General features: G+C 40.3%; 1 protein-coding gene across 1 annotated transcript; it reads left to right on the top strand.

The window, feature by feature from the left end:
• The first annotated feature begins 35,041 nt into the window (after positions 1-35,041).
• Positions 35,042-51,134, top strand: CHRNA6 (cholinergic receptor nicotinic alpha 6 subunit). Its single transcript, XM_004441213.3, has 6 exons — positions 35,042-35,349; positions 37,403-37,542; positions 46,675-46,719; positions 47,500-47,609; positions 47,711-48,689; positions 50,091-51,134. Exons 1-6 carry the CDS (start codon positions 35,271-35,273, stop codon positions 50,220-50,222), a joined length of 1,485 nt encoding a protein of 494 aa, XP_004441270.1. The 5' UTR covers positions 35,042-35,270; the 3' UTR covers positions 50,223-51,134.
• Positions 51,135-72,089: the final 20,955 nt, after the last annotated feature.

Genomic DNA, 72,089 nt, shown 5'->3' with positions numbered 1-72,089 from the left:
AGACCCTTTGAAGTTGCATGCTAGCCTGTAGACTTTCTCCCAGTAGGCAGACATGAGATTTCCGTCTGGTACAAGAGATAACTCCACAGTTTTATTGCCCCATGTAAACATTAACCTGTTTTGTATCTAATCTAGCCATTGTAATCCAGCAACTAACTTCAGTTCCTATACATATTCAGTCTTTCAAATATAGCTTTATTGTCCTGCTGGTTCCCTCATGAAGGAGTTAAATAAATCTTTGACAGATGCTCACTATATATCTGTGTGACAAGTCATGCTTTTAATTAAAAAAAATAATACTTTGACAGTTTGGGAGGCACCACCAGGATGTCCCTGTGGACTCACCTGTCATAGCCAATTAAACTGTGTTGCCCAAGAAGTGCACCTCATGGGCTGTTTAACCCCAGGCACATCTTTTCTTGGCTCCCAGAATGAATCCCAAGTAGAATTCAGTGGAATTCCAAGTGGAAACAGAACTTTACTCTCATGACTCTCTGATTCTTTCTCTTTTTTCTTCTGATTCTGTGTTTTTTATTTGTTTCTGGTTCTTGGGCATCTGTTAGTCCTTTCACGGTCCCTTTCAGTAACTGGGTCCAGGGCCTAGTGTGTAATGGACCACTAAGTCAGCCTCTATGAGTGGCAAGAGAACATCCTGTGCATATGTGACTATGGTTTGTACACGGCCAACAAATTACTCCCCATTGGTGGCAGCAATATTTGGGAATCCGATTTTATGGTCTATCTGTTTGGTGATCTCTGTTGAAATGATGGGGATATTGTCTGTTGGGTAAGAGATAACAGAGAATCTGTTTTTGTCTATTTGTTTGTCTATTTGTGGGGCCAAATTGATTAGGAGGATATCTTGTCACTTGGACTGGTGAGTTTTTGTTTTCTTTGTTTACTTCTGACCAATGACTGATGCTGTAAAACTGAAGTTGTAAGCTCTCTGGGTGTTTGTGTGGCTGTGATTGAGACAAGCCTTTACTTTTTTTTACATGTATGAAATATTGTCTTACTCCTGGAAGGTTATTCACAAATTATATGACAGTCTCTTAAAATAGAGGCTCTGTTCTGATTGGTTTGTAGAGACTAATTAAGCACTTTCATAAATCTAGTGCTCCCAGGATTCCCAGAAAATGAAGAAACAGAACTTCTAATGTATTAAATGTAAGAAAATTTTAAGAAAAATCCTTCTCACAGAAACTGCTAGCTCAGAAGCAATTTTCTATAAGAAACCAAGTTCATGTAATCAATGTGAATCCTTGGACAAATCAGGCTGGTTCAACAATGTCCTATCGTCTCATGGGCATACAAGGAAGCCTTTTCTCTTTCTTCTTTATATAGATTCCTCTAACATATAATTTAGTAGGCTATACATTTGTAAAGTGAAATGAAATATTCCTTAAATGTTCTCACTGACCCCTCAGAATTCAGGAACAGATATTTCTACGGAGTCTTTTAGTTTTCATGGCAGAGAACAGATCATGAGAAAATATGCCCCAATTCATTTTATGTGACCAATACACCATATATACCAGACAAAACATACCAGACAAAAGAGCATAAGAAAAGAAAATTATAGGCTGAGCTCACTTACTCTGAAATAAACTCATTAAGTTTATGCCCAAAATGCAAGGATGATTTAAGTCTGGAAAAATCTATTAAGGTAATTCACTAGATTAATAGAATAAAGGAGACAAACCAAATAGAATTATCAATATATGCAAAGCCAAAAAGATAAATTTTAGCAAACATTCATGATTTAAAAAAAAAGCAAACTCTCAGAAAACTAGGAATAAAGAGTACTTCCCAATAAGATCAAGGGCTGTACAAAGGTGCTGGTTTTCACTATTTCTATTCAACGCTGTGCTACATCCTAAGACAGTGTGATAAGATCAGAAAAATAGATAAGAGGAATGAGGATTTGAAAGGAAAAACTGATCATCAAAATTCATAGAAAATATGATTGCCTTCATATAAAATCCAAAAGAATCTACAAATAAAGTCTTAGGGGTTAATAAAAGAATTTAACAATGTTACTGGACATAAAATCAAAATAAAGATCAGTTGCATTCATATACTCTAGTACCAAAAAATCAGTTAGGAAATCTCATTTTAAAACTATACATTTACAATAGTCTAAAAATATGAAATACCTAAGAATGAATCTAATAAAAGAAATTCAAGATTTATGAAGAAGATTATAAACCTCTATTGAAAATGACCTAAATAAAACATATTCGTGAATAGAAAAACTCAATAACAAAGGTTCCCCTGAGTTGATTCATAGACCCAGTGCAAAAGTCCATCAAGGACATGAACCTAAAACCAGAAAGAGATATCATTGCACGCCTGCCAGAACTGCAGCAATTCAGAAATCTGACACCAGCAAATGGGCATGAGGATGCAGAGCAATGGGAACCCTTATACATTGCGGGCCAGAGCATAAATCGATACAACCATTTTGAGGAACAATTTGGCAGTGACAAGAAAGACAAGATGTGTAAACATTATGACAGAACAATTACATTATTGCTATCTAAGAAACTCAGCGTTTACACATGCGGACCTATTCTAGAATGTTGAGAGAAGCAATGTTTGTATTAGTAAAAATTTGGAATTATCTAAATGCCCATCAAAGGGAGTGTGGGCAAATAGATGATGACATATCCATTAAATAGAATTCTATACAGCAGTGAGAATGACTGCCCTGGTCAACATGGATGAATCGCATAAACATAATGTGGGTTTAAAAGTAACCTGCAGATTTCATACAGAAGAGTCCATGCAGGATGATATCATTTACACAAACTTTAAAAACATGCAAAACAATACCAGCATTGCTTAGAGATACATACATAGGTAGAAAAATTATAAAGAAATGTGTTGGGATAGTATACATACAATTGAAGATAACGAAGATAATGGATTCTTCTGAAGAGGAGGGAGAGGCAGTCAGGGAGGAGTAGACAGGAGATTTCAATCTTTATTGATAACATTTTGTTTTTAAGGCTGGCACGTTAATGTTTGTGGTGTTCTTTATACTTTGTATGTTTATTCAGAAGATATTTTTAAAAAACTGCATCCAACTGCCAGTAGGTGGCAGGGAAAGCTTGGTATTTGCAGTATCTGAAAGATGAAAACAGGTTCCCACCCCCCCCCACCCCCCCATCATAGGAAAAGAACACCTCCTGTAGAGTGCTTGTGACCACATGTCAATCTGCAAGTGCAAACGAGTTAACTGAAACCATTATTTTCCTTTTTCATACACATTTGCATTCTAGGATTCATCATTCCTAATAATAACACTGTGATCTTTCTTTCAAAACGTATTTGACTTTCCAGAGGGGCAACTCTGGCTTGTGATCTCCTACTGTCACTAGGGCGATGCTTTTGTGAAGCAGGCTTGCACTAAAGGTTCTTGGTAACAGGGTTATTGCAGCGTGCTCCACACGTGTGCATGCACACACACATGCACACACACAATCAAGCTTCAGCCATCTCATCACTGTGATTTTCTCACCATCTTCCTCTCCTTAGGTGCAGACCGCCGCCCGTATTGCTGAAATCTCCTTTCATTCTCACTCCCAAGAACTTTCTTTGTCTTTCTTTTGCCCCCAAATTCTACAGAAATTAAACATTTATCTTACTTTATTATGTAGAGCAACTAAGCAATGTAGACTAGCTCAGCAAAAAGATCCATCAGCATGTTCTCCTAGGTAACACAGCAGTCATCCACCTAACAGATACTCTGTTTTTCCCCTGGAGCAGTTAGAAAATTGAGGGTCATCCTCTGAATCTGGCCAGCAGATACATTTTGTGGGGCCACAAGCTATTTAAAATGTTTTTTAATTTGTCGAAATTAAAAATCAAGAGAGATCACATCAAATTGAAATTTTACATTTCTTTCAAAAAATCAGAAATTCTGGCCACACCATTCCACGTGGCCCAGTGGGCAGGAGCGGAGGGGGCAGCTGAGTCTCTGGAAGGGGCATATGCAGGTCATCTCGCCCTGCCCTTTCACTCTTGGCTGTTATTTGATTGGCTCTAAAGGTATTTGGGTCGAGGTGTTGAGTTGCTGGGAGCAACAGGCTTAAACTGCACTTGTTTTTCAAAACAGTAAATACTCCCCCCCCATTACCTTACATTTCCCTCACGAACCTCGTGGGATAGAGGCAGGCAGCCGAGGAGCTGGGTCTTATATATACTGTCATCTTTCTCCCCATCTCTCTACTATCAACGATAAGAGCAGCTTAGGAATATCAGATCAGTATTTTCAACTGTCTGCAGTTTTGTTGCCCTAAAAAAAAAAGAATCTCATTTATCATACTGTTTTTTTAAAATACCAGAGAGGAGTGTAATTTAGTTTTCTTTTTTTCTCAGATATACCTTAACCCGAACCCAAACCCGAACCCTAACCCTAATCCTAACCCGAACCATCCATTAGCTTCAAAAGCTTAGAAGATTTCCCATTTTCTTTTCTTCTTTAAGTCCGCCATGGGGATGTCAAAAACTTATGAGTTTGCTGGAAAGGGATATTCAGGAATTTATTATTTTTATTATTATTTTTTCACATATGCAGAGCACATAAAAACTGTGATGGAAGGAAGAAATTTTTATCATCAGTGTAAAGGACATTTGTGGAAAAAAATGCTAAAGTATTTGCACTACTTATTTGTGTGTAATTTTAATGTAACCCATTGTGCACTTTTCTTTAAAAGCAGCCTATAGTTTTATGTATCTTTATTTTTCAAAAATTTATGGTTTAGCAGCTTTGGAGTTGGAAGCAGCCGGTGCCTTTTTGGATTTCTGCATTAGCAACAAGCTCAACTAACCCCAGAGTCTTTTTCAGTTATACATCCAAATTTATACCAAAACATGCATTTAAAAACACCCTTAGGCCCGGCCGGTGGCTTAGCGGTTAGGTGCGCGCGCTCCGCTACCAGCGGCCCGGGTTCGGATCCCGGGCGCACACCAACGCACTGCTTCTCCGGCTGTGCTGGGGCGGAGTCCCACATACAGCAACTAGAAGGATGTGCAACTACGACATACAGCTATCTACCGGGGCTTTGGGGGGAAAAAAGGAGGAGGATTGGCAACAGATGTTAGCTCAGAGCCGGTCTTCCTCAGCAAAAAGAGGAGGATTAGCACGGATGTTAGCTCAGGACTGATCTTCCTCGCAAAAAAAAAAAAATATTTATAGTAAAAAACACCCTTAAACAGCTCTTAACGAGGCATTTAGAAGGAAAGAAAAAATGGAACCTCTTTAATCTCATATATTCTTTTTTAATCTGCAAGGTTTTTGTAGCAGAGAATTCAGAACTTTGAGAAACATGTCCTTCCAAGTTTTTTGCTTGTTTATTTTTTTAGGCAACCAATACTACCATGCCTTTTATTTCCTATTTAGCAAATTGACTTTCTTTTTAAATTTTATATTAAGCCCAAACCTAATTTTAATTTCAGACCAAAACTTCGCTTGATTAACTTTGTTAGAAGCTTTCTTTATATATATACATATATATATGTAATGCCACGGTAAACAAAGTAGCCCAAACTATTCAGTCCAGTCCAATTTGGCCATTATTATATAAATGTGACCTTAAGACTGGAATCCTTGAAGTAATATGATTTAGTGTTTAGATTGGGAGCTATCATAATCCTATCTTATAGCTCCTTGACATTTAAAATGCCTCTTTACACAGAAAGAAAGGGTCACTGTTACTGGTTAGCAAGCAGGATTCAGGCCAGTGTAACCACAGGCTCTAAGGCTTTCCTCCCTGTGATTCCAGGTCTCATCTGAGTCGGAGAACTCTCATTATCATCGTGCCTTTACCGTCTCACTGTTTTATGCATAAATATAATCTCCATACATGGTATTTATGTAGTAGATCAAATAAACCCCCATGTTCACTGCAGTATAAAGAGTTATCAAACTTGACCACTGCTTTTTAAGAGGGTATCTTCTGGTTTGGGTAAGTGGTTAGGAGTTTGCATCTCTGTGCCCTAATGAAGGTTCTTGAGGGTGAATGCTGTGGTTGATCTCAAACATCCATTCCACCCTGGATGATTAGGCTCTACATCAGCAGGGCCTATGATTGGCCTATGATTCTCCTTGCCTGTGATTGGCTTCAGACTGGGTATGTCTTAGTTCTGACAGTTGACATGAAGGAGGATGTCTGCTGGGGGTCTCTGAGAAAGTTCTCTCTCCTGACAGAGTCGCAGGAGACAGACTTCTAGTTAAATATGGTGGATTGGACAAATGCCTCCCATCCACCAGAAACTTCATTAAAATGCTAGAAAAGGGATTAGAAACAGTATAAGTTCATAAGAGCAAAGATAATGAAAGGAAAGGACAAAATTTTGGAAGCTAGAACAGAGACAGATGAGTGATAACTGACTTAATGAACCCAAGAAAGCTGAAACCTAAGCCAGCCCTGGAGAAAGCCCTAAGTCAATCGGCACTGCAGAACCCCAGGAAGACCAGCAATTGGAGGCACTGGACACTTATGAAATGAGGGGCGCTCGTGAGGGTGAAAACAGGAGGGTTTTGGAATATCTATATAACAAGCACTAGACTCCAGGTCTCCTTGCCTCCACCAAGCAAAAGACTAGAGGTTCATTCTCTTGAGATATTGAACCAGAGGGACTCTGGCCCAGCTAAGGATGGAGATAGGAGGAGGGCACCATGCTGAAAATAGGGAGGTAAAGGGAAACATTTCACTTTGAGTGATGAGAACTTCCCCAGGGCTTGGTAAAGCAAATGAAGCACTTGCCTTGGGCATGAAATTTAAGGAAGCACCAAAAAACTCAGTAATCAAGATAAAAACTTTTGTTTACATCAATCCACATGTTTATAATTTTCTTTGCTCACTATTTTTTGTTTCATTTCATTTTTTTTTTTTTAAAGATTTTATTTATTTATTTATTTTTCCCCCCAAAGCCCCAGTAGATAGTTGTATGTCATAGCTGCACATCCTTCTAGTTGCTGTATGTGGGACATGGCCTCAGCATGGCCAGAGAAGCAGTGCGTCGGTGAGTGCCCCGGATCCGAACCCGGGCCGCCAGCATTGGAGCACGCGCACTTAATCGCTAAGCCACAGGGCCGGCCCTTCATTTCTGGTCTTAATGTGATCACTTTCCTTCTTTCTTAGCTACATCCTTTAGAGTTACTATAGTGAGGGTCTCTTGGTTAACTCAGGTTTTGTGATCCCTTTGTTGAAAATGTCTTTTTTCATCCTTTTGAAAGATAGTGTTACAGGGTTTACAATTCTAGGTTGACTATAGTTTTCTCTAAGCACTTTGAAGATACTATTCCACCGCCCTCTGACTTCCATTGTTACGTAAATTTACATTCTGTCTAAATGCCATTTCTTTGTGCATGATCTGTCTTTTCTACCTGCTTGCTTTTGAGATTTTTTTCTTTGGTGTTTTGCACTTTCATTGTGGTGTGGATTTCTTTTTAATTATCCTAATTGGTATTTATAACAATTTCTGAATCTAATGTCTCTCATAAATTCTAGAAAATTCTCAGTCATTATCACTTTATCTGTCACATCAAGTCTCTTCTTTTTATCCTCTCCTTCTGGAATATCAGTTAGATGTATTTTAGACCTTCTCTCTCTATCCTCTGCGTCTCTTAATCTCTCTCATATTTTCTATCTCTTTGTCTCTCTGTGCTGCATTCTAAATAACTTTTCAAATCATTATTTCTTTATGTCTAATTCCAGGCTAAACTATCCATTTAGTTTCTAATTTCAGTTGTTATATTTTTATTTTCTAGAAGTTCTATTTGATTTTTTTGCATATGTGTTAGGTCATTTTGAGAGTCTCTTTTTCCTTCATCATATTTAGGATAACCTCTATTGTTTCTCTTTAAAACATGTGAAATATCTTTCAGAATTTGTATTTGATAAGTAATCTAATAACTAAAACTTTGCAAGTTTTATTCTGTAGTTTATTGTTTCTTTGGACCCTTGCTCATGGTGGCTTATTTCCTTATGTGTCTGTGATTTTTAAAAACTGTTGTTCATGTTACTTAGAATCCTATCTGTGGGAATTTTTTGAGGACTGGGCTTCAAAAGGGTACATCCAAAAAAGTATGCTTTGCTTCTTTCAGGTATCTGCCAACCTGCGCACTCTGTGCCTTGTAAATTGAATTTTCCCCTTGGGGTTGCCTGTGTCACTGAGGCAGGGTGAATTCCAGGCCCAAACTCAAGTTCTGCCTTTACATGTGTGCCAGGGGGTGGGGGTCCTGCCGGGTTTGTTTCCGCCCACTTTAGGACCAGGGATCAACAGATGCTACTTCAGGGCAAATGCTAGCTGCATTGCTCGCTCACCTATCTGATTTGGTTTGCTTACTTATGTGGATTTGGGGCCTCTATTTTTTATGGGTTTTTTTGCTTTTGAGGATTTTCCTTTCTTTCCTGCCAGCTCAGCCATGCATTAAGAAGATTTTTTGTATTTTTAATCCCATTTTTAAAAATTGAGGTAACGTTGGTTTATAACATTACATGTTTCAAGTGTACAACATTATAATTTGACCTCTGTATATACCACAAGGTGCTCACCACCAAAAGTCTGGTTTCCATCCATCACCATACGATTGACCCCCTTTACCCATTTTGCCCTCCCCCACCCCTTTCCCTTCTGGCAACCACCAATCTGTTGTCTGTATCTATGAGTTTGTTTTTGCTTTTTGTTTGTTCATTTTCTTTTTTTATTTCACGTATGAGTGAAATCACACAGTCTTTGTCTTTGTCTGACTTATTTCACTTAGCATAATACTCTCAAGTTTCATCAACGTTGTTGCAAATGGCAAGATTTTATCTTTTTTTATGGCTGAGTAGTATTATATTGTATATACAGTTATGCTCTGCATAACAACATTTTGGTCAACCATGGACCGCATATATGACAGTGGTCCCATAAAGTTAGTACCATATAGCCTAGATGTGTAGTAGGCTACACCATCTAGGGTTGTGTAAGTATACTCTATGATGGTCACACAATGACAAAATAACCTAACAATGCGTTTCTCAGAACTATCCCTGTTAAGCAACATATGACTGTATATACTACATCTTTTTTATCCATTCATCCATTGATAGACATTTAGGTTTTTTCATATCTTGGTTATTGTAAATAATGCTGCAATGAACATAGAAGCGCATATATCTTTTTGAATTACTATTTTCATATTCTTGAGATAAATAGCCAGAAGTGGAATAGCTGGATCATAAGGTAGTTCTATTCTTAATTTTTGAGGAAACTCCATACTGTTTTCCACAGAGGCTGCACCAATTTACATTCCCACCAGCAGTGTAAGAGACTTTCCTTTTTTCCACATCCTCTCTAATACTTGTTATTTCTCATCTTTTTGATAATAGCCATTCTAACAGATGTGAGATGATGTTTCATTTGATTTGCATTTCCCTAATAGTTAATGATGTTGAACATGATTTCATGTGCCTGTTGGCCATCAGTATGTCTTCTTTGGAAATATCTATTCATATCCTCTGCCATTTTTTAATCAGGTTGTTTGGTCTTTTGTTGTTGAGTTGTATGAGTTCTTTACATATTTTGGATATTAACCCCTTATCAGATATATGATTTGCAAATACCTTCTCCCATTCTATAGGATGCTTTTTTGTTTTGATGATGGTTTCCTTTGCTGTGCAGAAGCTTTTTAGTTTGATGTAGTCCCACTTGTTTATTTTTGCTTTTGTTTCCCTTGCTGTTGGAGTCAAATCCACAAATACATCGCTAAGACCAATGTCAAGGAGCTTGTTGCTTATGTTTTCTTCTATGTATTTTATGGTTTCAGGTCTTAGGTTCAAGTCTTTAATCCATTTTGAGTTAATTTTTGTGTATGGTGTAAGATAGTGGTCTAGCTTCATTCTTTTGCATATGGCTGTCCAGTTTTCCCAACACTATTTATTAAAGAGACATTCCTTTCTCCATCATGTGTTCTTAGCTCCTTTGTCATAAATTAGCTGTCCATAGATGTGCGGGTTTATTTCTGGGCTCTCAATTCTGTTCCACTGTTCTGTGTGTCTGTTTTTCTGCCAATGACATGCTGTTTTGATTACTATAGCTTTGTAGTACAGTTTGAAATCAGGGAGTATGTTACCTTTGGCTTTTTTCTTTTTTCTCAGGATTGCTTTGGCTATTCAGGGTTCTTCGTGGTTCCATACAAATTTTAGGATTTTTTGTTTTATTTTTGTGACAAATGCCCTTGTGATTTTGATAGAGATTGCATTGAATCTGTAGATTGCTTTAGGTAATATGGACATTTTAACTATGTTAATTTTTTTTTTTTTTTTTAATTTTTTGTTTATTGCAGTAACATTGGTTTATAACATTGTAAAAATTTCAGGTGTACATCATTGTACTTCTATTTCTGCATAGATTACATCATGTTCACCACCAAAATACTAATTACAACCCATCACCACACACATGTACCCAATTATCCCTTTCACCCTCCTCCCTCCCCCCTTCCCCTCTGGTAACCACCAATCCAATCTCTGTCCCTATGTGTTTGTTTATTGTTGTTATTATCTACTACTTAATGAAGGAAATCATACGGTATTTGACCTTCTCCCTCTGACTTATTTCACTTTGCATCATGCCCTCAATGTCCATCCATGTTGTCACAAATGGCTGGATTTCATCGTTTCTTATGGCTGAGTAGTATTCCATTGTGTATATATACCACAGCTTTTTTATCCATTTGTCCCTTGATGGGCACTTAGGTTGCTTCCAAGTCTTGGCTATCGTGAATAAGGCTGCAATGAACACAGGGGTGCATGTACCTTTGCAAATTGGTGTTTTCAAGTTCTTTGGATAAATACCCAACAGTGGAATAGCTGGATCATATGGTAGTTCTATCGTTGATTTTTGAGGAATCTCCATACTGTTTTCCATAGTGGCTGCACCAGTTTGCACTCCCACCAGCAGTGTATGAGAGTTCCCTTCTCTCCACAACCTCTCCAACACATGTTGTTTCCTGTCTTGTTAATTATAGCCATTCTGACGGGCGTGAGGTGATATCTCATTGTAGTTTTGATTTGCATTTCCCTGATAGTTAGTGATTTTGAACATCTTTTCATGTGTCTGTTGGCCATCTGTATATCTTCTTTGGAGAAATGTCTGTTCAGGTTTTTTGCCCATTTTTTAATTGGGTTGGTAGTTTTTTTGTTGTTGAGATGCATGAGTTCTTTATATATTTTGGAGATTAAGCCCTTATCAGATGTATGGTTTGCAAATATCTTCTCCCAATTGTTAGGTTGTCTTTTCGCTTTCTTGATGGTTTCCTTTGCTGTGCAGAAGCTTTTTAGTTTGATGTAGTCCCATTTGTTTATTTTTTCTATTGTTTCTCTTGCCCGGTCAGATGTGGTGTTTGAAAAGATGTTGCTAAGACTGATGTCGAAGAGCGTACTGCCTATGTTTTCTTCTAGAACTTTCACAGTTTCAGGTCTTACATTCAAGTCTTTAATCCATTTCGAGTTAATTTTTGTGTATGGTGTAAGGTAAGAGTCTACTTTCATTTTTTTGCATATGGCTATCCAGTTTTCCCAACACCATTTGTTGAAGAGACTTTCTTTTCCCCATTGTATGTTCTTGGCTCCTTTGTCAAAGATTAGCTGTCCATAGATGTGTGGGTTTATTTCTGGGCTTTCGATTCTATTCCATTGATCTGTGTGTCTGTTTTTGTGCCAGTACCATGCTGTTTTGGTTACTATAGCTTTGTAGTATATTTTGTATGTTAATTCTTACAATCATAGATTGGAATATCTTTCCATTTCTTTATGTCTTCTTCAATTTCTTTGAGCAATGTTTTATAGTTTTCAGTGTATAGGCTTTCACTTCCTTGGTTAAATTTATTTCTAGGTATTTTATTCTTTTTGGTGCAATTGTAAACGGAATTGTTTTCTTAATTTCTATTTATTTATTTATTTATTTTTGTGAGGAAGGTCAGCCCTGAGCTAACATCCATGCTAATCCTCCTCTTTTTGCTGAGGAAGACCAGCTCTGAGCTAACATCTATTGCCAATCCTCCTCCTTTTTTTCCCCAAAGCCCCACTAGATAGTTGTATGTCATAGTTGCACATCCTTCTAGTTGCTGTATGTGGGACGTGGCCTCAGCATGACCAGAGAAGCGGTGCGTCGGTGTGTACCCGGATCTGAACCCAGGCCGCCAGCATCGGAGTGCGTGCACTTAAACACTAAGCCACGGGGCCGGCCCGTGTTTTCTTAATTTCTGTTTCTACTAGTTTGTTGTTATTTTACAGATACGCAACAGATTTTTGTACATTAATTTGGATCCTGCAACTTTGCTGTATTTGTTTATTATTTCTAGTAGTTTTTTGGTGGAGTCTTTAGAATTTTCTATATATAAAATCATGTCAGCTGCAAATAGTGACAGTTTTACTTCTTCTTTTTCAATTTGGATGCTTTTTATTTCTTTTTGTTACCTAATTTTTCTGGTTAGGACTTCCAATACTATGTTGAATAAGAATGGTGAGAGTGGACATCCTTGTCTTTTTCCTGATCTTAGAGGAAATGCTTTCAGTTTTTCATCATTTAGTCTGATGTTAGCTGTGGGTTTGCCATATATGGCCCTTATTATGATGAGGTACTTTCCTTCTATACCCATTTTATTGAGAGTTCTTATCATAAATAGCTGTTGAATCTTGTTAAATGCTTTCTCTGCCTCTATTGAGATGATCATATGGTTTTTGTCTTGCATTTTGTTAATGTGGTGTATCACGTTGATTAATTTGCAGATGTTGAACCATCCCTGCGTCCCTAGAATAAGTCCCACGTGATCATGGTATATAATCCTTTTAATGTATTGTTGTATTTGGTTTGCTAATATTTTGTTAAAGATTTTTGCTTCTGTGTTTATTAGTGATATTGGCCTGTAATTTTCTCTTTTTGTGTGTTGTTCTTGTCTGATTTTGGTATCAGGGTAATGTTGACCTCATAAAATGAGTTAGGAAGCATTCCCTCCTCTTCAATTTTTTGGAAGAGTTTGAGAACAGCAAGTGTTAAATCTTCTTTGAATGTTTGGTAGAATTCAGTAGTGAAGCCATCTGGTCCTGGACTTCTGTTTTTTGAGAGGTTTTTGATTACTGCTTCAATCTCCTTATTAGTGATTGGTCTATGCAGATTTTCTACTTCTTCATGATTCAGTTTTAGAAAGTTGTATGATTCTAAGAATTTATCCATTTCTTTTAGGTTGTGCAATTTGTTATCGTATACCTGTTCCTAGTATTCTCTTATAATCTTTTTATTTCTGTAGTATCCTCAGTAACTTCTCTTTTGTTTCTAATTTTATTTGAGCCTTCTTTCTTTTTTCTTAGTGAGTCTAGCTAAGTTTTGTCAATTTTGTTTCTCTTTTCAAAGAACCAACTCTTAGTTTCATTGATCTTTTCTATTGTCCTTTTAGTCTCTATTTCGCTTATTTCCACTCAGATTTTTATTATTTCCTTCCTTCTACTGACTTTGGGCTTCATTTGTTCTTTTCTAGCTCCTTAAGGTCTAAGGTTAGATTGTTTGTTTGAGCTTTTTCTTGCTTCTTGAGGTAGGCCTGTATTGCTATAAAATTCTCTCTTAGTACCACTTTTGCTGCATCCCATAGATTTTGGCATGTTGTATTTTCATTTTAATTTATCTTTAGGTAGTTTTTCATTTCTTCACTGAACGATAGTTGTTTAGTAGCATGTTGTTTAATCTCCACACATTTGAGATTTTTCCAGCTTTTTTCTTGTAGTTGATTTCTAGTTTCATACCATTGTGGTTGGAAAAGATGCTTCATATGCTTTCATTCTTAAATTTATTGAGACTTGTTTTGTGTTCCAACGTATGGTCTATTTTTGAGAATGTTCCACAGGCACTAGAGAAAGAATGTGTATTCTGCTGCTTTTGGATGGAATGGTCTATATATCTATTAATCCATCTGGTCTAATGCGTCATTTAAGGCCAATGTTTCTTTATTGACTTTCGGTCTGGATGATTTATCCGTTGATGTAAGTGGGTATCAAAGTCCCCTACTATTATTGTATTGCTATCAATTTCTACCTTTAGGTCTGTTAATAATTGCTTCATGTATTTTGGTGCTCCTATGTTGGGTGCATATATATTAATAACTGTTGTGTCTTTTTGATGAATTGCCCCCATTATCATTATATAATGTCCATCTTTGTCTCTTGTTACCTTTTTTGGCTTGAAGCCTATTTTGTCTAAATATGATTATACCCACGTTTTTTTGGCTACCATTTGCTTGGAGTATCATCTTCCATTCCTTCACTTTGAGCCTATGCTTGTCTTTAGAGCTGAGATGAGTCTCCTGGAGGCAACATATAGCTGAGTCTTGTTTTTTAATCCATCCGGCCACTCTGTGTCTTTTCACTGATGAGTTCAATCCATTTATATTTGGGGTGATTATTGATATATGAGGGCTTAATACTGCCATTTTATCTTTTGTTTTCTCATTGCTCTGTATCTCTATTGTTTCTTTTCTCTTGAGTTTCTGTCTGCCATTTTAGTTTGGTGGTTTTTTAATGACGTTTTTCTCAGTTTCCTCTTTTATGTTTCATGTCTGTGTTCTGAATTTTTGTTTTGTGGTTATCATGAGGTTTGTATAAAATATATCATAGACAAAATAGTCCTTTTTCTGCTGATAGCATCTTATCTTCATTTGCCAATATAGGTTCTGTCCTTTTCCTCCTCACCTTTTATGTTTTTGTTGTCACAAATTATCCCTTTTTCTGTTGTGAGTTTGTTACCAAATTGAAGCAGCTATAGTTATTTTTAATGTTTTTTTTCCTTTAACCTTTATGCTATAATTAAGTGTTTAACACATTCTGAAATAGACTTGTAATTTTCTGATTCTATTTATCATCTTACTACTATCACAAACTACTCAAAGTTTTGTATACCTTTGCCTTTTCATTTCAGGTAGAAGAGCTCCTTTCAACATTTCTTGCAAGGCAGACCTAGCTTTTGTTTGAGAAAGTATTTATTTCTCCTTCATATCTGAAGGATGACTTCACTGGATAGGGTGTTCTTGGCTGTCAGCTTTTATCTTTCAATATTTTAAATATGTCATCCCACTCTCTCCTGGCCTGTAGGGTTTTTGCTGAGAAATCTCCTGATAGCCTAATGGGGGTACTTTTGTAGGTTACCTCCTTTTGTCCCCTGGTTGCCTTTAAAATTCTTTCTTTATCATTGACTTTTGACAGTTTTAATATAATGTGTCTTGGAGAAGGTCTTTTTGCATTGAGACAATTAAGTGTTCTATTATCTTCATTGACTTACATATCTAGTTCCTTCCCCAGGTTTGGAAAGTTCTCAGCTATTGTTTCTTTAAATAAGCTCCCTGCTTCATTCTCTTTCTCTTCTCCTTCTGGGATACCCACTATCCTTATGTTACCTTTTCTAGTGGAGTCAGATTACTAATGGAGTTTCTTTATTTTTAAAAAATCTAAGTTCTCTCTCCTCTTCTACCTGAATCATTTCTAGATTTCTATCCTTGATCTCACTAATTCTCTCTTCCATATGGTCTGCTCTATTTCCAGTGCTTTCTAATGCATTCTTCACCTCTTATATTAGGTTTTTCAGCTCCAAAATTTTTGTTTGGTTCTTTTTTAGAGTTTCACTGTCTTTGGTTCATTAATTTTATTTCTAAGTTTATTGAACTGCCTGTCTGAGTTTTTTGTAGCTCTTTGAGTTTCTTCATGACAGCTATTTTGAATTCTCTGTCAATTAGATCTCAATCTTCCATGACTTTAAGTTTGGTTTCTGGAGAGTTGTCATTTTCTTTTTGTGATACGATGTTACCATGATTTTTCATGGTGCTTGATGAGTTGTTCCTCTGCCAGTGCATTGGAAGTAGTGAAAATCTTTCTTACTTAGGTATAGCTTTGTTTTCTTTGATTCTAAGAGTTCAACAGATTGGTAATTAGGGGTCTTTCTTTTGTGTTCCAGTAGGTGGTGCTCTAACACAAGTTTTTGGTTTCTCTTACCTGAGCTGCCTCTGGCTATGTTTGAGAGCTGGCACTTTCCACCGGCACCACCTCTGTCAAAGGTGTCGATGGCGTGCTCCTTGTAGCTGCTTTTGCCTCTGAGCTCACTGTTGCCTTGCTGCTGCCCGTGTTGCTGTGGTTGCAGGTGTTATCACCAGGGTCACTAGGGTAGTGGAAGCCTCTGCTACATCCAGGATTGCCTGAGTTGCAGGCACCACTGCCATGGCAGGGGGAGGGGGATCGTGGAGAAGGGCACCCAGGGTCCTGGGTGCCTCTACTGCATCTGAGGTTGTTGGGTTTGCAGGTGGCCACTGCAGCTGGGGAGACCAAGATTGTGGACCCTGTCACTGCTGCTGCCTGGTTCCCTGTGGCCATGGGCACTGCAGCAGCAGGGTGGGGTGTGTGGGGAGTCACATAGGCCACCTCTGCTAGGGTCACAGGGCCCACCTCCGCTGCTGCTACTGGATTCACTTGGTCTGTAGTCTCAGCCACTATGGCTGGGGCGTGGGGTGGGGTCCCAGGCACCACCTCTGCTGTTACCTCAGTTCCATGTCCTCTATGCATTCCAATCCACCCAGATGTACAGATGTGTGAATCCCTCCGGCGTCCTGGTGTGCTGAACAGAGGACCCTTTGTTGAGTTATGAATGTCCTACTAGTTATAGATTGAAGGGGAGAAACAAAGGGAGCATCTCGTGCCACCATGATGCTGATGTCACTCTTTTTAATCCCATTTTTAAGTGTCTGTACTCAAAAGCTTTCTAGTACTTCTAGTGTGTCTTATTGCTAGAAATAAAAGTTCTGTAATTCTCTTTTTATAAATTTTGTAGCCTATGGTCATACTTTGAAAAACAGCAGCGTTAGCCCCCTGATTAACAAGTATTGAGAATAATAATTTGTCTAATTTCTCAGATCCAAGTCCTCTACTAAGTCAATTATCTAAAGCGCATCTGACTTCACTGAAAGCATGCCTTAGGTCTTGCTAGCACAGTGGTATAGACAGGATTATCATCAACTTCTAAACTGACCTACTAGAAAGGAAATTGTTCTTGAGACAGGAGTACCAGTTTTGAGGATGTGGTAGATTGCTTTTGTTATGCTCAGATAATGGCTGTGCTGGTAATGGTTGTTATGGAGTGAGGGTGAACAACACCAAGAAGATGAAGGACACTAGAAAAAAGGCAATTTATTAAGTTGTGAAAAACCCAGACCTGACCTCAGATCAAGTAGGTGCTTTGTACTCTAATGAGGTAGAAGTTATAATCTGAACTTTCTATTTAGAAAGAAGAAGTTTGGCTGTCTAGACACGTTTACCAAGTGATGATAAATTTCGAGAGCACCTTTGAAAAAAAGCCTGTGACTGAAGTTGGAGACTGATGGGCCAAGGGAAGTCTTGTTAACAGTCCAGAGTTGATTCTTCTTTCTACCTAATCCTTTTCTCCAAAGATCATCTCTGATTGTTTCTGTGAGGAACTTGAGTAGATAATAGTAAATGTTCTGTGAATTCCTCAGAGCTTCGGGGAGAAACTACTCCTCCTTTGACCTTTACCTGTCTTACCTCCCTCACACATTAGTCATTAAAATGTTTCTCTCTGGAGATCAGTGTTTGAGAAGGGATAGTCTGAGAACTTCTGCTTTACATGTTTGGTGAAAATTACAGTCGCTGGGGGCTGACATCCAGGCATTCACATTAATAAAAAAAATCTCCAGATGAATCTTATATTCCTGCAAGTTTGAAAACCTTCTAGATTTTAATGTATATTGGGATAAGATCACAATTATTCATCTCAGTAACTTCTCCCTCTACCTTAATACCTTACATGTAATATATACTCAGTGAACACTTTTAAATGAAAATAGAACATTAAATGTACAGTAACAAAACATATAACAATGCATTCAGCTGAACCATACAAAATTGTCATTTTTGTATGTCAAAACAATCAAATAGCAGCAATTCCTTTGGTTCAACTTAATATTTGTTTTGGAAAGTGAAAAACAATCTTGCCAGCTGTCTCAATTCAACTATAAAATGTCAAGTAAATTAGTCTTAGTTTTGAACTCTCTGGAGAGCATACGGAAACTAATTAAATGTATAATTCAAATTTTAAGTTATAAATTCCCTAAGTTTAAACTAAAATGTAAGAATTATTTGTAGCATACTATGAGTTTGCTGTAGGTTCTAAAATTTATATTATAAGTCATGAGACCATTGGACTCAAAAGATCACTGGGTTTTAAAATCTTTGGATGTCTTAAGTGAATTAATTTAATGCATTTCGATCCTTTTCAATTCCTTGAAATAGTCTAGAGAAACTACTTATAAATTATTAAAAACAAAAAGTCTGATGCATCAAAACAAACACAGCCTAAAGTTAACGTTTTTAAATATGGTTTCCATCACATTAATCCCTTATTCAAGATTTTCAGTGGTTTCTATTATCTAAAGATCAAATTTATTAGCTTACCATTCAAGTTTCTCCAAAATCTAGCTCTAGGCTCTCCATCCAATGACGTCTTCACTCCTTAATCAAGTAGTTAAATTGGTCTACTTACTATCTCCAGGTAACTCTACTTTTTCACTTCTTTGTTTTTTTCTTCTGCCTGGAATGCTGTCCTTCATCTCTCTTAAGTGAAACTCTTGCTTTATTTCAAGTCCTGTCTGCATCCTTCTCCTCCCAGTGAAACAACTATTTAACTGGTGAAAATTATTTTTTAAAAAACAAAACATTTATTTATAGCCTCCAGAAATTTTCCTAAGGTCACATAGCAAATGGAGAAATGCTTATTTAAGAAAATCTACTAAATCTTGGTAAAAATAGTGAATTTGTGGCATTTGAGCCGTGACCTGCCCCCATCCTCCTCACCCAACTCAGTGTAACAGAAGATCTACTTCAGAAGGCTAGGGCCAAGAAGACAGAGCCTACATAGGAGTAAAGCTTCTGTATCACCACTGGAATTAAGTTAGTAAAAATCTGAAGTAGATCATGATAAAATGTATATTATAAGCCCTAGATCAACCATTAAGAAAATAAATTAAATATGTAGCTTAAAAATCACTAAAGGAAATAAAGTGTTATACTAGAAAAATTCTCTTAATACAAAATAAGACACTAAAGAAGAAACAGAAAAGCAAAGAGGACACGAGACAGATAACAAAAAGCAAAATGGCAGAGGTAATAGCAATAATAACATTAGATCTAAATTGATTAAATAATCCAATTAAAAGGCAGATATTGTCAGATGATAAAAAAAGCATGATTCAACTATATGCTGTCTATAGGAGACACGCTTTAGATTCATATATACAAATAGCTTGAAAGTAAAAGGATGCACAAGATATACTATGCAAGCAACAACCAAAACACAGCTGGAGTGGCTATATTAAATCAGACAAAATAGATTTTAAAACAAAATATTACTAGCAATAAAGAGGGATGTTTTACAAAGATAAACTTGTCAGTTCATCAGGAAGATATAAGTTATAAACATATATGCACCTAATAAGAGAGCACCAAAATATACAAAGCAAAAACTGACAGAAATGAAGAGAGAAAGACATAATTCAACACAAATTGGACTCCAATATCCTACTTTTAATAATGGCTACAACAATAAGGCAGAAGAACAACAAAGAAATAAAAGAATTGAACAACACTATAAACCAACTAGATTTAACTGACATCTATAGAACTTTCTACCCAAAAGCAGTAGAATAGATATTTTTCTCAAGTGCACACGGAACATTCTCCAAGATAGACCATATACTAGGCTATAAAATAAGTCTTAATAAATTTAAAGGATTAAAGTCATAAAATGTATATACTCTGATTACATGGAATTAAATTAGAAATGAATAACAGAAGGTAATCTGGGAAATTCAACAAATATGTGGAAATTAAACAACATATTCTTAACCAATGGGTCAAAGAAGAAATCACAACGGAAATTAGAAATTATTTTAAGATAAAAGAAAACAATAACACAGTTTATGGTATGCAGCTAAAACAGTGCATAGAGGGAAATTTATATTAATAAACACCTATACTAAAAAAAGAAGAAAGATCTCAAACCAATAAGCTAATCTTCCACTTCAGAAACTGGAAAAATAAGAACAAACTAAACCCATAGCAAGCAGAGGGAAGGAAATAGTAATTGGAAATTAAAGTGGAAATAAATGAAGTAGAGAATAGAAAAACAATAGGGAAAATCAATGAAACCAAAAGTTGGCTCTTTGGAAAAATCAACAAAATTGGAAAACTTTGAACTAGACTTACCAAGGACAAAAGAAAGAGTAATGAAATTACTAAAATACAGAATGAAAGAGAGGAATGACTGCTATCAATTTTACAGAAATAAAACAGATTATAAGGGAATATTTGAACGCCTGTATGCTCCAAAAATTAGGTATGTTAGAGGAAATGACAATTTCCCAGAAAGACACAAACAGACCAATAAGAACTAAAGAGGTTGAGTTAGGAATCAAAAAATCAGAAAACTTCCAACAAAGAAGAGACCATGATTAATGGTGAATTCTACTAAACATTTAAAGAAAAATTAATATCAATCCTTCATAAATTCTTCCAAAAAATAAAAGAGGAGGGAACCCTTCTCCATCATTTTCTGAGATCACTATTACTCTAATATCAACACCTGAAAAAAAATTACAAGAAAACTAAAGACCAATATCTCCTACAATTATAGATGTAAAAATTCTTAACAAAATACTAGCAAACAGAATTCAGAAACATTTTTAAAAAAGGACTATGCACTATCATCAAGTGGGACTTATCCTAGAAATGCCAGATTAGTTTAACATCTGAAAATCTATTAAAATGGACTTTTTGTAGGCACATAAATTTATCTTGCTTTTTTTTTATTGATGTCTTAGTAATTTATAACATTGTGAAATTTTGGTTGTACATTTTTGTTTGTCAATCACCATATACATGTCTCCCTTCACCCATCGTGCCCACTCCCCCAACCCCTTTGCTCCTGGTAACCACAATACAGTTCTTTCTGTTTTTGTTTTTTTTTTTGTCTTGCTTTTTTTAAAAAAAAATCTAATCTGCCAATCTCTGCCTTTTAATTTTATGTTTTGACCATTTACATTTAATGTGTTTATTAATATGGCTGAGTTTAAATCTACCATCCTACTGTTTGTTTTCTATTTGTCCTATCTTCTATTTGTTTACTTTCTCCTCTTTTACTACTTTCTTTTGTATCACTGAATATGTTTTATTATTCCATTTTATCTCTTTTCTTGGCTTATTTATATCTTTTTTTGTTGTACTATTCTAGTAGTTACTTTAGGGTTTATAGTATATATCTTTAACTTATGGCAGTCTGTCTTCAAGTAATATTATATGTTTCACATATAGTATAAGAACATTACAACAGTATATTTCCATTTTTCCTTTCCTGACTTTTGTGCTATTGTTGTCATACATTTTACTTTCACATATGTTATAACTCCCACAATACGTTATTTATTTTTGCTTTAAAAAGATGATTATTGGGCTGGCCCCGTGGCTTAGTGGTTAAGTGCGTGCACTCCGCTGCTGGTGGCCCGGGTTCAGATCCCGGGCGTGCACCGAGGCACCGCTTCTCCGGCCATGCTGAGGCCGAGTCCCACATACAGCAACTAGAAGGATGTGCAGCTATGACATACAACTATCTACTGGGGCTTTGGGGGGAAAATAATAAAATAAATAAAATCTTTAAAAAGATGATTATTGGGCTAGCCCCATGGCTTAGCGGCTAAGTGCGCGTGCTCCGCTACTGGTGGCCCGGGTTCGGATCCCGGGTGCGCACTGACGCACCGCTTCTCCAGCCATGCTGAGGCTGCGTCCCACATACAGCAACTAGAAGGATGTGCAACTATGACATACAACTATCTACTGGGGCTTTGGGGGAAAAAAAGGAGGAGGATTGGCAATAGATGTTAGCTCAGAGCTGGTCTTCCTCAGCGAAAAGAGGAGGATTAGCATGGATGTTAGCTCAGGGCTGATCTTCCTCACACACACACACACACACACAAAAGATGATTATCTTTTAAAGAGATTTTTAAAATAAGAAAAAATATCTTTTATATTTACCCACATATTTACCATTTTCCCATCTCCATTTTTTTATCTAGATCCAGATTTCTATCTGGTATTATTTCCCTTCTGCTTGAGTAGCTTTCTTTAACATTTTGTAGCATAGGTTTGCTAGTGATGAGAGTTTTCCTGCTTTTATGTGTCTGCAAAAATATTTATTCCACCTTTGCTTGTGAAACATATTTTTCCTGGAAATGGAATTCTATGTTGATGGGTTTTTTTTCCCCAGTACTTTAAAGATACTGCTCCATTGTCTTCTGGCTTGCATTATTTCTGAAAAGAATTCTGACAATTATCTTACTTTGTTGCCTTGCATATAATGTGCCTTTTTTCTCTGTATACTTTAAAGACTTTTTTAAATCACTGGTTTTAAGCAATATTACTTTTTTGTACTTTATTCTGCTTGGCATTCATTATATCTCTTGGATTTCTGTATTTATAGTTTTCATCAAATTTGGAAAAACTTTAGCAGTTATTTCTTCAAATATTTTTTCTGTCTCCCCCCTCTGCCTCCCCGAGCATGAGGACTCTAATTACACATATATTAGGCATCTGAGATTCAGGGTGGGCCCTAAATCCAATTACTGGTGTTTTTATGAGAGAAGAGAAAGGGAGATTCAGGCACACAGAGACAGAGGGAAGAAGACAGAGGCAGGGATTGGAGTTGTGCTGCCACAAGCCAAAGAACACCAAAGATTGCTGACAGCCATCAGAAGCTCGAAGAGAGGCCTGGCACAGATTCCCCTGCAGGGCCCCCACAAGAAACCAACTCTGCTGACACCTTGATTGCAGACTTCTTGCCTCTAGAACTGTGAGAGAATAAATTTCTACTGTTTTAATCCACTCAGTTTATGGTAATTTGTTACATCAGCCCTAGAAATGAGTACAATGCCACAATTCTCTCTTAGCCGTCTGGGCTGGAAGTGGAAGTGCCTAAGAGCGTTGTGAAGAGAGCAACAGAATTTTGGATTGAGAAATCTCTTTACCTTCTAACTAAGCCTGCTAGATAATTTATTTGATGGTATTATGGTTTCCTTTCATTGCAAAACTGTGCATTATACAAAATTAAAGTATTTTTAAAAACTATTATACAAACACAAATTTCAAATTTTCTCTTGTATGGAGTGAGAACTGAGCAGAGAATTCATATATGACTTCACCAAAAATATTTCTCACTTGATAAAAATTTTGGAACCCAAAAAAATTTACACACTATCGCTTTATTGTCAGCTTATGTTGCATATTTAATTTTACGGTAGATACGCAGTGTTTATCAAGTTTATTTTTTAAAAACTCTTCCTTTGAATCTGTCAAATCAAAATACCACCAGAGACGAAGAAAAACAAAGCTAAGCTTATTGTTTCCCAGGCAAGAGAGAACTACATCACTCAAGCAAAGCAAAACAAAACTAAAAGCAAACGAGGTCAGTGAGCCTCCCTGAGCAGAAACTGAAATGTCTAAACATGGGACATAGAGGAGGATGTACACCAAATGAGGCAAAGTTCTGAGTTCAGGCCTCTGGTGGACTCACCACGCAGAGGGCAAACCCTTCTATTCTACTGGTCGTCTAAGGGTGAGCAGTTCTCAAGGAACTCTGGAATGGGTAATTTAAGGCTCTGGTAGCCTCTGTGTCACACACCAGGCCGATTAATACGTGTGTGCTTAGAGGCTTGGTGAAATTTTTATTTAGCAAGTTCAAATAGGTGAAGATACATTTAAAAAAATACAAAGTTCACATTATAGGTCCAAACATCTTGTGGGAGATCAAAATTGACCACCCTGAAATATATCTCTTTACCTTGATTATTTTCTCTGACGGACATTTGACCTCCCCCACTAACTGCCTAAAGGAATTTGACTCTGGGTGTAGACAATCTGGCAGGGTCCCCGCTAAGCCCATTCTTAACAAAGTTCTGTTTACCAAATATTTACATTTGTAAAGGTATCTCCCTCTCCGGGGCGAAGGGAGGATGGCCTCTCTAGAAACTTATCGGGCCTTAAATCTACATATCCTTGATTACTGTGATTTCTGTCTCTCTCCCCACCCTCAACATCCTCCTTTGTCTTTAGCTGAAGATAGTATTTAAGACGAGAATCTCTGCTATTGTGTTGAGAAACTCAGTTTCCCTGGTTTCTCCCATGTACACATGTTATTAAACTTGGTATTATTTTCTCCTGCTAACCTGTCTTTTTAATTATTTGGCTAGCCATAAGAACCTTGAGGGAAAGGGCGGAGGGGGATTCTCCCTCTTCCCTGACAATTTGTTGCCTCCATCAGCCCATAAATGAATACATTACAATCATTTTTGTATTAGTACTCAACATAGGCATTCAAACAGCCTACTAAACCTGTCCGGGAAGAGGAAGAATCCCCCTCCGCCCTTTCCCTCAAGGTTCTTATGGCTGGCCAAATAATTAAAAAGACAGGTTAGCAGGAGAAAATAATACCAAGTTTAATAACATGTGTACATGGGAGAAACCAGGGAAACTGAGTTTCTCAACACAATAGCAGAGATTCTCGTCTTAAATACTATCTTCAGCTAAAGACAAAGGAGGATGTTGGGGGTGAGTGGTGTTTTGGGATTTCAGAGGGGAAGAAGACAATTTACATGAAGAGGGAAATATAAATGTCAGACAATGCTTTGCAGGGCCACCTATAGAGAATGTGGCAGGAGAGACAGGAGTTATAGTAATCAAGAGTATGTAGATTTAAGTCTTCTTCTTCCGTCCTGATAAGAGTTTTCACAGATAAGGCCATACCCCCCTCTTCCCACTACACAGAGGGAGATACCTTTACAAATGTAAATATCTGGTAAACAGAACTTTGTTAAGAATGGGCTTAGCAAAGATCCTGCCAGTCTGTCTACACCCAGAGTTAAATTCCTTTAGGCAGTTTGGGGGAGGTCAAATGTCTGTCAGAGAAAATAATCAAGGTAAAGAGATATATTTCAGGGTGGCCAATTTTGATCTCCCACAAACCCATGTTAGCAAGTTTGGAATTGAAATCCTTTGATGAAAAAACAGTTCTCCTTCACGAGAGGTATTGATCCTTCAAATATCAGCACTCACTTCTTCCTTATGAGAATTTGGAGGGAGCTCACTTTTCCATGTTGAAAATATCCACATATGAATTATTTAATCAAGTGAGACTTCTCAAAATTAGCCATATTCAAAACACTCAGAAAGCTATTTGGTTAATTTTCTAGAGAAAAACCACCTCTGGATGTTTTCAAAGCTTTGAAACTAGAATTTTAAAGTACACAAAGTGATAAGTAGTCCTACAATCTGAATGGAACTTTTATATATCCCCAAAAGACTTATTTTAAATATTTTCTAAAGAATTATTGTAACTTTTATACAATTTGATAAAAGTCTGAAGAAAGTGTTTGAATTAAATGATAAAATTCAGGGTTTAAGCTGGCTGCTCTAAGACAAAAAAGGTGGAAATCAGATCAAGGATACACTGTAGCGTTCACTTAATTTCACTCTGTGTGTGTCTGCGTGTGTGTGTCTGCGTGTGTGTGTCTGCGTGTGTGTGCGCACGTGTTTAGCTTTTCTGGGTAGCTGGGTATTACCTGGTTGATAGAAAATGTGCTCCTGTGATTTCTGGAACATTCTTGGCGGGCTTCCTCTGTTGGATCACCCTGATAGGCCAGGGGTGCCCTGAGAATACTTAAGCACAGTTATAATACACTGTTAATATAACTCAATTTGTTTAAATATTGGATGATCTAATTCCAAATGTGACTCTTGGCAGCCCTGTTGCATGACTAACTCACGTAACTAATTATTAGCACATCTCCTCCAGTATCAGTCTCTCTCCAGGTAAAGTTTAGAGATAAGGAGTGGAGTTTATGATAATAATTCTCTGATACCTTCAAATGTTAGGCTAATTTTTAAATTAAAACACTAGCCATATGAGGCTACCACCACATATTTGCTCATGTCACTATATTTTAATTGAGTACAACTAAGAGCTGGACAGGGCCTCACGTTCATCTGGTCCCGTCACCTCATTTTAAGGACGAAATGGCCGCCTGGAGAGGTCAATGTCTTGGGCAGGGTCGCCCAGTGGAGGGGCCGGTGGTGCGGAACTAGGTCTCACGACCCCGCCCTCGGTGCGTCCAGCACACTGCTTTGACTTCTCGTTTTAGGCAACAGTACATTTCCTTTTCCACGAGTTAGATGTCCTTTCTCTTCCCCGTCTGGCTTTATTTACGGGTAACACTGAGTGGCTGCCCCGGGCAGCAGCCAGCGCTCTGCTCTGCGAGGATTGCAGTGTCCGCTGTGGGGGCCCCACTCCTCCCGCTTCATTCCCTCGGGTCCCTTCCGTCTTCCTGCTTCTGGAGCTGCCGGGCGCCGACCCTCCCCCGGCAATTCGCATCCACAGATAGGCATTTGGGCCTCTGCCTTTTTGGTTGGAGGAAGAGGGAGGTGTTCTGGTGTGGGGGCTCCAGAGAAGGGGGTGCCGAAGTTAGCAAACGGAGCTGCCGGCACGTTTGTGCGACTCTGGATAAGGCTTCGGCACACGCAGCCCTCCTTCAGCACATTGCAGATGTGGGGGCTGGGGGTGGGAGTGGGGAGGGGTTCTCTCTGGCACCCCCTGCCCAGATCCCCCCTCCCTGCCCTATTCCTCATTCCTCTCCTCGGCTCTGGCGTTTAGGAAGACAGCCAGGCTCAGCCAAGCAGCTGGAAAGCCTGGGGCTGTCCAGCGGCCACAGGGGCATCGTGGCAGCCTGCACCACAGGGCAGCTTCGGGAGGGGGCTGCATTCCGCACGACTCAGGGGGTTACAACTGGTACTCAGGACCTTATGATTAATGTGATCTCAGTTATATTCAAACTGGTGAAACCTGGGCCATATGGGTTCTATCCATTACTAGCTTTATCTCCCCACCCCTTAAAAAATAGAAAGCTGTATAAAAAAAGACGAAATTTTGTAGTGTGCAACAACAAGGATGGACCTTGAGGGTATTGTGCTAAGCGCAATAAGTCAAATGAAGAATGACAGACACCATATGACTTCACTCATATGTGGAAGATAAACAAACACATAGATATGGACAACATATTGGTGGTTACCCAAAGGGGAGGGGGATGGGAGTGGGCAAAAGGGGTCAAGGGGCACATATGTGTGATGACGGAAGGCAACTAGACCTTTAGTGGTGAACACGATGTAATCTGTACAGAAGTTGAGATATAATGATGCACACCTGAAATTTATGTAGTATTATAAACCAATGTGACCCCAATAAAAAAAAATAGGCTGAGATATTTTAAGATCTACAAGAAAGGGAAGTTTGGGGCATTATCTTGGAATTGATTTTTATTTGCTTTTTTGCAGACAGAGAACGTTCTGTATGGTATAGATGCTTTGTTACTTGTTGAGACTTCTCTGGGTCCTAACAAGAGGTCAAGTTTTGTAAATGTTCCATGGGTACTTGAAAAACGAATATGTATTTTCTATGACTGTATTTCAGTATCTGTTATTGTGCCCAGAACATAGTAGGACTTAGTAAATACTGATGTTGAATTAGCTTTTCTTACAAGCAACACAGTGCCTATATACCAACTTCAGAATATCTCTAGCATCTTTATTTTGTGACATAGAAATTTGTGGGGACACGTGTGCCCCAGAAATGTCCAGCTCTGTAGTGTCACAGAAGCACGCTGTAGGTGTGCCGTGCGGAAATCTCTCTGGAGGAGCTCAGACATGCAGTGCTGACCACCTGCATCAGGAGCAACTTGGGAGCTTTTTAAAAATGCACTTGCTGGGTCCCCCCCAGGCCTACTGAATCAGAATTTCTGAGGATGGGGCCTGGAAGCCAATCATTTAAGACTGCCTCCTACCCTTGATTTAAAAAAAAAAATTTTTTTTTTATTGCGGTAACATTGGTTTATAACATTATATGAATTTCAGATGTGCATCATTATATTTTGATTTCTGTGTAGATTGCATCATGTTCACCACCCAAAGACTAATTACAATCCATTACCATACACTTCTGCCTAATCACCCCTTTTGCTCTCCTCCCTCCCCCCTTCCCCTCTGGTAATGACCAATCCAATCTCTGTCTCTATGTGATTGTTTATTGTTGTTTTTATCTTCTATTTATGAGTGAGATCATACGGTGTTTGACTTTCTCCATTTCATTCATTTCACTTAGCATAATACCCTCAAGGTCTATCCATGTTGTCAAAAATGGCCAGATTTCATAGTTTTTTATGGCTGAGTAGTATACCATTGTGTATATATACCACATCTTCTTTATCCATTCGTCTCTTGATGGGCACTTAGGTTGCTTCCAAGTCTTGGCTATTGTGAATAACGCTGCAGTGAACATAGCTGTGCATGTATCTTTATGCATTCGTGTTTTCATGTTCTTTGGATAAATACCCAGTAGTGGAATAGCTGGACAGCATGATAGTTTTATTCTTAATTTTTAAAGGAATCTCCATACTGTTTTCCATAGTGGCTGCACCAGTTTGCACTTGCACCAGCAGTGTATGAGAGTTCCCTTCTCTCCACATCCTCTCCAAGACTTGTTGTTTACTGTGTTGTTAATTATAGCCATTCTGATGAGAGTGAGGTGATATCTCATTGTAGTTTTGATTTGCATTTCCCTGGTAGTTAGTGATGTTGAACATCTTTTCATGTGTCTGTTGGCCATCTGTGTACCTTCTTTGGAGAAATATCTGTTCAGGTCTTTTGCCCATTTTTTAATTGGGTTGTTAGTTTTTTTGTTGTTGAGATGCATGAGTTCTTTATATATTTTGGCTATTAACCCCTTATCAGATATATGGTTTGCAAATGTCTTCTCCCAGTTGTTAGGTTGTCTTTTCATTTTGTTGATGGTTTCCTTTGCTGTGCAGAATCCACCCTTGATTCCGATGCACACTAAAATTTAAGAACTACTAATCAAGAACCATCACATAAGTGACTTGTCAGATTTTCTTCTTTGAAAGGACAAGAAATCTGTATCACTTTATGTAAAAGCTGTCACACTTTCTGGGCCTCCGCACTAGTCCCCGAAGTCTGTGGTATGCATGGAAGCGCAAGTCTGGAAGAAGAAAATCAGTTGCCCCTGTGGTACTTAAGTAGCTGCTGTTATATACTTTTTCTGATTAAATCTTCACCACAGTCCTGTGAGGCGCTGCAGTGGGCTGAGCTGTGGCTCCCAAAAAGATATGTCCACACCCTAACTCCTGGTACCTGTGAACGTGACCTTCTTTGAAAACTGTTCTTTGCAGGTATAGTTCAGTTAACTGTCTTGAGATGAGCTCACCCTGAATTACCTAGTAGGACCTAAATTGAATGACCAGGTCCATTATAAGAGACAAAAGAGGCGAAGGCACAGGCAGAGAGGAGGCCGTGCAGTGACAGAGGCGGAGGTCGGAGAGACGCTGCCATAGGCCTGGAGCCCCCAGGAGCTGGAAGAGGCAAGGGAAGAGCCTCTCGAGGAGCTTTCAAAGGGAGTGTGGTCCGGCTGACTCATTGATTTTGGACTTCTGGCCTCCAGAACTGTGAAAGAAGAACTTTCTGTTGTATTAAGCCACCAAGTTTGTGGTAATTTGTTATAGCAGCCCTAGGAAACTCATGCTGATTGGTACTGTTATTCCCATTTACAATAGTAGAGCTGGGTCTACTGTGGGGGAATAAATTTTATTACAGTAATGGCTATGTTCTTGAGTATAATAACCTTGAATTGATTTTTCATTTTAGGGGATTTATGATTTAAGCACATTTCCTTCTACCTTGATGGGCCCGGAGATAATTGCTGTCCATTTAGTGAAGTGAAAGGCTGGAGGGAAGTTACAGAATTCCCAAAGGTCTGTTAGGAATCATTCTGGCTGGAAGAGCATGGCCCACCATGCCCTCACTGGTGCTTAGCCTAGTGATGTTCGTGGCAGAGCCAGCAACAGCACCCAGAGGTGTGGATGTGGCTGTCATCCCACTCTCCCAGAGCTGGGGCTTGCCTGATGTCAGCCTGTGCCGTAAGCGGGGCAATCTCCCGGGCTTTCACTTCTGTCTGGCGTTATATCCACCCTTTTAGCTCCCTTTACACACTAGCCTTGGCCTCCTCGACTCACACGGGGGATCCATGGTGAATGATAACGAAGTAATGCTAACCATGGCCCATTTCAATAGCAACTCTCTAAAAATATATTGAACTTATAAAGTGTTCGTGGATCTAAAAGCACTCAAGTATAGCTTTAAGGTTAAAGCATTCACTTTAGATCCAGCTGTGATGGAATTTTGTCAGCTGTGATGGGCCTTCAGGTGAGTTACTGAAACTGCCTGAGTGTCAGTGTCCTCACTGACAAAACTGAGTCTCTCTTTGTAGGGTGGCTGTGAGGATTAAAAGAGACTGTAAAGGGCTTAGCATGGTGATTGGCACCTAGGAAGTGCTGAGAGAGAGCCATCATTATTATTCCATGTCTGAACACTGCAACACAGTTTTCACTTTCTTTTACTACTTTACCCCACCCCAGCTTCTAAGTCTTTCCCTTTTTCTTAAAATTTAGGTGGACAAAAGGTGGGTGTTGTAGGGTTAATTTGAGCCTGTCTTACGAGCTATTTATTAAATGTTTCTTTGTGATCTAAAATTATCATTTAATTTGAATGCTTACCATACTGCTCTTTTGTTTTTTCTGTGTGGGAAATGTCAAGTGGGGTGGATGTGAAGGACCACCGACTAGGGATGTTGAACATGTGAGAGTTAACGACCATGGCTTTTTAAAAAAACAAAACCAAGCGTATGGGATCATTAAATTATTGACGATGTTTTTGCTGCAGTGGATTTATAAATAATGCATGTTTAAAGGGTTATTTCCTTTACATTTCTTTAGGGACAACTAAAGAGTCTTCTCATTTTGAGTTTAAAGAGAACTGACAGTTGGAGAAAGGTCAGCAAATGTTCATTCGTGCAGTTTCTATGTCAAAAACCCCTCAAACTTCAAATAAGAAAATAACCAATTTTATATGACCATATCAAATAAGTATCCCCTATTTTTGGAGTAGAATGAGGCAATGGCTTTAATTTAGCAACTAAAGGGGGAAAAGCTTGAAATAATAATAAATGTTTTATATTAAACAGTATCACTTTTTTTTTCTCAGAAAACCCCAATTGAAGTTAGCTTCTATGGACAAAACAAAAAAGGAACCAAACAATTAGTCTCTGAAGCCCATCAGTTTCCTGACACATTAGCTCTTTAGAATATGTTGTTTTAAAAAGGGATGATGTGGAGTAACTGAGGACAGATACTGGGAAAAACTATGAAACCAGCTACAGTTACTCTCCATGGTCTGAGACACCCAAGAATTGTATGTCAGATTTCATTTGCTATACATACAGGTGTGGGGGAGAGGCCCAGGATCCATAGTTTTCATCACATTTATGGCCTTGAAGAAAGCTCAGATCCACTGCTTCTTCCTTTTCCTTTTGGAACTGGCTAAGAGGCTTGAGGGGGTGAAGGAGGGGAGGGAGAGACCAGAGCTCTTCCGATGTTAATTAACCTCACACTCCCTTCTGCCTCTCCATCTCAATACACCGCTAGCAGCACTCTGAACTTTCATCTGGTTCAACAATGTGGCTAAACAAAAACTAATTACTACACGAAACAGTATCCAACAACGTCAGGAAAAGATATAATGTTTTTACTTCTTTTATTTTTTTATTAAATTTTTTTTGAAAGTGAGCTTATTTTTTTCTGTGTATTTGGTTTTAACATCTATCTCTGTAACTTTCAAAAAGGGTTTGAAGGAGAATGTAAACTCATAATTCAATTACAAAACTCAAGCATTTTTCTGATGATGAAGGGATAGTTAAAATGTTTACTTTGAATGGGAGAACATTTTTTTGTTTGTTTGTTTGTTTGTGAGGAGGACTAGCCCTGAGCTAACATCCAATGCCAATCCTCCACTTTTTTTTGCTGAGGAAGACTGCCCCTGGGCTAACATCTGTGCCCATCTTCCTGTACTTTATATGGGATGCCGCCACAGCATGGCTTGACAAGTGGTGCGTCTGTGCGGGCCTGGGATCTGAACCTGCAAAACCCCGGCTGCCACAGCAGAGTGTGCACACTTAACAGCTGCGCCACCGGGCTGGCCCCCATATTTTCTTTACAAGCATTTAAAATATATCCTTTCTACCACTTAAGACCCAAGAGTTACTTAATTGTGTTACCTATTTGTAGTGGTAAGGGAGAGAGGAAAAATTACATGAAAAATTGGGTAGGGAGAGATTAAATGATTTATGTTCCTGAATTTAACCACATTTTCCTCATGAGGATGGGGCTGAGGGAGCTTAAGTAACTTGCCCAATGTCCCCCAAGTGAGTATCAGGGCCAGAATCCAAATCCAGGTCTGTCTGACTGCAAAGTCCATATTCTTTCCTCTGCAATCTTGGTCTCTGGCGACGCGCCTCTGTGACCTCCACTAACGATGTCTCCCCATCCTCCCACTCTGCACCGTGGCACCCGGGGACGGAGTTAGCGTGGAAGAAAGCAGGCTGACTCTGGGTGTGCTCCAGAGGATCTGTCCCCTAGAGTAGTTCTTTAAACTGACCGATGGAGGCTATAGAGAAGGACTGTTGGATACGGGATAAAACAAAGACAGGAAACAACAGTTTTCCTGAAAGACTGCAGTGTGCAACTATTAGAAAGTGTGAAGAACAAATCAATTAAAGCCCGAGCACTGGAAATGGTTGAGGGTGTTGGTGGTTTGGACAACAGCCAACTTGATTTGGGTTTTACTCTAAAAGCTAGTGATACATTGCCCCATTTTAGGTGTGAGGTGGCATTTTATCCATCATGCTAAAGTGTTGTCCAGACCTTTTCTCTTTATCACCTGAGGTTCTCTCCAAACTCCACAGGACACTTCAGCAAAGGACAAAGCCCACCTGCTAAGGGGAGAACATGAGTAACATCTTAAGATGACGTATCTGAAGCACCCAGCCTAGTGCCTGATCTAAGTGTGGTGCTAAATAAATGTTAGTTCCTCTTGTTCCCTCAACAGATGTGAGGCTAACAGACTTTTGAGGGAAGTTGCTAGTCTGAACTCTGTACATTTGCAAAGTGGACTATATTTGTGATGATGTCATAGAATGTTTGGATGGAAAGGCCCTGAGGGGTCATCCTTGGGTCTAACTCCTCTTTTTGTTTTCTTCTTCCAGCTTTATTGAGGTATAATTGACAAAAAAGTGTATATATTTAAGGTGTACAATGTGATGATGTGATATATGTATACATTGTGAAATGATTACCACAATCAAGCTAATTAATACATCCATCACCTCACTTAGTCACCATCTGTGTGTGTGTGTGTGGTGACAATACTTATGTTAGTATTCTAAGATCTATTCTCTTAGCAAATTTCAAGTATAAAATAACTATAGTCACCACGCTGTAAATTAGATCACCAGAACTTATTCATCTTATAACTGAAAGTTTGTACCCTTTGAACAACATCTTCCCACTTCTCCCATCCCTTAAGCCCTGGCAACCACCATTCTACTCCCTCCTTTCTATGAGTTCAGCTTTTTTAGATACCACACATAAGTGAGATCATACAGTATTTGTCTTTCTGTGTCTGGCTTATTTCACTTAGCATAATATTCTCCAGGTTCATCCATGTTGTCGAAAATGGCAGAGTTTCCTCCTTTCTCATGGTTGAATAACATTCCATTGTGTATGTATGTGTATTCCAATGTGTCTGTATGGACTTTATCCATTTATCCATCGACGGACAGTGAGGTTGTTTCCATGTCTCGGCTATTGTAACTGATGCTGCAAGGAGTATGGAGTGCAGATATCTCTCTGGGATACTGATTTTATTTCCTTTAGATATATTCCCAGAGGTGGGATTACTGGATCATATGGTAGTTCTATTTTCAATTTTTTGAGGAAGCTCCATACTGTCTTCCATAATGACTGTACCAATTTACATTCCAAACAACAGTGCACAAGGGTTCCTGTTTCTCCATGCCCTCACCAACACTTGTTATTTCATCTTTTTGATAATAGACATCTCAATAGATGTGAAGTGATATTTCATTGCTGTCTGATTCACATTTCCCTGATGATTTGTAACATTGAGCCCCTCTTCATATACCCGCTGGCCATTTGTATGTCTTCTTTAGAAAAATGTCTATTCAGGTCCTTTATCCATTTTTAAATTGGACTTATTAATTTTTTGCTATTGAGTTTTATGAGTTCCTTATATAGTTTGGGTATTAACCTCTTATCAGATAGATGACTTGCAAATGTTTTCTCCCATTTGTAGGTTGCCTTTTCATTTTTTTATGGGTCTAACTCCTCTTTAACTAACACCAAAATCTGACCAGAAGGCCTAATTCATCAGAATCGTATTGACACTAAATCTGTAGAGGAAGGAAGGAAATTGTAGGAAACGCAGTTGATGGCAGGGCTGTTTAAATGAACCTGGGCCTGTGCGGGTGTGCCCTGTGTCCAGTGCTCGCTTCTCTAGTTCTCGGACATTGATCTCTAGTCCCGGACAGTGATCACTGAACTCAGAAAGATGAGACACCAGAAGCCCTGGAGTCAGGGAAACCAAACGAATTCTGCTCTCTCTGAGCCACAGTGACTCAGACAGGAACAGGGACTCATGTTTCAGAAAGTGTTCTGATAACAAAGTTAAGCCTTGATGGCTAGAGAACTCACTGAGTCAGAATACATTATTTGGGACCTAGTGTACACTTTACCTGTTGTTGGGGCTCAGTAAATGTGCGCTTATTCCCCTCAGGGTTGTGGTTGAGACTGCGCTACAGAAAGATCTACTAAGTCACGGCCGTGTTTTCCATCCACCTCGGTCCTGTCTGCTCAGCACTCCCTCACTACTTTTCTGCACCGTTCTTGCATGAAAAGAGATCTAGGGTGACAGGAAATGTAATGACTCATCCGACATTGGATTGAGCCCTTTTTATTTACCTTTTTATGTTGCCTCAGTCTCTGATCCCGGGACACCGTGACACGTGCATGAATGTTTGTATCGCACAGAAGACACAACGTGGATTGCAGTGGGACTCTGATCATTTAAAGGTCTGATTCGCTTGGCTGTCTGATAGCTCTTTGTTTTCCTCAGCCCTTCGACTAGAAAAAGAAATCAAGGTGTGTTTTAATCATGCCGACCAGCAAGGGTCAGGGAGTCCTTCGCTTTGGTTTGTGTCTCTGGTTGTGTATATTCATACCTTTCTTTAAAGGTAGGTTTTATTTCTGCTTTATCTCATATTCCCTTTTTAGCTACAAGCATTTACTCTCCTTTTTTAGTTGGTCTTGACTGTGCAGAGATGAAATATTCTATGGGTGAATATATAGAGTGTCTGCACAGGAATTACTGCTGTTACAGCTGCTAATTAAGCTATTTATTTTTTACTGATTAGGTTTAACACGTAAGATGAGATTTTGGGAGGTGGGGTGGAGAGGACAATGAAACATTGTAAACCATATTTTATGTTATTTTTCCAATTATTTCCAATAATGATAATGATGCAGTTTTTTATCCATCTCTGCTGTGGATGTATTCTACATATTACTTGTATTTGAATTTAATATTTTTTCAAAACTGTGATTTATTTGTGAGCTGATACTCTTACTCACTCTATGAAGTCTTCCATTTTGTACTCATCTTTGTTTTGGGAAACATGTCATATTACTATCCTGAAATGTGTCCTAAGAGTAAGATCATTCATTTTAAAAGTTAAGACTTAGAAACATACAATGGCTCCTCTGCTGAGCAAAACCACACTTCCCTGTGCTGATGGCTGTGTGGGGGACTTGCTCTTACAAGGGACTTGCAGGAGGACTCATGGAGAGTTTATCTAAAATGTCTCAAAGGGAAAAAAATGTCTCAAATGAGGGAAAATGGGTAATGGATAGAATTTTTTTATTGTCTGTTTTATGTAGAAATATTTCTGTCATTCTTAATTGTGATGGCAAGAATGGTGTTTTACATTTAAAATTGTTATTTCCTGCTGAAATCTCAGGGTTTCCAAATGCATTCATCAAACAATTCTTTTTATTTAGTAATATAACAGCCATCCTTTCATTCATTTTTGCCTAATGAGTTTTTCAATCCCTTTAATTTTTTTTCAGGGTATAAATCCCTTTGGGAAATTTGTAGAATAATATTTCAGGTGTGAAATTTGAATTCTATAAGGGAAAATATAGAGGGGTATTAATGAAATGAATTATGTCAAATGAAGGCAAGTAACATCCTTTTAATGCATTCTTCCAAAAATACAGAGATATGTGTTAAACTATTGTCTAAAATTTAATGACAGAAAATGCTATTGTATAAGAACCAATTTTGAATTCTTTAAAAAATATTTTAAGAAAATTAGCCTTAAAAACCCTGCACTCTCAGAAATCTCCAAAATGACTGAATTTCAAAGTTGATTTTAAAAAGGAGTATGGTGGCCGGCCCTGTGGCTTAGTGGTTAAGTGCCCACGCTCTGCTACTGGCGGCCTGGGTTGGGATCCCAGGCACGCACCAACGCACCGCTTATCTGGCCATGCTGAGGCAGCGTCCCACATACAGCAACTAGAAGGATGTGCAACTATGACATACAACTATCTACTGGGGCTTTAGGGAGAAAAGGGGAAAAAAAAAAAGGAGGAGGATTGGCAATAGATGTTAGCTCAGGGCTGGTCTTCCTCAGCAAAAAGAGGAGGATTGGCACGGATGTTAGCTCAGGGCTGATCTTCCTCACAAAAAAAAAAAAAAAAGGAGTATGGCTTGTTAAGACCTCAGTGGAACTACTAGTTCTTGTAGTTTGCTTGGTGAAGCTTCCCCAGCTGAACACCTTGCTGGTGGTTGACACAGAGGTCAGCTGGATCGTATTTTGACAAGAAAGGGCAGGACTTTATTTAATTACTGGATCAGTAAGACTGTGAGTGACGTTCAGTGAAATAAGCAAACATCCGAGCCTTGAGTCTCTCCCTGTACATTTGTGATCCCTTAGACTTTTAAAAGTGCTCTTATGAACAGTATTTTATTTGATATCACACTAGTACTGAGATGTAGGTGTCACTCTTTTATCTCCCTTGCAAAGATGACTAGCAAGGCTCTGAGAGAGGAGGTGAAATGGGCACTGGTAGAGGCGTGTGCGCGTGGCCATCGTGCAGGGGCCAGGGTGCCCAATGGGCTTGGACACCCCCCTGCCCAGGTCACCCAGTGATGGAAGCCACCAGAACCTGCCCATCCGCCAGCATCCTCTCTGCTTCTCTAAGTCGTCCCTCTGTTTGCCCACGCAGGCTGTGCAGGTTGTGCCTCTGAGGAAAGACTCTTCCACAAACTGTTTTCTCATTATAACCAGTTCATCAGGCCTGTGGAAAATGTTTCTGATCCCATCACGGTGTATTTTGAAGTGGCCATCACACAGCTGGCCAACGTGGTAAGTGCCGAGAGTTCACCACGTGTACCCCGAGGAGACCCGACTCTGAGGGGCCAGAGCAATTCCCAAGCATTGTCCCAGCTGTTGCAATAAATAAATAGGGGGATTTTAAAAATATAAACAAACAAAAATCTACATGAATGCTAGACCTTCAAAGCCGTCCATTGGGAGGGTGACACTTTCCTCACCAACGCTATAATTATTCACATTAAGGCAGTGTTTTTCTGAAAGTACTTTCAAAACCAGTTTATGGAGCAGAAGTGAAGGGGAAGTTGCAGGGAGAATACAAAGAGCTAACTCCTTTACGCTCCTGCTATGCACCAGGCTGCTCAGCAGCTACCATCTGCATTTTACAGCTGAGGAGACGAAAGCTCACGTAAGCAGCTTTCCCAAGGTCACACAATCAGAAAACAGTGGAACTAGGTTTAAATCAGGCCCGTTCAATTCCAAAGCTCGTGCTCTTCTTACTCTGTAGAAAAAGAATTGCTTCAAGTCTTCTATGTTGTGTAAGAAAGAAAAAATTCACTTGCTTTCATATAGAGTTCCATCCAGCCCTGAAAAGACAGATGAGAATTTGGAGGTCTTATTTTAATTTATTGCTACCATGTTCAAGGGCAAGTATAGAGTTCTTTCTTTTGAATAATCTTCATGCCTAGTTGCTGGGAGAGGAGGTAGTGGGACACGGTACTCAAATGTAGAGCAGAGTTCTGGGCTCCAAGGCAGGGAAGGGGGCAGGGCGGGCCTGAGGCTAAGGACAGGGACCAAATTCCAGGGATAGGCAGGCTCAGGAAGTGAGGGAAATCGAGAACGTCTTCAGAGAGGGGTGTTAGAGTGAGTTCCTGAAACAACAGTGCCCAGACAGAGGGAGCTCCTTTCATATTACCAGTCCCAGCCACGAACGGAGAAGAAGCCCTCCCTCCTAGACTTTGCCCCGGGAAAACAGTGGGGGCTCTCCAGGTGTACTAGGGGAAAGACCTGAATTACACATGTGAAGTCATGGCCCACCATGTTTCTGCAGTCCATGCTTCCCAGGGGACTAGGCTGACCCTGGCCTGGTCCTCTAGCTTCTGGCCCAGGCTGGAAGTGTGTATATACTGATAAACCCTGGTTAAAAAAACAAAAAAAGCCAGATGTTTTCTCACCTAGATAGGCCCACTTATTCCTTTAATAAATATTTATTTAGTACCTGTTCTTGTTCCTGCACAAAGGGCAGGATCTGCTTGCCGCAAGACAAAAGCCAATTGTCAAGAGGCAAGGTGGGGCCGGCCCCATGGCTTAGCAGTTAAGTGCGTGCACTCCGCTACTGGCTGCCTGGGTTTGGATCCCAGGCGCGCACCGATGCACCACTTTTCCGGCCATGCTGAGGCCGTGTCCCACATACAGCAACTAGAAGGATGTGCAACTATGACATACAACTATCTACTGGGGCTTTGGGGGAAAAAAAGGAGGAGGACTGGCAATAGATGTTAGCTCAGAGCCAGTCTTCCTCAGCAAAAAAAAAAAAGAGGAGGATCAGCATGGGTGATCTTCCTCACCAAAAAAAAAAAAAAAATAGGCAAGATGGTGGAAAAGAAAGGACAGTTTATTACAGCTTGCTAGCAAGGGGGAAGATGGCTGACTAACATCTCAAAGAACCATCTTGAGGGGGCACAAAAATCTTACAGCAGTTATATAGGCCAGTAGGTTGCAGGGGAGGGGGTTAGGAACGTTGACCCTCAGGTGTTACAGACTGGGAGTCGCCACACCAGATCTTTCCGTTTTTCTTGATGATGGCTATCAGCATAGACTCTCTGTTCGGGGGCCATCACATTCCTAAGGAACTCAAAAGAACAAAGTTATCAACTTATCACAGCTGGGAGGTACATGCACAAGCAGGGGTTGTAAAATCTACAGAGCAGTTGGATCTCCTGGAGGGTGCATATCCAGCTGGGTTAGTTGGTCAGAGGTCATATCCAGCTGGGTCAGTCTGTCAGAGGTCATTCAAAGTTATAATAGGGTTTCTGTTCTACAATATGGCTTCCCTTATTCAACCTTGTCTTGAGCCGGTATCATTCTGATCACTTCTCCCTAGCCCTCTCAAATAGCTTAGTACTGGTTACTGGTCTCCTACTGGGCTGGAGGCCATACTTGCTATGGATTTGGTTGCTCTGAATGGAAAACTGAGCTGTTTCACCTAGAGTACATAAGGGTCAGGTCACTGTACAGCATCACTTCAAATCCCTGGTTGATATGCCCTTTCAGGACATTGTTCTGAAGCTGGTGGGTGGGGGACTGCTGAATATAGATTTTGACATTTGTATTTGGCTGCTATCAGTGATTAAAAAAAACAGCACAGCTTAAATAAAACAAGTTTCTCTCTTTCTTATGTAACAGAAATCTAAAGGTTAACATTCCAGGAGGTTAACACCACGAGGCTTCACGGTATTAGCAGCTGCAGCACTGTGTTCACTTGCCCAGGTTATGCACTGCACCACTCCAGGGGATGTCAATCATGTGGACCTTGATGCTAAAAGCATAAACTGTATGTGGTGACAGTGACCAAGCTTCCTTCTATCTTTCTATTTCATCATCCTTAGCATGTGGTTTCTTCCCTTGGTGTTGCCTCATGGTGTGAGATAACCGCTGATTTTCACTCATCACATTCACATTCTGGGCAAGAAGCAGGAGGAAGGGAGTGATAGGGTTTGGGGCAGGCCGCCCCGAGACGTCCATTCTGCTATGCAGATTATTGTGAGCTGAAGACAATAAGGCTCAGAAGACTCTGAAAGAAACTTTGACCCCTCTCCCCCAACTAATTGCCTAAAAGGATTTAAGATAGAAGGCCTGTCCCCAGGACAGGCCATCACCGTAGATAACTCTGGGTATGGATAGACTGGGAGGGTCCTTGCTAAGCCCATTCTTACCAAAGTTCTGTTTACCAAACATTTACATTTGTAAGGGAAATCTCCATTTGTAAAGGCATCTACCTCTCTGCACTGGGAAGAAGGGGGGATGACCTCATCTCTAGAAACTTATCAATGTGGAAGGCGAGGCCTTAAATCTGCATAGTAACCTTACTCTTGTTTACTGTGCTTTTCTGGCAATCTCCCATAGCTGACTCTCCCCACCCCCAACACCCTCCTTTGTCTTTAGATGAAGATAATATTTAAGACGAGAACCTCCTCCATTTTGTCAAGTTACCTAATTTTTCTGGGTCTCTCCCGTGTATACATGTTATAAAGCTTTGTTTGATTTTCTCCTGCTATTCGATCTCATGTCAATTTAATTTGTAGCCCAGCCAGAAATGACCCAGAGTGGGTAGAGGATAGTCTTCCTTCCCTTCAGCAGAAAGGGGCACATACCACGTATCTGTGACTTCCTTAAGGAGTTTTCTTAGAAGTCCTACGGACAGCTTCTTCTTCCTATGTCATTGCCCACCTCTAACTGCAAAGGAGACTTGGGAAATGTAGGGTTTTTTTTGTTTTTTTTTTTTGTGAGGAAGATCGGCCCTGAGCTAACGTCTGCCAATCCTCCTCTTTTTGCTGAGGAAGACTGGCCCTGGGCTAACATCCGTGCCCATCTTCCTCCACTTTATATGGGACACCGCCACAGCATGGCTTGCCAAGCGGTGCGTCGGTGGACACCCGGATCCAAACTGGCGAACCCCAGGCCACCGCAGCGGAGCACGCGCACTTAACCGCTTGTGCCACCGGGCCAGCCCCAAGGGAAATGTAGTTTTTTAAATTGAAATTTTATTTATTGAAATAGTTGCAGATTCATAGGCAGTTGTAATAAATAACAGAGAGATTCCTTGTACGTTTTGCCCAGTTTCCCCAATGACAACCACTAATCTGTCTTCTATTTGTAAAATTTCATCATTTCAAGAAAGTTATATATAAATGGAATCATACAGTATGTAACCTCATAGGATTGGCTTTTTCACTTAGTGTAAGTTCCTAGAGAGTCATCTAAGTTGATTGTATCAATAGTTCGTTTCTTCTTTTTGTGAGTAGTATTTCACAGTTTTTATGTGCCGCAGTTTGTTTAACCATTCACTGGTTGAAAACATTTGGGCTGATTCCAGTTTTGGTTTATTACAAATAGGGCTCCTATGAACCATTGTGAACAGGTTTTTGTGTAAACACATTTCGTTATTTCTTGAGGATAAATGCCGAGGTGTGCCATTGCTGGGTCATATGATAGTTGCATGTTTAGCTTTTTAAGAAACTGCCAAATGCTTTCCAGAGTGGCTGTACCCTTCTACATTCCCATAAGCAATATATGAGGGATCCAATATACCCACATCTTCGCCAGTGCTTGGCGTTGTCACTATTTTGTATTTTAGCCACTCTAATAAGTATGTAATGATATCTCATTGTGGTTTTAATTTGTATTCCCCTAGTGACTAATGATACAGAACATCTTTTCACGGGCTGATTTGCCATCAGCAGATCCTCTTCAGTGATGTGTTTGTTCATGTTCTTTTGCCCATTTTCTAATTGGATTGTTTGACTTTTCTTTTTTTTTTTTTACTGTTGAGTGTTGAGAATTCTCTCTATATTCTAGATTTTAATGCTTTGCCAGATATATGGTTGGCAAATATTTTATCCTAGCTTGGAGCTTATCTCTTCATCCTCTTCTCGTGGGCTTTCACATGAAGTTTTTAATTTTGGTGAGATCCAATTTATCAATTTTTCTTTTATGTGTTGTGCTTTTGGTGTCAAGGCTAAGAATTCTTTGTCTTATCCCGGATCCTGGAGATTTTCTATTTTTAAAAGTTTTATTATGTTTTACATTTAAGACTAAGATCCATTTTGAGTTAATTTTTGTATAAGATGTGACACTTGGGTTCTGTTTTGTTTTTGTTTTTTTTGTATATGGGTGTCCAATTGCTCCAGTACCATTTATTGAAAAAGCTATCCTTCTCTATTTAATTGGTTTTGCTCCTTTGTGAAACATTAGTTGAGCATATTTGTGTGTCCTCTATTCTATTTCATTGATCTATGTGACTATCCTCCACCAATACCACACAGTCTTGATTACTGTAGCTGGACAATAAGTCTTAGTACTGGCTAGAGGGATTCCTGCCACTTAATCCTTCTTTGTCAAGATTGTCTTACCCATTCTGGGGCCTGTGCCTTAGAATAAGCTGCATATGTCCACAAAAAGCCTTGCTGGGATTTGGATAGGAATTGCATTAAATCTATAGATTTTACTGTGATGAGTCTCCCTACTCATCTTTAGTGTGTTGAGTCTGCCAATCCGTGAATGTGGGATGTTTCTCCATTTCTTTAGCTATTCTTTCATCAGCATTTTGTAATTTTCAGCATACAGATCCTGTACATGTGTTGTTACGTGTATACATAAGTAGTTTGTTTTATTTGGGGTGGTTGAAAATGGTGTTATATTTTTAATTTTGGTTTGTCCATGCTCATTGTTAGTATATTTAAATATAATTGATTTTTCTATATTGATCTTGTATCCTGAGATCTTGCTGAATTCACTTATCAGTTTTGGTATTTTTATAGATTCCATGGAATTTTCCATACAGGCAACCACGTCACATGCAAATAGAGGTAGTTTTATTTCTTCCTTTCCAATCCGTGCCTTTTTTTTTTTTCCTTTTTCTTGCCTCATTGCAGTGGCTAGAACTTCCAGCACTATGTCGAATAAGAGTGATGAGAGTGGACATCCATGCCTCGTTCCCGATCTTAAGGAAAAAGCATTCGGTCTTTCACCATTTAATATAATGTTAGCAGTAGGTGTTTTGTAGATGCTCTTATCAAGTTGAGGAAGTTCCCCTTTATTCCCAGTTTTCAGAGAGTTTTTATTCATGAGTTGTTGTTGAATTATGTCAAATGCTTTTTCTGCATCAATTGATATGATCCCATGATTTTTCTTCTTTAGCTTGTTGATATGGTAAATTACATTGATTTTTGTTTTTTTTTTAATTAATTAATTTATTTATTTTCCCTCCAAAGCCCCAGTGGTAGTTGTATGTCATAGCTGCACATCCTTCTAGTTGCTGTATGTGGGACGCGGCCTCAGCATGGCCGGAGAAGCGGTGCGTTGGTGCGCGCCCGGGATCTGAACCCCGGGCCGCCAGCAGCAGAGCGTGCACACTTAACTGCTAAGCCACGGGGCTGGCCCCATTGATTGACTTTTGAATGTTGAACCAGCCTTGCATCTCACTTGGTCATGGTGTATAAATTTTTATGCATTCTTGGATTTAATTTGCTAAAGTTTTGTTGATGATTTTTGCATCTAAGCTCATGAGAGATATTGATCTGTAATTTTCTTTTTTTTTTGTACTGTGTTTTTCTGGGTTTTGTGTCAGGATAATACTAGCTTCATAGAAAGCCTTAGGAATTGTTCATTTCTCTTCTATTTTCTGGAAGAGATTGTGTAAAATTGATACTAATTATTCTTTACATATTTGGTAGAATTCTCCAGGGAAACCTACTGGGCTTGGAGATTTCTTTTCCAGGAGATTTTTAATTATAAATTCAATTTTTTTTGATGGATGTATGCTATTCAGATTGTCTGTTTCGTCGTCTTTGAATCTGGATAGTTTGTGGTCTTTGAGGAATTTGTCCATTCCTTTTAAGTTGTCAAATGTATGATAAAGTTCAAGTTGTTCGTAGTACTACAAGGTAATGGTCCCAGGAACGTGGAGTGGGATTGTGGGTCTCTGGTCTCCTCCAGCTGGGCTGTCTGATGGCAGTGCCCATGGCCATTGGTGTGGTCTGGAATTGGATGGAGAACAGGACTTGCCAGACCAGGTCCTGATCCATGAATTTGGCTGACACCTCTGAGGGTGTACACACCACAGGGAGCTTCACCAGCGTGTGGAAGTGTGAGTTGGGAGATAGGATATTATCAGGACAATACTGCAACTGATTTTAATTTTCTGAACACAGTGTACTAGTTCACAGTGTACACTAGCTCTCTGAACACAGTGTGCTAGTATACAGAGAGGAAGCGGTCTTTGAAAGATGCTTACAACAGTTATCTCCGAGACCATTCTGGACTTCAGAGCTGGTCCATTTCTGACTGACAGCCAATGGATTTATTGACATGGCCCCTGCTGGCATCTGCAGGTCACAAGGTGATCCTCTCACGAGCAGAAGGCAATGACTTTAGTTCTAGGTAATGGTAAAGTCATGGACTGCTTGGCCAACGGACAAGTATAGTCCATTTCTTTGCATTCCTTGACCAATAGGAAACTGTGAATGTAACTCCTTTTGTTGACCTTGTAAAACCCTGGGGTTTACCATGACTTGACACAAACTCATTTTAAGGAGGAAGCTTGGCAAGGTCTCCAGTTAGAGTTTTCCAAGGCGAGTGGAGAACTGCAGCACAGCTCAGTGGAGCAGAGCTGGCTGGTGTCCGGACCCTGGCCACAGCCCCCTCAGCCATAGTTGAGCTCATTTAATCTGGAGGGGGCTCATGTGTCTTGGGAAGCAAGATTGGTAAGTTTTGGGAACCCACTGCTGCTACTGGGTAACCATCAAGAGCCCCCAGGCTGTTGTGCTGTAAAGCTGTGGAGGGTTCTGGATGTGTCTTCAGTAGCTTTCCCACTGAGAGTTGGCAGCTGCTTAGGGACACATTTGGGCTATCGGCCTGGAATACTTTTCTTCCAGATAGCCCCATGACTCTCTTCAGGTCATTTAGGTACCTACTTAAACTACCACCTCAGAGAAGCCCTCTTTGTTCATCCTGTCTAAAATAGATGTGTTTGTGTGCGTGTGTGCACGTATGTGTGCATGCAAGTGTGTGTGGGTGTCTGTACACACACAGCCCGCTCCATCCCTCTTTGTTTTTCTTCATAGGACTTACACTATCTTATATTATATTATATATCTATTATTGATTTTCTGTCTCCCCAGCTAGCAGCTAAGACACATGAAGGTAGGGATTTCCATCCTGTTTACTGCTGTAGTCCCAGCATTTATAGAGCACGTGGTAGGTACTCAATAAATATTTGTGTAATGAACGATTGAAGCAATCAGCAACGGCTTGGGGAGGAGTGGGGAATGTGTTGTGGGGAGTGGGGGCTTCCAACTGGAAAACTCCGTGGTGGGCTGAGGCTGACATCTCCAGGGGAAATTGGGTTCAGGACTCAGATCCTAGAGAGTAGTGAGGTGCGGTTGAGGAAAGGGATGTTCATGGAATGAGGAAGGAGGTGCAAAAACAAGGAACCAGAGTTGGATATTTATCACCATCTGCAGGATTTCCCCTCCCTCCTTCCCACTCTCTCTTCTCTCCCTTCTTTCTTTTCATGGAATCAGAAACCTTTATGGGCTATGGTGATCAGAAAGGCTTCACAGGGCCAGCCCTGTGGCTTAGCGGTTAAGTGCACGCTCTCCGCTGCTGGTGGCCCGGGTTCGGATCCCAGGCGCGCACTGAGGCACCACTTCTCTGGCCATGCTGAGGCTGCGTCCCACATACAGCAACTAGAAGGCTGTGCAATTATAACATACAACTCTCTACTGGGGCTTTGGGGAAAGAAAGGAGGAGGATTGGCAATAGATGTTAGCGAGGAGTGGGTCTTCCTCAGCAAAAAGAGGAGAATTAGCATGGATGTTAGCTCAGGGCTGATCTTCCTCACCAAAAAAAAAAAAAAAAAAAGAAAGGCTTCACAGAAGAGGTGAGAGTTAAATTGCATTTGGAAGACAGCCTTTTTTTTGTTTGTTTGTTAGGAAGATCAGCCCTAACATCCAATGCCAATCCTTCTCTTTTTTGCTGAGGAAGATTGGCCCTGGGCTAACATCCGTGCCCATCTTCCTCTACTTTATATGGGACACTGCCACAGCATGGCTCGACAAGCAGTGTGTCAGTGCGCGCCCGGGATCCGAACCTGCAAACCCCAGCTGCCAAGGTAGAGCGCGCGCGCTTAACCACTGCGCTACCGGGCCAGCCCCTGAAAGACAGTCTTAAAGCCACATTTCCTTTCAAAGTCAACAGAGTTGGGACCAGATGTGGAAATATCGTATTTCTGGTTGCTTTTTATAAATTACATTTTCAGTCTTCTTTGTTTTCCTCCATTAGCATGAATAACTCAGATTTAGCTCTTTTTAGTTATTCTTGCTCTAAGATCCACCTCTAGTAGTGAGTACATTTGAGGCTAAAAATATCATTTCTCCTTCCCAGGATGAAGTAAACCAGATCATGGAAACCAATTTGTGGCTACGTCACGTACGTGTCTACACCATGTGTCCTTCTCTTGGACCTGTGGTACCCATGTGTCAGTTCCAACAATGTCTAATGTCTGGCATTCCTTTTTTCCATCTCCAACTTATGGTAGAGCATGAAAGATTATCTATCTCCAAAGCCTAAAGTTCAGCTCTGGTAACAGCTTGCTTGATGTAAGCTTCACAGGTGCAGAAATCTAGTGGCCAAGTTCTCTGGGACATAGAGACTCTGTCCGTTCTGGTTTCTGTTCTCAAGTCTCCTATTTTTATCTGTCACTTGAGCTCCAGAGTCAGATGCCCTTTCTTTGATCCTGCAGCACCAGGCCTAGAGAACTCAGTAGCTGAGCACGAGAGCATGTGGGGTAGATTCCACCAACTGGTTTTATCAGTTATACCATCTTGTTCTTCCTTCCTGCCTTAATCATTTACACGGATTTTGAAACAGACTCATCATAGTACACTTGAATTATCTTTTTAATATTAGAAATGGGTTGCTACTCCAGTTTGAATATAGTCCATGGAAATTGAGCCTATAACCTTGGCCAGCTAATTAATAATCAATAGATAATTATCCAATATCTATTACATAATTTATATTTTTCAAAATCAGGTCAGCTACCTAGCTTCCTGTTCCCCACGGATTTAATCTCTCGACTTTGATAGAAACCAATATACTCTTCAAATAAGAACTTATTTTTTTCAAAAACTACTGAACCAACATAGAACTAACATTGGAAGAAAGTTACTAAGAAATTTTTTTTAAACTGACTTCTATTTTTCTTAGATTTGGAATGATTATAAATTGCGCTGGGACCCAGTGGAATATGACGGCATTGAGACCCTCCGTGTTCCTGCGGATAAGATCTGGAAGCCTGACATTGTCCTCTATAACAAGTACGGGTGTCCGACCGCGGTGGTCTCTTCCCAAAATGCCTGTGGCAAATGCGGGCCTCCAGCGAAGGGGTGTCACTAATGGTGTCTGATTTACTTTTCAGTGCTGTCGGCGACTTCCAAGTCCAAGGCAAGACGAAAGCTCTTCTCAAATACGATGGCATGGTAACCTGGACTCCACCAGCCATTTTTAAGAGTTCCTGTCCTATGGATATCACTTTTTTCCCTTTTGATCATCAAAATTGTTCCCTGAAATTTGGTTCCTGGACATATGACAAAGCTGAAATTGATCTTCTAATCATTGGATCCAAAGTGGATATGAATGATTTTTGGGAAAACAGTGAATGGGAAATTGTTGACGCTTCTGGCTATAAGCATGACATAAAATACAACTGTTGTGAAGAGATATACACAGATATAACCTATTCTTTTTACATTAGAAGATTGCCAATGTTTTACACCATTAATCTGATCATCCCCTGTCTCTTTATTTCATTTCTAACTGTATTGGTCTTTTACCTTCCTTCTGACTGTGGTGAAAAAGTGACACTTTGCATTTCAGTTCTGCTTTCTCTGACTGTGTTTTTGCTGGTAATCACAGAAACCATCCCATCCACATCTCTTGTGATCCCACTGGTGGGCGAGTACCTACTGTTCACCATGATCTTTGTCACCCTGTCCATCGTGGTGACCGTATTTGTGTTGAACATACACTATCGCACCCCAACAACACACACCATGCCCAAGTGGGCGAAGATGGTTTTCCTCCAGCTGTTACCCCAGATCCTGATGATGAAGAGGCCTCTGGATAAGACGAGAGAGACAAGTTCTGATAAAAACCCCAAAGGCGTTCCCAATAGGCCTCCCAAAGTCAAATTTCATAATCGTAGAGAGCCCAAACTTCTGAAAGAATGCTGCCACTGTCATAAATCAAGTGAGCTTGCGGCCAGCAAGAGAAGATTAAGTCATCAGCCTTTACGTTGGATGACCGAAAATTCAGAGCACTTGCCTGAAGTTGAAGATGTGATTAACAGTGTTCAATTCATAGCAGAAAACATGAAGAACCAAAATGAAACAAAGGAGGTATGTCTCCCCCACATGTCTCTTCTAGCCTGTCCTCCCTGCGCAGGCCTAGAGGCACTTTATAGACATGGTCAGATCTTCAGTGTGAGTTCTGTTTACAGGAGGGTCAGGCAGCATTACTCTAAGATCCAGCTCTGTTGTTAGGAAGGTATTGGTGGACTGACCTGTGGGTGGCGTCGGGTAATGTGTAGCCCCAGAGCCCATCTCTGCCTCCAGAAATGTTAACTCAAGTGAAATCTGGTTAAAATAATCATTCAGAGCAACCTTGGTGAATGAAACCAGAAGCCCCTGAACAAGAAACAGTGGCAGGTGGAAAGGGGAGAACTGTCCCAGAGCGCAAGGAGAAATGACGGCAGAGCAGCCTGCAATCTGAGAGCAGGGGGGAGGAAGGAGAGAGGGAGCCTTCCGCAGCTCCAATCCCACTTATTCTACTTTACAGGGATTTAGGTGCTGATGGAATGAGCATTAGGGGTATTTTTAGCATCAACATATTCTGCTCCTGTTGCCCAGGGTCTAACTATAGCAGCATGGACCTCCCCCATCCTCCAGAGAGAGTTCAAGAAAATCACGCCAATTTTCCATACCGTAAGGATGACCAGCTGAGGGCATCTGAAAACTCATGCCAGGTGTCCGAGTTTGACCTCATAGTGCAGCTGCTGGCATTCATATCTCCTAGTGAAGGATATTGTGAGACCTGAAGTCCACCCTGTTGTACAGGGGAAGACACTGTGACTGCGTGTCACACAGGCGGGGATAGGGGGATACATGATGGGACAAGTGAGCCCAGAACTCACGTCCATGGTGACACCTTCATAAAATCTAGGGGAGAGTTGCTGTTGACTTCATCACCACCAGGTAGGGCTCTCAAGACACAACCAGGGAGACTTTGGCAGAAGGTTGGAGGTCAGAAACTAGAAGGACCTGAGAAATGCAACAAGCTCTCCACAGCCAGCGTGACTTTGACATCTAGAGGACTGCCTATTCCTGATAAGGGGGTCCTCCATCATACCTCATGTCCTACACCCGCTGTCTCAGACCCCTTTCCCAGACTTGCCAAGAGGTCAGAATATCCAGTGGTACCAATGACAAGAGTTGAGCTCTCTGAGCAACCATTTTTTGGGAGTCAGGAAAAGTCCTTTGTGACCCATGGAATCCTGCTTACTCTGTAGTCAGTTGCATGAGGCTCCAACGGGGCGCGTGCATCCACCCTCTTCAGACAAAACAAAAGTTCTTCTGTGTACTATATAGGAGACATGGGTTAATCAGAATAATACTAATATTTGCTTTAAAAATTTCCAGGGAAATCTTCTTTGAAAAGGAAGCAGCTTATTTATGAAACAGAGCATATTTCCTATGGTTTTGATTTTTAAAAATTGCTTTAACTTTTTGTTTGCCTTTCAGGTAGAAGACGACTGGAAATATGTGGCCATGGTGGTGGACAGAGTATTTCTTTGGATATTTGTAATTGTCTGTGTGTTTGGAACTGCAGGGCTATTTCTACAGCCACTACTGGGGCAGACAGGAAAATCTTAAGGATGTATTTTCCTTTTATCTTCAGAAACATAGATGCTCTATTTGTTCTAATGTTCCCTACCACAAGAGAAGGGACATAAAGCTTTCTGCCCAAGTCCCGCATCAACTGAAGCTGATGACTAGATGGAAAAAGAGGATTTTATTGCAAATTAGGGCCCGAATGCCCTCCTTTGTAGCAGAGAGGAGTATTTTAAGACGTGTTAACACTGTAGCCCAGAGCTGGCAGCGCTCACAGGCTTCTCCTGTCTGTACATGTTTGGTTTCCAGGGTTGTGAATGACCCATACGCGGCGAATCGTGTCATCAACATCAAGCCACACCAAAAAGAGGTTCTGTTGTACCTCCAGCTTATGCTGCTTATCAGCACACTGACACGCCAGCCGTGAAACTCTGGAACTTGGACCTTGCTGACGCTTGCAACGCTTGTAACGCTTGTGAACTATTGTATGCCTGCTTTCTTGTGCCTGTCTCTGTGATGTAGCTCACACACACCCACATCATTTGATACATTAATTGGCAAAAAGCAGGTAGTCAGAGTCTATCTCAGCAGGCTGTGTTTATGAGCATTCATCTGGCAAGAAACTTGAGTGGGAAGCCAGCACTGTGCTAGGCATTGCAAGGGTAACAGAAACAGTCCCCAAGCACTTGCAGCTTTTTAGGAAAAGTCATAAACACCAGGATCTCCAGGACCAGGTGTCATGTGGGGAACGTAACTAGAGCAATCAAAATAGGAGAACACGATGCGGAGTGGCGGGCAAACCTGAAGAACCTTTGTTGTGGGTCAAAAGAGTGTCTTTTCTGGTCAACACTTTCCATTGTTCACTGTAGCTGAGACTGAAAATAAAATTATTTCTTCTCTAAGACATTGTAGTCTCGTACCTTTTGGAGCAATTCCTTTTCTGAGAGGGAGAACCTTGGGAATCTATTTTATTCCACTCTAACTTATGATATTTTTATTTGTTGTATAAATATTATTATAATTTTAAAGATGTATTTTAAAGAAGGAAAAAATAAATCTACCCTAACAAAGGAACTAATTTCCTTTTTGCCTTTTCCCTTCTAGTCCTCATTTGTATGCACACATAATTTTGCACTTCAGTTTTACCTTTCAATTTTGTATTTTGCTGTTTTCTCAAAACAGCATGTCAGCAACATTTCTCCATGATGTTACATAGTCTTGAAGTATAATTTTTATGATTGCATAATCTCCATTGTGTTGATACCCTGTGCCTTCTATTACCACGTGTTAATTCTTCCTTGTTTATCTCATCCTGGAGCATAAAGCAATCTGTGGTACGCCAGGCAGAGGTCTTAAATTTGAATTACTCTGTTTTAAAGTATTTTTACTCCTTCTCATATTTGTGATTTTAGTACCTATATTTTATCTTTCTGTGTTTACAGAGGGTTGGTTGTTAGTTGATACTTTTTTTGACTATTAAGCCAAATAGATATTTAATTTCTTTCTTTCTTTTTTTTTTTGGTGAGGGAGATTGGCCGTGAGCGAACATCCGTTGCCAATCTTCCTCTTTTAGCCGAGGAAGATTGTCGCTGAGCTAACATCTGTGCCCATCTTCCTCTATTTTGTATGTGGGACACCGCCACAACAATGGCTTGATGAGTGGTGCATAGGTCCCCAGGCGGGATCCGAGACTGCAAACCCCGGGCCACAGAAGCAGAGCGTGTGAACTTAACCACTACACCACCAAGCCAGCCCCTTAATTTCATTTTTAAAAAAGTTTTAATTGTGGTAAAATACACATAACATAAAACTCACCATCTGGAGGCGGAGTCAAGATGGCGGCGTAGGCAGACTCTGAACTCACCTCCTCCCGTGGACACAGCCAATTTACAACTACTCGTGGAAAAATTACCCCTGAGACAGAACTGAAAACTGGATAAGAGGAACTCCTGCAACAACGGACAATCCTAACTGGGGTGGAAGAGGCAGAGACTCCCTTCTGGAGAGGAAAAACGCCGCCTTCACAAGCCGCCAGCGTCACGGCCACCGGGAGCAGCGCACAGGTACGCACCCTCCCTGGAGGCGCGGGGCCCTGAGCCGGGGAGCGCCCCCGCTGTGGGCATTTTGTGGACCCAGCACAATCGACACCAGCGGCATAATATCTGACTTTGCCTGCTACTAAAGCATTGGGTAGCACCCCCAGAAAACCCGGTTCACAAAGAAACTAAAACTGGCTCTTAAAGGGCCCGCGCACAAACTCACCCGTTCCAGAAAGCATCCTAAAATCACCAGAAAGAAAGGTACACAGTGCTTCGGTGACAAGAGACTCACCTAATAGGCCCTGAGTGCATCACGGTGAGGGGTGAGACCTCTCCAGGGACTGGGACATTGGCGGCGGCCATTGTTGTGGCCTGGTGTGAGCGTGCTGACACAGATGCCATTGGAGTTCTCCCTGAGACCTGCTAGCCCAGGGTCTGCTCCACCCGCTAGAGCACCGATTTAATCCAGCTCAGCCAGGGCAGGCAGCCCACCCTAGAGACTGGCCCCACCCAACAACAAGCCCTCAGGCAACGTGTGGGCCTGCATAGATTGGTGACTGGATTCTCTGCAGCCTGGCAACTGAGCTGACTTGAGCGGGGCAGGGTGTGCACAAGGAGCGGGTGGAGAGTGTGGGGTGGTGGCGGAGTGTGTGGGGCTCCCGCCGTGAGAGACTGGGTCCGCTTGGGGAGGTCGGGCACTCACACGGGCAGGACTGTGTTGACTGTGTGTGTGGACCTGTGGGCAACAGGGCTTGTCAGCTGCAGAAGACTTGTGCCTCTCAAAGACCCACATAGGAGATTTGCCCCACCTTCCAAAGCCTGAAACAATTGGGTGCTCCTGTGCCTGAGGCCAGCCCCACCCAGCTGCAATCCCCAGAGAGCTGACAAGAGACCTAATAGGCTAGAGGTTTACAGCAATTGTAAGGCCCTGAGCCTAACAACCTGCCACACTGGGGGCCTACTCACTTAAAAGAAATACTGCAACACAAATGTGGTATTAGAACTTGCAGCCAACTGTGCTGGGGCTCCCCACACCTGATAAAGAGACTGAAGGGCCCACAACAACTACAAGCAGCTGAGCATTACAACAGCTGGCCAGGAGCATAACTCAGCCTCCCTGGGCGCCTATAGGAGAGCTAATAGGCCACAATAGAAGGACACACGTAGCCCACATAGGGGCCACCCCTGGAACATTGAGAACTGAGGGAAGCACACTGGAAGCATCCTAAGGCATCACTTACATAAGGTCACCTATCCAAGAGCAGGAGACGTAGCTGAACTACCTAATACGTAGACACAAGCACAGGGAAAGAGGCAAAATGAGGAGGCAAAAGAATACATTCCAAGTAAGGGAACAGGACAAAACCCCAGAAAAGGAACTAAGTGAAACAGAAATGAGCAACCTACCCGACAGAGAGTTCAAACTAAGAGTGTTAAGGATGCTCACTGATCTGGGGAGAAGAATAGATGAACTCAGTGAGAATGTCAACAAAGAAATGGAAGATATAAAAAGAACCAATCAGAAATGAAGAATACAATACTGGAAATGAAAAATTCATTAGAGGGACTCAAAAGCAGAGTAGAGGATACAGAAGAACGGATCTGTGAGCTGGAAGAAAGACTAGAAGAAATTACCCAAGGTGAACAGGTAAAAGAGAAAAGAATTAAAAAGAGTGAGGACAGTCTAAGGGACCTCTGGGACAACATCAAGCACACTAACATCCGTGTTATAGGTGTCCCGGAAGGAGAAGAGCGAGACAAGGGAGCAGAGAATCTATTTCAAGAAATAATAGATGAAAACTTCCCTAACCTAAGGAAGGAAACAGACATCCAGGTACAGGAGGCACAGAGAGCCCCAAACAAGATAAACCCAAAGAGGCCCACACCAAGACACATCATAATCAAAATGTCCAGAATTAAAGATAAAGAGAGAATCCTAAAAGCCGCAAGAGAATGTCAAGCTACATACAAGGGAAACCCCATAAGGCTATCAGCTGACTTCTCAGCAGAAACCTTACAGGCTAGAAGAGAATGGCACGATATATTTAAAGTGCTAAAAGGAAAAAACTTACAGCCAAGAATACTCTACCCAGCAAGGTTATCGTTCAAAATGGAAGGAGAGATCAAAATTTTCACAGATAAGCAAAAATTAAAGGAGTTTGTCACCAAGAAACCAGTGTTACAAGAAATGTTAAAGGGACTGATTTAAGGGGAAAAGAGAAGACCACAAATAGGAAAAATTATCTATTTCCACGATTAGAACGTAATGGATACAAATGCACAAAAAAGAGGTTAGATATGATATCAAAAACATAAAAGGAGGGAGGAGGGTAGTTAAAGAGTACAGCTTTCATACAGAGGTCAAACTAAAGTGACCATCAATTCTGTATAGAAGAAGTAAGGAACAGAGAAGGACTACTAAAACACTAAGGGAAAAAAAAAATAAAGTTAGAAAATGGCAGTAAGTACATACTTATCAATAGCTACTTTAAACGTCAATGGACTAAATGCTCCAATTAAAAGGCATAGGGTGGCTGACTGGATAAAAACAAGACCCATATATATGCTGCATACAAGAGACACACTTCAGACCTAAAGACACTCACAAACTGAAAGTGAAGGGATGGAAAAGATACTCCACGCAAATGGCAATCAAAAGAAAGCTGGGGAAGCAGTACTCAGATCAGACAAAATAGACTTTAAAACAAAAACTGTAAAAGAGACAAAGAAGGGCATTACATAATGATCAAGGGAACAATCCAACAAGAAGATATAACACTTGTAAATATCTACGCACCCAATGTAGGTGCACCTAAATATATAAAGCAATTATTAACAGACATAAAAACAGAAATAGACAGTAACACAATAATAGTAGGGGACTTTAACACTCCACTTACACCAACGGATAGATCATCCAAACAGAAGATCAATAAGGAAACATTGGCCTTAAACGACACACTAGAACAGATGGACCTAGTAGATATATACAGAGCATTCCATCCAAAAACTGAAGAATACACGTTCTTTTCAAACGCACATGGAACATTCTCCAGGATTGATCACATATTAGGCCACAAAACAAGTCTCCATAAATTTAAGAAGATTGAAATAATACCAAGCATCTTTTCTGACCACAATGGTATGAAACTAGAAATCAACTATAGGAAGAAAATCAGAAAAGCCACAAATACATGGAGATTAAACAAAATGCTACTGAACAACGACTGGGTTAACGAAGAAATCAAAGAAGAAATCAAAAAATACCTGGAGACAAATGAAAATGAAAATACGACATGCCAGAATTTATGGGATACAGCAAAAGCAGTTCTAAGAGGGAAGTTTATAGCGATACAGGCCTATCTCAACAAACAAGAAAAATCTCAAATAAACAATCTAACAATGCACCTAAAGGAACTGGAAAAAGAAGAACAAACAAAGCCCAAAATCAGTAGAAGAAGGGAAATAATAAAAATCAGAGCAGAAATAAATGAAATGGAGACCAAAAAACAATAGAAAAAATTAATAAAACCAAGAGCTGGTTCTTTGAAAAGATCAACAAAATAGACAAACCTTTAGCTAGACTCACCAAGAAAAAAAGAGAGAAGGCACAAATAAGTAAAATCAGAAATGAAAGAGGAGAGGTTACAACAGACACCTCAGAAATACAAAAGATTATAAGAGAATACTATGAAAAACTATATGCCAACCAATTCGACAATCTGGAAGAAATGGATAAATTCTTAGAATCATACAACCTTCCAAAACTGGATCAAGAAGAAGTAGAGAATTTGAATAGACCAATCACCAGTAAGGAGATCGAAACAGTAATCAAAAACCTCCCCAAAAATAAAAGTCCAGGACCAGACGGCTTCCCTGGTGAATTCTACCAAACATTCAAAGAAGACTTAATACCTATCCTTCTCAAACTCTTCCAAAAATTGAGGAGGGGGAAGCTCCTAACTCATTCTACGGCCGACATTACCCTGATACCAAAACCAGACAAGGACAACACAAAAAGAAAATTACAGGCCAATATCACTGATGAACATCGATGCGAAAATCCTCAACAAAATACTAGCAAATCGCATACAACAATACGTTAAAAAGATTATACACCATGATCAAGTGGGATTTATTCCAGGTATGCAGGGATGGTTTAACATTCGCAAATCAATCAACGTAATACACCACATTAATAAAATGAAGAACAAAAATCACATGATCATCTCAATAGATGCAGAGAAAGCATTTGACAAGATCCAGCATCCATTTATGATAAAAACTCTGAATAAAATGGGTATAGAAGGAAAGTACCTCAACATAATAAAGACCATATATGAGAAACCCACAGCTAATATTATCCTCTATGGTGAAAAACTGAAAGCTATCCCTCTAAGAACAGGAACTAGACAAGGATGCCCACTGTCACCACTCCTATTTAACATAGTATTAAAGTCCTAGCCAGAGCAATCAGGCAAGAGAAAGAAATAAAAGGGATCCAAATTGGAAAGGAAGAAGTGAAACTGTCACTATTTGCAGATGACATGATTTTATATATAGAAAACCCTAAAGAATCCACCAGAAAACTTTTAGAAGTAATAAACGAATATGGTAAAGTTGCAGGATACAAAATCAACATACAAAAATCAGTTGCATTTCTGTACACTAACAACGAAGTAGCAGAAAGAGAAATTAAGAATACCATCCCATTTACAATTGCAACAAAAGAATTAAATACCTAGGAATAAACTTAACCAAAGAGGTGAAAGATCTGTACACCGAAAACTATAAAACATTTCTGAAAGAAATTGAAGAAGACACAAAGAAATGGAAAGATATTCCGTGCTCTTGGATTGGAAGAATTAACATAGTTAAGATGTCCATACTTCCTAAAGCCATCTATAGATTCAATGCAATCCCTATCAAAGTTCCAACAACATTTTTCACAGAAATAGAACAAAGAATTCTAAAATTTATATGGAACAACAAAAGACCCCGAATAGCTAAAGGAATCCTGAGAAAAAAGAACAAAGCTGGAGGTATCACACTCCCTGACTTCAAAATATACTACAAAGCTATAGTAACCAAAACAGCATGGTACTGGCACAAAAACAGACACACAGATTAGTGGAATAGAATCGAAAGCCCAGAAATAAACCCACACATCTATGGACAGCTAATCTTTGACAAAGGAGCCAAGAACATACAATGGGGAAAAGAAAGTCTCTTCAACAAATGGTGTTGGGAAAACTGGATAGCCATATGCAAAAAAATGAAAGTAGATCCTTACCTTACACCATACACAAAAATTAACTCCAAATGGATTAAAGACTTGAATGTAAGACCTGAAACTGTGAAAGTTCTAGAAGAAAACATAGGCAATACGCTCTTCGACATCGGTCTTAGCAACATCTTTTCAAACACCACGTCTGACCGGGCAAGAGAAACAATAGGAAAAATAAACAAATGGGACTACATCAAACTAAAAAGCTTCTGCACAGCAAAGGAAACCATCAACAAAATGAAAAGACAACCTAACAATTGGGAGAAGATATTTGCAAACCATACATCTGATAAGGGCTTAATCTCCAAAATATATAAAGAACTCATGCATCTCAACAACAAAATCTACCAACCCAATTAAAAAATGGGCAAAAGACCTGAACAGACATTTCTCCAAAGAAGATATACAGATGGCCAACAGACACATGAAAAGATGTTCAAAATCACTAATTATCAGGGAAATGCAAATCAAAACTACAATGAGATATCACCTCACGCCCGTCAGAATGGCTATAATTAACAAGACAGGAAACAACATGTGTTGGAGAGGATGTGGAGAGAAGGGAACTCTCATACACTGCTGGTGGGAGTGCAAACTGGTGCAGCCACTATGGAAAACAGTATGGAGATTCCTCAAAAATCAACGATAGAACTACCATATGATCCAGCTATTCCACTGTTGGGTATTTATCCAAAGAACTTGAAAACACCAATTTGCAAAGGTACATGCACCCCTGTGTTCATTGCAGCGTTATTCACAATAGCCAAGACTTGAAGCAACCTAAGTGCCCATCAAGGGACGAATGGATAAAGAAGCTGTGGTATATATACACAATGGAATACTACTCAGCCATAAGAAACGACGAAATCCAGCCATTTGTGACAACATGGATGGACATTGAGCGTATAATGCAAAGTGAAATAAGTCAGAGGGAGAAGGTCAAATACCGTATGATTTCCTTCATTAAGTAGTAGATAGTGACAACAATGGACGGATACATAGGGACAGAGATTGGATTGGTGGTTGCCAGAGGGGAGGGGGGAGGGAGGAGGGTGAAAGGGATAATTCGGTGCATGTGTGTGGTGATGGGTTGTAATTAGTATTTTGGTGGTGAACATGATGTGGTCCATGCAGAAATAGAAGTACAATGATGTACACCTGAAATTTTTACAATGTTATAAACCAATGTTACTGCAATAAACAAAAAATTAAAAAAAAAAAAAAACTCACCATCTTAGCCATTTTTAAGTGTACAATGCAGTGGTATTAAATACATTCACATTGTTGTGCAACTGTTAGTGAACCAAAGTGGGTTTGCTTCTTGGTGAGTTGAAATCAAAGCCTGTACCAGAAGTAGTTATCACACAAAGTAAAATTTATTTGCCGTAGATAAAGAGATCACAGGGAATCATTTCCAAAGCCGTGGCCCCTGAGCAAGGGAAAACAGGTGCCTTTTATTTCAGAAGGGGAATGAATACTCAAAAGGTAAGTTTCATCATTACATGTAGAGGGGGGCTTAAGCACTCGTAGGCACAGTTTGAAAGCATGCTTCCACAAACATCGCATGTTATGCTAATAAGGTTTAAGCTCCTCCTGGTGTGGAGATCTCGACGTTAAAATGAAGCAAAGGTATCTCTTGGGCACTTCTCAGCCTGTCTGTGCAAGCGTCACTTTTGTGGTGGAGTTTGGACTGGTTCAGGGTGGTTGGTAATTTCGTCTCTTAACATAATTGAAAAACAACTTTGAGAAACAGTTAAGTGCTTTTGAAATTGCCTTTGAGCCCTTCCTTTGAGGACAGTTAGTTGGTGACACAACCATCACCACCATCCATCCCCAGAACTCTTTTCATCTTGCAAAACTGAAACTGAAACTCTGTACCCATTAAACAACAACTCCCCATTGCCCCTCTCCACAGCCCCGGGCAACTACCGTTCTACTTTGCTTCTATGGATTTAACCACGCTGGGTACCTCATATAAGTGGAATCATGTAGTATTCGTGTTTTTGTAACTGGCTTATTTCACTAAGCATAATGTCTTCAAGTTTTGTCCATGTTGTAGCATGTGTCAAAATTTCTTTGCCTTTTGAGGCTGAATAATATTCCATTGTGTGTATATATATACATCATGTTCTTTTATGCATTCATTTGTCAGTGGACACTTGGGTTGGGTTTCTTCCACCTTTTGGCCACTGTGAAAAATGCTGCTATAAATATGAGTGTAAAAACATCTCTTTGAGTCACTGTGATACTGGTTCAAGACAAGGTTGACATAAGGGAAGCCATATTGTAGAAAAGAAAAACTCTGTTGTAACTTTGAATGACCTCTGACAAACTAACCCAGCTGGATACACACCTTCCAGGAGATCTAACTGCTCTGTAGATTTTATGACCCCTGCTTGTGCATGTACCTCCCAGCTGCGATAAGATGATAACTGCTTTTTTGAGTTCCTTAGGAATGTGATGACCCCCGAACAAAGAATCTATGCTAATAGCCATCATCAATGAAAACTGAAAGGTCTGGTGTGGCAACTCCCAGTCTGTAACATCAGAAGGTCAACATTCCTAACCCCCTCTCCAGTAACGCAATGGTCCATATAACTGCTGTAAGATTTCATGCCACCTTAAGATGGTTCTTTTGGACATGAGTCAGCCATCCTTCTTCTTGCTAGAAAGCTGTAATAAAAAGTCCATTTTCTCCTACCACCTTGCCTCTTGACTATTGGCATGTCTTGTGGCGAGCAGAAGGCCCCATGTTGGGCAGTAACAACTGCTTTCAATTCTTTTGGGTATATACTGAGAGGGAGAATTGCTGGATTATGTGGTAATTCTATTTTTAATTTTTTGAGGAACTGCCATACTCTTTTCCACAGTGGCTACAGCATTTACATTCCCCACCAACAGTGCACAAGAGTTTCACATCCTCACCAACACTTGTTATTTTCTGTTTTTTCGATAGTAGCCATCCTAATGGGTGTAAGATAATATCTCTTATGGTTTTGACTTCCATTTTCCTAATGCATAGTGATGTTGATCATCTCTTCATGTGCTTATTGGCCATTTGTATATCTTCTTTGGAGAAATCTGTATTCAAGTCCTTTGCCCTTTTTAAAATCAAGTTATTTGTTTTTTTGTTGTTGAGTTGTAGGAGTTCTTTATATATTGTGGATATTAACCCCTTATCAGATATAAAAACAAGACTTTTAAGAACTGCAAAACAGGAAGATGGGAGGAAAGTGCTTCCAGCCAGGGGCAAGAAAACCCCAATCCTGACTTCTTAACACATTCTTTTATACTTGAACATACCTCAGACTTCCCAGCCCAGCTTTCCAGAAGTTGCTCAGTGATCCTCAGAGGAGAGAGGATCTTGTACTCACAAGTAAACAAACCTACATTTGTCGACACAAAATAGCCAATAACCATTCTATACATAAGAGAGAGAGGTGAGTTTTACTTGAGCCAGAGTGAGGATTATAATATGGGAAGGCCTCTTCCAGAAAGGAAGAAAGCGTTCCGGAGAAGCATGGCTTTCAGTACAGTCTTATATCTTTTTAGAACAAAGAACATATATTAAACACACCCAGGATGCATAGTCATCAAAGTTTCAAAGAGATATTCAGTCGCAAATAAGCAAGTCAACACGACCCGAAGTGGAGACAGGGACTAGGCACTAAAGGGACCAGGTGTTACCAATGAGGCCTTACCCATAGGGCGTAGAGGGGAAGCACGCATTCTTATCTTAAGAGAGCGCATTCTTTTTTTTTTTATTATTATTTATTTTTTCCCCCAAAGCCCCAGTAGATAGTTGTATGTCATAGCTGCACATCCTTCTAGTTGCTCTATGTGGGACGCGGCATCAGCATGGCCAGAGAAGTGGTGCGTCAGTGCACGCCTGGGATCCCAACCCGGGCCACCGGCAGTGGAGCGCGCGCACTTAACCACTAAGCCACGGGGCCGGCCCGGGAGAGCACATTCTTTAATGGTCAAAGCAGACGTATAATGTATGTTTGATAGGCCATAAGTCAGTCTTCTTTAGTTTAAGCCGAATCAGTTTTGAACCCAAATAGTTACCCCACATACCTCAATATGTGAGAATCTCTTGTCGCATTTAAAAAGAAATAAGCATTTGAAAAGAGGAGAGTCACAGCATTTGTTGGGAAGAACAAAGAGAAGCAAGAATTGAAAATTTGTAAAGGCTTATGAAGACATTAAAACATTAAAGATCTCTGTTAATTGAGATTTTTAACTTTTAGAATTGACTTGAAATTCTTTTGATCATGATTTCATTATCAATATCTGTGTGTGTGAGTGCACACACACACACACACATGCACTCTCATGGAGGTGCCTCTGCGTATCTGGACTATAGAATCAGTGACTTTTAGGGATGGAATGGAACTCATAGATTATTTAGCCCAACTTTTTTTTTATCTCAAGAGGTGCCCATGATCACATAGCTAACAAATTCCACTCTGAAACCCTTGTCTCTGACTCTTGAACCATTTCCTTTGAAATTTGTAAACAGTTAGCCATTGATGATTAGTAGCTAATAACTAGAGTTTTTTTCTTTTTTGCAATTACTGATTATAGCTTTCAGTTGTTCCTCCGCCCATTGTTAACCATGCTGCTTAGGCAATATGCTGTCTGATTCCCACTAGGTTCCTATAGATAACATCTCCCTGGAGCCTGGGTCACGATGGTAATGGGAGTTTGAGCTGTTTTTCGGGAATTAGAGCCCCTTGTCCACTTCAGGCCGGTTGACACCACCAACCCATCAACTGGGCCCACGCAGATGTCGGATAAATGACCTTTTGACGTCAAGAGGCTAAAAACTCCACCCTCAAGTCATGCTAATGCCACTATTTTGTGAACATGTGTCCTATGAAGAGGCATGAAGTCTGACTACGCTTGCGCGGATCATCAGTTACCTCGCCTCTCCTCACGGCCAATCATCTATCCCCACACTTCAGACTGCCTTGCCCTCTACCTCATAAATATCCCTGAGTCCCCATTTTCAAGGATGCAGATTTGAGACTTATTCTCCCATTTCCTGACTTGGCTGCCTTGTGATTAAACCCTCTCTCTGCTGCAATCTCATGGTCTCAGTGACTGGCTTTCTGGGCAGTGGGCAAAAATGAACCTGGTTCAGTCACACCTTGACCCCTGCACAATTCAGTCTCTCTTGTGAGATGAGAATAGAAAAAGACAACTGAGATGGCCCATCTTCTCCCCTCCCCACCCCCACCACACCCCACCCCACCCCGAGTCCACCTCATAAGGCCGAGTTTCCTCATAAGGGGAGAGCATCTTTCACTGTCAATAATTAGAAGGAGGAAGAACGCTTTGAACTATAAACCAGGTTAGATGGATGAAGCAGCAAATGCTGTCTTATTTTAGGGAAGTCGGGACTATCTGCAGTGTCAGAGTTTATTTTAATGGGGGCAGGGGATACAGTATCTCACGTGGACAAAAATGAGTCTTCAGAATATCAATCGATGGGCCGGCTCCGTGGCTTAGCGGTTAAGTGCGCGTGCTCTGATGCTGGCGGCCCGGGGTTCGGATCCCGGGCACGCCCCAAGGCACCACTTCTCCGTCCAACCCGAGGCCGAGTCCCACGTACAGCAACTAGAAGGATGCGAACCTATGACATACAACTATCTACTGGGGCTTTGGGGGGAAAAAAATGAATAAATAAAATCTTAAAAAAAAAAAAAAAAAGAATATCAATCGCTGCTGAGTTGAATAGCAGACGTTTTTGGGACTAGAAATCACAAATCAGAGTGGAGGCGTCCCAGGGTTTCTTCTCCTTAACTGCTCCACCAGTTCCTGCTTCCCTTGGCTGTAGCAGCAGAAAGGGGGCAGAGAAGAAAACCTTTGATGTTAGCAGATGCTGAAGTGCAAAGAGACTGCTCCACAGGGGGCGGGTCCTCACTCGGGGTTTACAGGAGCCACGTGGAGTGGTGTGCTCACGGAGAGGCTGCTCATGGAAAGGCGGTGTGCTCATGAGGGGTGGTATGCTCATGGTATGTGTCCCCACTGAGCTCCAGTCCACTGTCATCGTGCCGGAATGTGGGCTTGGGTGCTTGATCTTCTGATTTTTCAAAAGAAACTGAAAATCCAGCTTTTTATATAAAATCTCCTAGTTTTAAAATGTGGCAACTAAGTTAAGAAATGAAAATAAAGTCTCTGTGTTAGCCAAAAAAATCCTGTGTGCAAGGCCAGGAGTTTGTAGCCTTTGACTGAACAAACTGGGGGTTGATACCTTCTGTTGGGCGAGGTCGAACAAGAGGGGCAAAGTCAGGGTGGAGCGAAGGGGAAGAAGTGGGCGCAGGAAGAGGTAGACACTGGGAACCATGGCGGCACCATCTGAGGGCCTAGAGAACATGGACTCGGGATGCCCCCACCCAGCCCCAACCTCCCCTAAGGCCTAGGGTGTGCCTCTTGTGTGCAGTGAGGGGGCAGGGAGATAAGAACTGGGGCACAACGTGGTAGCATCTTCCCTTGCCATCCCCCCTTCAACTTTGGAACTACCATCTGAACCCTTCAGTGGTATCCAGCCATTCTCAACCAGAAGTAGTGCTATTGCACCCCTTTCTCTCTCTCTCTCTCTCTCTTTCTCACACACACACACACACACAATTCCCAGTTGGTGTTGGAAATGTCTAAAAGGGCATTTGTGGTTGTCACAGTGACTGGGGACGCTATTTGTCACTTACAGCCTGGGGGCTAGGGGTGCTCAACATCCTGCAATGTGTGGGACAGGCCAATATAGAATTCTCCCTATCAAAATGCCCATAAGGCCCCCTATGAAAAACCAGAACCCTCTGGAGGGTAGTAGTTTGGAGCACAGGCCTGAGAAGGCACATGCTAAGCATGTTGAAGGCTTATTGAGGGGCAGCCACATGCCACACCACAACCACACCCTCACTGGGTGGTCACCCAGGACCTTCGTCTGTACAGAGGACCTTCATCTGTAAACAGGACGATGATAGTGCTTTCCTCAAGGGCTGTTTAGAAAGTTGCCTGAATTAATCTCCACAATTTGTTTTTTTCCTTCTATGATTTCCCTTTGGCTACTGCACTCTTCTGGCCTGGCTGGATCTCCTCTTGTTGCCCAAAGCTGGGACCATCCCTGAGCGCTCAGGGGCATGTCTAATTCTACAACAGGCCAGGCTGCTCTGCCCCGACAGCGGTTACTCTGCCTGGAGGTGTGACAACATACACCAGTGGGTATATCGCTGCTCTCAGCTGGTGTTCCCAAACCTAAGATTGTCCATGAACCAAAGAAATAATGTTACTTTTATTTTCACTATTATTTTATTGATCTACTGAACAGAAAGTCTTAATACAAAGAAGGAATATATGTCAGGTTAAACATAAATGGTAGTCAGCACAGCTGTTAATTAAACGAATTCACTTTAATACATAATAGTAGGTGCTTCCGAGAAAGAATTATGACACGACCAAAAGGTCCGTCCAAGCATAAAAATATTACTCTTCGGAAATGACAGTGTTCTAATGTAGCTGCCTAGAGACCATCATTAAACAGACCAGGGTAATGGGGAAGAGTCTCTATAACTTTGCTATGTGTATGGGCACAGGCTGCACCACTACATGTACCAACTGGATAGACAGAGAGACCAGGCCGTTATCATCTTCATCCAGGGGTTAGTCTTCACACTAATGATGAGATAGCCAGACAGTGTGTCTACTCGGACAATACAACATGAACTACACATCATCATCTATGATGTATTCTGCCAAAAATATTGAACTGGAATTATAGTTGTAACTTCCAATTTACAGGAAATACAGGCGACAGAGGAACAACTAAGTGACACCAGAAGCAAGCAACCAGACAAATCCAAAAAAGGAGACATTCTTGGGGAAAACCGATCTAGTCCTTTCAACAAGTCAGTGACAAGAAAGAAATTAAAATAGATTTAAGAGACATAACTCTATGGGTTGAATCCTATTTTAGATAAGCTAGCTATAAATTCAGGCTATTCTTGAAATAGTTAGGGAAACTTGAATATGGAGTTATTAATTTTTCTAAGTATGATAATAGTATTTTAGAAATTTTTTAATGTAAGAAAATGTTTCTTTAAGGTATATACTGAAAATCACACACAAACACAGAGCTGGAAATATTGGGAGGGGCTGAGCAAGAGTACAAATTTGTCCTCATTTCAGACAACCCAAACTTTCTGGTGCTCGTTTAATTAGTCAACAACTGTTAATTAAGCTTCGGTCACGTACTCAGCTCTGTTATATGCTGATGAGGATAAAATGGAGGTTATGCTATGATATGGCTAAGGATATAAAATTCACTTAATAAAATGATAGAGGGCAATTACATTCTAAACTACGTAGCAGAGACTGAAAACACCACAGGCTTTCAGAGATGGGGAGGTCAGTGGGGGCTGCAGGTTCTGTGATGGCTTCACGAGGAGGTGAGATGTGAGCAGAGACCCGAAGGATGAGAACGATTTAAGACAGCTGTGTGCCCGCACATGTGTGTGTGCCCGCACTCGTGTGTGTCTGTGCATGTGTGCGCCCACGTGTGTCCACACACGTATGTGTGCCTGTGCATGTGTGTGTCCTCCATGCTCACATGTGTAACGGAGAGTTAGATGGGTCTTGCAATGTCCACTTGTTGGAATTAGCTGGCAGATTTTGCCCACAGAAGATTTTTCTTGCTATACATTTGAAATTAAAATTTCTTTGCTTTCAAGTTATCTTTTGTATTTACGTCCTTAGGGTTATTGTGATATACAAACCTTTATCCTTCTCCCTATTGGAACTGTTATCGTCTCCCACCTTAGCAGCAACGAGGCTTAAGGTGCGTGTACAAGTGTAAATGTTTGATCTTTGCTGCATCTGCGCCTGGTCAGAAAGAGGCTTGCTGTGGAAAGCGTTTCATGAGGCATTTTCAAAATTTAAAACTGAATTAGAATCTAAACGCACTCTTCTAAGATTACTGTTGCCATTTACCTAGCAAATTAATGAGTTGAAGAAAGTTAAGTAATGAGTTAAAGTCAACAGTGTTCTCAATAAAAGGAAGAAGAACAGGGACTTGCCCTTTGAATCCACAATCCCACCAGGGATTTAAGCAGCGAATCTTTGATATTTATAACAACGTTTTCCTGCAAATGCTATTCTAAAGCAGATTACATTTCCCCAAAGGAATAAAGTTCTAATTAGAAATTATGTGGTTTAAAAGTTGTGAAAGCTCCAGTGTAAAACTCCAAAGTATAGAATTCTAGAGCGGGAGAGAGCTTCAGAGGTCATGAGTCATAATCTCTTATTATTGACCAGGAAACCAAAACCGAGAGAGGGCAAATGACCCTCCTAAGGCCCCACAGCTCACACAGCTAGGTAATGGCTTGTCTAGAACCCGAGAGTTCTAGTGTCCTGGTTTCCACTTCACCATGTCGCCTCCCTTTTAGAAATCCAGTAAAATGTGCAAAAGAGTAATGGATATGTGGATCATACAAGGAGCCCCAATGTTCTATAAGGTGTGCACATAGCACATAAAAATACACTTCTATGGTACAAAATTTGGTATCTATTGAAAACAAATACATTGACCATGTTAAATATTACTTAAACACTTAAAAAATACAAACGTGATTTCTTTCCTGGAATTTAGAATTGCTTTTGAGGGTGATTTGAATGGCATGAATCTTTTTTCAAAAGCAGTCCAGGCTATTTGAAAAAATTATATTTTTTCTGTTCACTATGGTTCTGTGTTTGTTCTAAGAATAGAGAGGATCTGGGCACTTTGTAGGCCTAGGAAAGGGAGCCAGACAAGACGGGAAGAGTAACTAAAGGAAGATTTCCAAGAGGAGGGATCAAGGGCACAAGGGAAGGAGAGATGAGGTAGGAGAAGAAGGGCCAGTTGGTATGAACAGAATGGAGATCTGACTGGAAGCAGGAAAAGTAGATCGGCGACTACTGGAAATGTCCAGGAGACTGTGGACAGCCAGGTGGGAAGAACCCCATCAAGTGGACATAATCCTCCCCCAAAGTCTAACAACATATGTGGATCATTAGCTTCAACAGATGCCTCACTTTTTTTGTTTTGCCAATAAATTAGCAATTTTATTCTCAACAGAATCATCTTTTCAGTCTTCATCCATGTCCAGCATCCACCAGTCTACAAAGTCAAGATTATTTAGAGTCCTTACAATACATCCACACTCTTCTCATGATATGGTGTCACTTTTGGTGACTTTTCAGTGTTCCAGCTGCCATGGACAATGTCTATAGGAGTTGGGATTTAGAAAAGATTTCTGGTATACAATGGCTGGCTGATGTGTTTCCTTCTTTTTTTTTTCCTCCAAATCTTATTGACATTTCAGGAGAAATGTAAAATGAAAACAGATCCAAAACAGCACTGGCAAGTTGGCTGAGGTCCCTTCATAGACCAGATTGGTGGGGAATGGCTGGAATATGGGACAGATAAGATCAGATTTACGGTAAAACCTAATACAGCAGTGGAGTTTGTGGTCCCATGCAGGAAAGAGGGGGCCACCAAAGAAATTATTCTTTCTAGCAAAAGCCCACAATAATGCTAAGATTATACACAGAGGAGACTTAAAGAGGAAGTGCAGTTGTTGAGTGATCACGCAGAGGACCGTGAACAGCTGCAGCAGGTCCCTCCTTTCACAGTGGCTTCTGTCGTCTGTCTCCACAAACGTGGGCATTCTGACACATGAGAATCCAGACTGGGCACTAGAGTCAGAGAATTAGGGCAGTCCCCAAGTTTATTTCTGGCTACCATGGAGGAAGGAGTGACCCCAAATGTAGAAGATGAGCCACTCACACACCCTGGGAAATGCTTGCTTGAACACAGACAGTAGAGGAAAGCAACTGCAGCCAGATTTCCTGCAATGAGAAGTGGTTTCCACTGTTGGGTGACTAAACAGTACCAAAAGTCACCACATATTTGAGTAAAATGACCACAAAAAGTATCAAAAATCAGCAGAAGAATTAACCCCTGAAGAAAAACCGTGAATGCAGACAATAGAAGAAGACTTTAAAGTTACTATAACTAGTATTGCCCAAAATATTCCAGAGGGTATGACACCCAAAAAGAAGAATTAGAGTTCTTGGATGTCAAATACATGATTCATCCACAAACAAAATCCGCACCTCGGTAGGAAGGCTGAACAGCAGAATAGGCAATGACGGGAGATCAGATTAGTTGGCTGTCACATCAAGCCAACCATATGAAAAATTAATGAAATAAAAAGTGCGAGAGAAAAGTTAATAAGTTATTAATGTGGAAGACAGATCCAGGGATACCAAGATCCTTCTATTAGAAATTTCAAAACGAAAGATGAGACAGAATGGAGGACAGAAAATAATAAAAGAAATAAGAGAAGAAAATTTGCATAAGTTGAAGAAAGACCTCAGTCATCAAGTGCCAAGACAAAGAGAGAGAGAGAGAGAGAAAGTCCTATACATAGACACACACAGCACACAGGGGACATTTCTAAAGTCCAAAGATAAAGAGAAAAGCCTCCGAGTTCCAGGAAGGAAAAAACAAGAACCTAAAGCAATAAGGAATAAGAATCACCACTCACCATCCTCCTCATCTATAACATGGGATATTGTAGGTTAATGTCTTCAAAGTTCCGAGGGAAAATTTTTTTTTTTTGAGGAAGATTGGCCCTGCACTAACATCTGTTGCCAATCTTCCTCTTTTTTCTTTTCTCTCCCCAAAGCCCCAGTACATAGTTGTATATCATAGTTGTAGAGTTGTAGCTCTTGTATGTGGGACACCTCCTCAGCATGGCTTGATGAGCGGTGAGTAGGTCTGCACCCAGGACCTGAACAGGTGAACCCCGGGCCGCCAAAGCAGAACGTGCAAACTTAATGGCTGCGCCACTGGGCCGGCCCTGAGGGAAAATGATTTTGAACTCGGAATTTCACGGCCAGCCCACCTATTCTGTGAGGGCAGAATAAATTACAATTTCAGAAATGCAAAGATTCAGAAAGGTTACCACACTCAAAACTTTCTAACAGAGTTATTTAGAGATGTATTCCTCTGAAATAAGGAAACAAATCAGAGAAAGAGGAAAACTCAGGATAAAAAACAGTGGTGAACCAAGAAAAGATTAAAACAATTAATTGTTTATAATGTGGCTGTGGCCAAACTGTGTTGTCAATAAATTATTCTGAAGAAAGAGACATAATATAAAAAATTAATAATCCAGAACTAAAATTCTGGATGACTTGGAGGAAATATAAAAGGTGATAAAGAAAGAGGGGAAGAGAAGGTGCCAAAGGAATTGTTTAGAGAGTGTCAGCTATGGATATTAATTCATTTTTTATTAATAAATTAATAGAAATGGATGTATAATTTTCAAACCATTAGAGAAAAACAAGGAACAGATAAACTCAACCAAAGCTGGAAAGGAGCAAAAAAAGAAGAAAACATTCTACGGAAAACACAAAACAAAACAGCATAAATAAGACTAAACAGGGCCGGCTCCGTGGCTTAGCGGTTAAGTGCGTGCGCTCTGATGCTGGCGGCCCGGGTTCGGATCCCGGGCACGCCCCAAGGCACCACTTCTCTGTCCAACGTGAGGTCGAGACCCACGTACAGCAACTAGAAGGATGTGAACCTATGACATACGGCTGTCTACTGGGGCTTTGGGGGGAAAAAAAATGAATAAATAAAATCTTTAAAAAAAAAAAAAAAAAAAAGACTAAACATATTGCAGGTGACAATATATGTGAGTGGGTTAAACCCTTAAACCTGGTTTTAAAAAGTCCTAGCTGCAAACCATTTATGAGAGGCATTCCCCAAACAAAATAATCCAGAGAGAGATTTGGATTTATAACTGGGAAAGGAAAACAATTGCTTCGAGATAAAACCAGGAAGGATTTGGTAGCAGCAATTTTGGAGGGCAAAAAGCATTTGAACAGACTCTCCTTGAAGAGTCTTAGACAGGGAGTGGAGGTGGGGTGGGGATGAAGTGCACCCAGAGGGGCAGGGAGACACATGGAAACAGAATGGAAAGTATCTGGCAATGGGCTTTTGGATTTGACACCAAAAGCAAAGGCAACAAAAGCAAAATAAACAAATGGGACTACATCAAACCAAAAAGCTTCTGCACAGCAAGGGAAACCACCAGGAAGACGAAAAGGCAACCTATGGAATGGCAGAAAGTATTTACAAACCACATATCCAATAAGAGGTTAATATCCAAAATACATAGGGAACACATACAACTCAATTGCAAAAAACCAAATAACCCAATTATAAATGAGCAAGGGAACTGAAAAGACATTTTTCCGAAGAAGACATGCAAATGGCCAATAGGTACATGAAAAGTGCTCAACATCAGGGAAATGAAAATCAAAACCACAACGAGTTATCACTTCACACCTGTTAGGGTGGCCGTCATCAAGAATAAAAGAGCAAATGCTGGCGAGGGATGTGGAGAAAGGGAACCCTCGTGCACTGTTGATGGGAACGTAAGTTGTCACAGCCACTATGGAAAGCAGTATGAAGCCTATTCAAGAAATTAAAAACAGAGCTATCATATGATCCAGCAATCCTACTTCTGGGAATATTTCCACAGGAAACAAAATCATTCTCTTGAAGAGGTCTCTGCACGCCCATGTCCCTTGCAGTACTCACAATAACCAAGGTTTCGGTATTGAAACAACCTAAGTGTCCATCAATAGATGAGTAGATAGAGAAAATGTGGTATATATATACAGTGGAATACTATTCAGCCATGAGAAAGAAGGAAGTCTTGCCATTTGCAACAACATGGATGAACCTGAAGGACATTATGTTAAGTGAAATAAACAGACACAGAAAGACAAACACTGCAAGTTATCATCTATATGTGGAACCTAAAAAAAAAAAGTCAAACTCATAGAAACAGAGCAGAAAGGTGGATGTCAGGGGCTGGGGGTGGGGGAAATAGGGTATCAACGCCCAGCTAAAAGATGAATAAGGTCTGAGGATCTAATGTATAACATAGTGACTATAGTTGATGACACTGTATTGTATAATTAAAATTTGCTAGGAGAGTAGAACTTAAATGTTCTCACCCTTCAAAAAAAAAGAAAGAGAAACAGAATGGAAAGCCTAGGGTGTACTGTTGAAATGGATTAGATTAGATGCGGGGACTAAAAACCATTATCAGAGAATGTTCAGTACTTCAATTTTCTAGGAGAAGATAATGGGTATTAATGACTGCACTTCTGGTAGCAGATGACTTTGTTTCTATCGTAAGTTATTTTGATATGACCTTACAGCAAGTCACAACTCCCAGTAGGGTCGAGTTTCACCATCTGAAATCTTTTATAATGCTATGAATAAGCCATGAAGAACACCTGCCTCACAGGCTTACCACATTCAAGCTAGATTGTTTTTAACGAAGGCCATATTTGGGACTTCAGTGCTGTGCCAAGTACTGTCGTACCAGTGGAGTTCCCCAGATGGTTATTGAGATGTGTTCATCCACACTGCTACAGAAGCACAACACACAGCCCCAGTTTGCAACTCACACAAAACCATCAATGACACCAGTAAATGCAAGAGATCCAAGTCCTGCC

Source organism: Ceratotherium simum, chromosome 28 (genome assembly GCF_057802395.1).
Source record: "Ceratotherium simum simum isolate JZ-2026a chromosome 28, ASM5780239v1, whole genome shotgun sequence".
NCBI classification, from domain to species: Eukaryota; Metazoa; Chordata; class Mammalia; order Perissodactyla; family Rhinocerotidae; genus Ceratotherium; species Ceratotherium simum.
This window is presented reverse-complemented; position numbering and strand designations above follow the sequence as displayed.

Coding starts and splice junctions, on each gene's coding strand:
- CHRNA6 (XM_004441213.3), top strand. CDS start 35,271: ATGCCGACCAGCAAGGGTCAGGGAGTCCTTCGCTTTGGTTTGTGTCTC. Junction 47,610..47,710: donor GACATTGTCCTCTATAACAA/GTACGGGTGTCC, acceptor TTTACTTTTCAG/TGCTGTCGGCGACTTCCAAG. Junction 48,690..50,090: donor ACCAAAATGAAACAAAGGAG/GTATGTCTCCCC, acceptor TTTGCCTTTCAG/GTAGAAGACGACTGGAAATA.